General features: G+C 43.5%; 2 protein-coding genes across 2 annotated transcripts; one reads left to right on the top strand and one right to left on the bottom strand.

Moving 5' to 3' along the window:
* Positions 1 to 43,615: 43,615 nt before the first annotated feature.
* On the bottom strand, positions 43,616 to 71,846 carry STEEP1 (STING1 ER exit protein 1). The gene is made up of 8 exons (XM_084870414.1): positions 71,614 to 71,846; positions 66,520 to 66,637; positions 53,876 to 53,917; positions 52,419 to 52,557; positions 51,353 to 51,442; positions 50,473 to 50,565; positions 46,754 to 48,632; positions 43,616 to 44,360 (listed from the first exon to the last, which is right to left on the bottom strand). Exons 1-7 carry the CDS (start codon positions 71,735 to 71,737, stop codon positions 48,570 to 48,572), a joined length of 669 nt encoding a protein of 222 aa, XP_084726540.1. The 5' UTR covers positions 71,738 to 71,846; the 3' UTR covers positions 43,616 to 44,360; positions 46,754 to 48,569.
* On the top strand, positions 59,700 to 61,077 carry LOC311615312 (ATM interactor-like). Its single transcript, XM_084870670.1, has one exon. The coding sequence runs from the start codon at positions 59,911 to 59,913 to the stop codon at positions 60,889 to 60,891; it is 981 nt and encodes a 326-aa protein (XP_084726796.1). The 5' UTR covers positions 59,700 to 59,910; the 3' UTR covers positions 60,892 to 61,077.
* Positions 71,847 to 72,089: the final 243 nt, after the last annotated feature.

Raw genomic sequence — 72,089 nt, 5'->3', positions numbered from 1 at the left:
TAGTATCTGCTCTCTTTTTATTTTTGAAAATAGTTCTTTGGGGCATAATGTTGCTCTAGGCCCAGTCCAAAGGCTATTTTGCCCTATTTGAACATCCAAGGCTTGAGGCATAAGACATGCCAGGCAGTTTCTCTGCATGGCAGCTCTGGCTCCATTTTAAAGTGATTCCTTTTATTATTTTTTACACTAGTTTTGTTGTATTATACTATTACTTTTCCCAGGCCTGCCTTTCCCTGTCTCGCTGCCAAACCTCGGTCCTTCAAGACCGAGCCAAGAACACACCTCCTCTGCATGCCTTCCCAGATTCCAGCAGCCAGCATATTCTGCCTTCTTCTTTGAACTGCTAATGTAGTCTATGTCAGAATCCACAAGGGCAGAAATCGTGTTTTTTTTAAAAAAATATATTTTTATTAATTTCAGAGAGGAATAGAGAAGAGAGATAGAAACTGAGAGAGAATCATTGATTGGCTGCCTCCTGTACTTCCCCCACTGGGAACTGAGCCAGCAACCCGGGCATGTACCCTGACTGGGAATCCTGGTTCATATGTTGTCATGCAACCACTGAGCAACACTGGCTGAGCAAGAAATCATCGTTAAGTGAATGCATTATGATGTTTATTTCACGGTATAGTAACTAATTGTTCACTTGTCTGTCTTCATTAGAGGCTATGTCTTGTTTGTCTTTACATTGCTAACATGGAGCATAAAACAACACATAATGAGTGTGTGGTAAATGCCCACTGGAGGGAGAAATGAATGAGATAATGACCAAAATGTGGAATTTGTTCCTTTGGTTTGGCAGAAATGAATTTTGTCTGGATCCAGCCCCTTGCCACCTGGAAGCAATTTCACAGTAACAAATTATGCAGGGCCTTCCTACCTTGCATCCATTGCTTGCCCAGCCCCTGGACTGAGTGGGAAGTTCTGGATAGAGCAAGAGTTTAGAAATCAGCCGAAACCGGTTTGGCTCAGTGGATAGAGCATCGGCCTGTGGACTGGAAGGTCCGGGTTCGATTCCGGTCAAGGGCATGTACCTTGGTTGCGGGCTCATCCCCAGTGGGGGGTGTGCAGGAGGCAGCTGATCGATGTTTCTCTCTCATTGATGTTTCTAACTCTCTATCCCTCTCTCTTCCTCTCTATGAAAAATGAATAAAATATATTTTTAAAAAAAGAGTTTAGAAATCACCTGGTTCCTGGGCTGCTGCTACATGGTCCATGCTAGAGAACTAGAGAGCCAGGGCCGTGGGGCACCTCCCTCCCCAAATCTGTGTAAAAAGCAGGGATAGCACCATATCGATTGTATCTACCGTCCTGTGAACATATGCTCCCTATTTGGTCATGAACCCCTAACCTGGATCCTTCCACATAGTAAATACCTGATGGCTGTCTGGTTGTGATGGTGACAATGCTGAACACTGACTGTCACACAAGATGACTCAGGTCACCCAAGAGGAGAGGAGCAGGCATGTTACTGGGGCACACGAGGACGCTGCCATCAGAAATGTACCAACTGCACACCACATGACTTATTAGGGCTGATTAGACCAGACATACTCCTGTGCCTGGGCTTGATGTTCCCAGCTCCTAAGAGAGCCCCTGCTACTGAAAGCCAGGGAGACATGACCCTCTTTGACCTGCTCTGAAAGCAAGTGGGTTTGTTCTCTCTCTTCCCCCAACTAACCCCTTCTCCCCCACCCCACCCAGGGGCTTGGTCTCTTACTGCTCACCCATCATCATTTCTTGAGCTTTTTACTCTGGGCCAGGCACTCTTCTAATTGTGTATGGATCCTCTCATTTCATCCTTTCAGCAGCTTTATGAAAGCCATTTTCCAGATGAGGATAACTGAGGCACCTGGCAAACCACATATAGCACCTACAGCTGAAAACCCTGAAAGCAGAGCCCCCTGTCACCACCCCCCAACCCTGTCTCTCTCTCTCTCTCTCTCTCTCTCTCTCTCTCTCTCTCTCTCTCTCTCTCACACACACACACACACACACACACACACACACACACACACTTAGGGCCAGGAAGCAGTGCGGGACGGCATGATGCCTGGAAAATAACTGGGAAGACTGAATGAAGAGGTATGGCTCAGACCTGTGTGGGGACTGACCAAGGTCAGCAGCAGCCTAAAGAGAGGCACTTAGTGGAGTGGTTAAGGGACTGCCTCTGCCTGTATCCAGCTGTGAGATCCTGGGCAAGGTTCTGAGCTCTCAGCTCCTCAATTTGCTCAGCTGTAAAACAGGGTCAAGAACGGCACTGTGGGGCGCATAAAATGAGTAGTTGAGAGCTTGGCACAGAATAGACACTTAAGTGTTAAGTGACTGGTTTCTCAGAGGTCAGCCTTGTCCCTTCGGGTGCCTACCCCCCTCCCCTCCATTTCTCCCCCCACCCCCAAACTTTGTAGGAGGGCACTCTTAGCGAGTTGACTACAATTGTCCTTTGCTGCGGGCACATGGAGTAGCAGAGGAAAACGCCCCGCCCGCCACGGGGTGGGGGTGGGCGGAGGCGGCGGAGGGGGGAGGGGGTGGCTGAAGACAACTAATTAGGAGAGAAAACGTGTCCTTTCCTGGCTTCATGGCGACTGAAAGCCGTTGGATGTGCAAGGCTGGATGAGAGCTACAGGCTGAGAAAGCCGCCCCCGCGGCAGCAGCAACCCAAGGCGACCCCCCCGTCCCGCCCTTTGGCCTCCGCCTTGGCGCTGCCGCCCAGGCTGCTGGGAGAGTACAGCGTCCTCCATGCAGACTCCTCTCCGCCTATTCCGGGAAAGGCACCGCCTCCAAGAAGCCTGCTCTGATCACTGCAGCCACTTTTCCAAAGTATCATCCGCGCTTGTATAATTTAACGCTTGGATAAGTGCTGGCTGGTCCCTAAGTGTATGGATGCATTGGATGTCTGGGCTCCACAACATTGTGCCTTTTATTCTCCACCCCCCCCCACCCCCCCCCCACCCCCCCCCCCACACACACACACACGGCCCCTGGAGCACGCGGCCACAACGCGAGTGCCCGGCAAACACTTGTCTTGCCTCTATTAGATGTCCTGTAGCACCCAAAGGAGACTCTCAGGGACCCTGATGTCACAGAGCCCAGGGGTGGCAGAAGAGATGCCAAGCAGAACACCTGCCTGGCCTCAACCATTTTGAGCCTTCCCCAACCCGGGAGAAATGGTACAGCCCGCCTTTGCAGGAAAAGCCTTGTAGCGGAGGAAACCCATCTGCAGGGGCGCCTATTGATGTGGAAACATTTGTTGAGCACCAGCCTGGGTGCAGAGCTCTGTGCTGGGCTCCCAGAACAGAGAGGTGATATGGACAGGGTGCCTGCCCTCATGGGAAGGAACACAGAAAAGTGGAAACAGATTTAGAGTAAAAAAATTCATCTGCCACAGCTAGTGTGTGAGCTTGGGCAGGCCAGGTCAGCTCTGTGAGCTTCAGTTTCCTCATCCGCATCTCTGAGGGGGGTCTGGAGTGGTGTGGGGTAGGAGTAGTCAAAGATTAGCCAGATCTACAATGTTTTCACTATATTCACCTACTAAGTAATTTAAATTACGTTAAAAAAATTTAAATCCTGCCAAAACCGGTTTGGCTCAGTGGATAGAGCGTCGGTCTGCGGACTGAAAGGTCCAGGGTTCGATTCCGGTCAAGGGCATGTACATTGGTTGCGGGCACATCCCCGGTAGGGGGTGTACAGGATGCAGCTGGTCGATGATTCTCTCTCATCGACGTTTCTAGCTCTCTATCCCTCTCCCTTCCTCTCTGTAAAAATTCAATAAAAAATATTTTTAAAAATTTTAAATTCTCACCAGAGGATATGTTTATTTGATTTTCTTAGAGAGAAGGGATGGGAGAGAGAGAGAAACATTTGGCTAGTGGCCTCCCATTTGTGCTCCAACCAGAGATTGAACCCAAAACCATTCAGGGTGCAAAAAGATGCTTCTGAGTCACACCAGCCAGAGATAAATTACATTTTTTTTAAAATATATTTTATTGATTTTTTACAGAGAGGAAAGGAGAGAGATAGAGAGCTAGAAACGCTGATGAGAGAGAAACATCAACCAGCTGCCTCTTGCACACCCCCTACCGGGGATGTGCCCGCAACCAACGTACATGCCCCTGACCGGAATCGAACCCGGGACCTTTCAGTCCGCAGACCGATGCTCTACCACTGAGCCAAACCGGTTTCGGCGATAAATTACATTTTAAAGTTGAAAGATAAAATGGAATGGCTTTGTGAAAAAATATAAAATAGTATTTATGAAAGCTCTTTGTTAATTCAAAGAGGCTCCATAAAGGTTCCTCGCTTCTGGTTGCTAAAGTACATAATAGGCACTTGTTAAATGCTTCTTGAGGAAACAACAATGTTTCCTGGGTGATGAGGCAAACAGTCAATTTAAGGTGGCAGGATCCATATACAAACATAAGTGCCTGACATGTGCCAGATGACTTGTCCAGATAATTGAGCTGTCCATGAAAGATCAGTCGGGGGCCGAAAACCAGGTATTGCAGGCTTTGTCAGAGGAAAGAGACCTGCTGGGCTGTCTCGAAAGTGGAGAGCAGCAACCCGTGCAGAGGTGAGCACTCCTTTTGAGGGGAGGAATGGGAAGGAATGGGGGCTTAGGGCCATGGTCGGTAAACTGCAGCTCAAGAGCCACATGGAGCTCTTTGGCCCCTTGAGTGTGTCTCTTCCACAAAATACCACAGCCTGGGCGAGTCTATTTTGAAGAGGTGGCATTAGAAAAAATTTAAGTTTAAAAAATTTGGCTCTCAAAAGAAATTTCAAGCGTTGTACTGTTGATATTTGTCTCTGTTGACTAATGAGTTTGCCGACCACTGGCATAGGGTTCTCGGCGGGCGCTGATTGGTGGCTTAATGTTTGATCCATATAAGGTATTTACTTAGGCACTCAGGTACTTAGGAACAAGGGCTTAGGGTATTTGGCAGGTGTTGATTGGTGGCTTAATGTATAGTCCATATAACATGCCTGGTTAGGTACTCAAGTATTTCCAGGCTGCAGGTTACATCATGTTTACTGTTATTCCGCCCACCAGTTGGGGAAAGGGAGGATCTATCAGTCCAGATGGCCAGTGTTGAATGACCAGAGAGGGGAGCAATCATGGTGGGTGGGTGGGTGAAGGCTCTACTGTGAAGTCCACCCTTGAGATGAGCCTTGAGGACTGAATTGGATTTTGGTTAGAGAGGCACAGGGAAGCCCATCTAGTCAGAGGAAATGGCATGAAAGGTGCAGAGGAAGGAAGGTATGAATGGTTTGGGACTGCAAGTGTGGAGGGCAGGAAGCTCTGCTTTTTCCCACTGCTTGATCCCCAGTGACTAGTATAGTACTTGGCACATAGTAGACTCCCAGTGTTTGTAGAAGGAAGGCAGGAAGGAAGGAAGGAAGAAGGGAGAGAGGGAAGGAAGGAAGGAGGAAGAGAGGGAAGGAGGGAGAAAGGGAGGGAGGAATTCGGTCAAATAGAAATCAAAGCTCCCCATAAATTGTGAGAATCAGGACAAGCAGGTAAACAGAAACTAGAAGGACATCGATACTTGAAGTGAGAATATGGACTCCCCCACTAGACTGGAAGCTCTAAGAATGGGGGACAAACCATGCCTGGCTTGTATCCTTAATATCAAGAATGGTATCCAGCACATAGAAAAGGTTTTATGAATGTGCGTTGAAGTGAGTGAGTGGATAAATGTGGCAGTTTGTGGAAAAGCATGAATTGAGTTTGAGTACTGCCTCTGCCAGTCTTTGCTTGGGTGACCATGGGCAAGTTGCCCAACATCTCTGAGACTCATTTTCTTTCTTTCTTTCTTTTATTTTTATTTATTTATTTATTTATTTATTTATTTATTTATTTATTTATTTATTTGAAAGAGAAAGAAAGGGAGAGAAAGAGAAACATAGATTTGTTGTTCCACTTACTAGTATTCATTCATTCATTGGTTGATTTTTATATGTGCCCTGACCAGGGATTGAACACAAAACCTTGGTGTATCAGACGCCACTCTAACCAACTGAGCTACCCTCCTAGAAATCTGAGACTCATTTTCCTTTCTGTAATAATACCCACGTCACAGGATTGTCCTGAAGATCCAATGACATATGTGTATAAATTGCCTGCTGCCACCCTTTGCTTGGAGCACATTTTAGAGGAGTGCTTTGTATATAGTAAACCATCTGTGAGGTTTTTTTGGCTGAGCGGAAGTTTGGGGACCTTGAACTTTTTGCCCTGTAGGCTCTGGGGAGCCTCATATGCAAAGTGGGGTGTTGGCTGATGAGCATGGATCTGGTGTGAGGCACAGGCTGCAGGGAAGAGGGGCAGAAGGTGCAGGTATGGAGGCTGTTGTAACTGTGAAGAGATTAGGATTAGGGTGATGGCAGTAGAGATGGAAAGAAAGGGGTGATGGAGGAAAGAGGATAAAAGGAACTTGTTATTCTGAAAGGAGACTGCTGACAGTTGCCTGCACAGTAAAGGGGGAGATGGGTATGAACTCAGAAAGATGCAGAGAACTGCCAAGTGGGTTTTACTGCTAAACAACAAGGAGCTATGTGCTGTCTGGAGTCCCGGTCAAAGAGGAGACACCAGAAGACTCTGGGGTTCTGCTCTCTCTGGTCAATGAAAGTCACACTGGCCAATTCACAGAACCTGCAAGATTTTCAGGCAATGGTATTTTTTCAGGAACATTAGAGACAGCATATGCTTTGTTTTTCCTCTTCTCCTCCAGCTTTAGAAAAGCTTTGTCCACAAGGGGGCAGTGATATCTGGCAGAGTCCAATTTCCCTCACAGAAGCTCCAGCTGTCCAAACAAGCATGAACAGGATATTAGTGTCATTCATCCCCCCTGCCTGATTAGCAGGAGTGGCCCTACCCGGGGTGTGCGTGTTGTGACGTAGCCATGAGGTGAGCACTGGGAAGCCACAGAGCCCTTGCCTGACTACATAGGACATCGATTATTGCTCAGACTTGGAGCTGCCTTCTGCTTCTCGCTCCTGTCTGCCTCACTGTTTACATCTCCCTAACGGGGCCAGAGAAAAGCAGAGAGTCTGATGCCCAGCGGGCCTGATGGTGTGAGCTCCTGGAAACTGAGATCAATAGGGCAAGTGCCCGCTCCAAGCAGAGCCCAGGATGGGGGGTTAGGAAGTGGAAATTCAGGAGAAATGAAAGATTCCTTTAACAAATTAAATCGAATGGAAAAGACAAACTCATACTGGTTCAGAGAGTGGCTATGGGATCAGGAAGACCTGGGTTCAGATCCCAGCTCTACCATTTCTTAGTTCTACTAATAAGTCCTAAGGCAAGCCTCTTCACTTTCCCGAGCCTCAGTTTCCTCATTTGGAAAATGGAGAGAGTAATAACAGCATCCATATCACATTGTGGGGTTTCAATGAGATAATGTGTAAATGAGATAGTACCTGGTAAATAGCATTGAATACATGGTATCTGAAATCCTTGTCATTGTTAGTAGTAACAATAAAGCAATATGGTACTTTTAATATATATATTAAAATAAAATCAATATATATATATTATTGATTTTTTTACAGAGAGGAAGGGAGAGGGATAGAGAGCTAGAGACATCGATGAGAGAGAAACATCGACCAGCGGCCTCCTGCACACCTCCTTCTGGAGATGTGCCTGCAACCAAGGTACATGCCTTTGACCGAAATCGAACCTGGGACCTTTGAGTCGGCAGGCTGATGCTCTATCCACTGAGCCAAACCAATTAGGGCAATATATGGTACATATTGAATACAGAAAAAACTGTGTAAGACACAGTGGCAGGTGAGTAGGGGTGGATATTGGCCTGATTTGTTGAAGGTGAAGAGGTAGAGTTGTGAGAGAAGAGTGGGAAGGGCATTCCAGGCAGAGGGAAAGAGGAGATGTCTTCAGGGTTGGCAAGGGACTTCATTCAGCAGGCCCGCTGGATCTGCATTGGCAAGGACGGAAGCTGCTGCAGTGGGGCTGAGCAGCTACAGGACTGTCAGGGCCAGACACGGAAGGCTGCTTAGCTCCTCATTTTAGCATTCGGAAGCTAGGGAAGCCCTAGCCGGTTTGGCTCAGTGGATAGTGTCGGCCTGCGGACCGAATGGTACCGGATTCAATTCTGGTCAAGGGCACATACCTTGGTTGCAGGCTCCTCCCCAGCGTGGGCCTTGGTCAGGGCACTTTCAGGAGGCAAGCAATTGATGTTTCTTTCACATAGATAGTTCTCTCTGTCTTTCCCTCTCTCTAAAAATCGTTGGAAAAATATCCTCGGGTGAGGATTTTAAAAAAGAAGATAGGGCAGTGACATGAGGGAAAGAGTGACTCAGGTAACCATTAGAGAAGATTCTAGCCTTCCAGTCTCAGCATTTTAGAGAACCAAAGCAAAGACAGATAGATTTATTATAGGAATTGGCTCGTGCAGTTATGAAGCCCAAGATTTACCCTCTGCAAGCTGGAAATGCAGGAAAGCTGGTGGCATAACTCAGTCCGACTCCAAAGGCCTGAGTACCAGGAGCACCGATGTCGATGGCAGGAGAAGATGCAGGTCCCAGCTCAAGAAAAAAAGCACATTCACCTTCCCTCTGCCTTCCTGTTCTATTCCGGTCCTCAAGAGATTGGATGACACCCACCACCCACATTGGTGAGGATGATCTTCTTTACTCAGGCTACCGATTCAAATGCTAATCTCTTCCAGAGACATTCTCACACATGCCCAGAATAAAGTCTTACCAGTTGTCTGGGTATTCCTTACCCTAGTTGCCACAAAAAGTTACCCTGGCCAGGTAGCTCAGTTGGTTGGAGCATTGTCTCCATATATCAAAGTAGCCAATTCCAATCCTGGTCAGGGCACATGCAAAAAGCAACCAATGAGTGCATAGATGGGAGGAACAACAAATCGATGTTTCTCTATCTCTTCCTCTCCCTCTCAAATCAATAAATACAAAATAAATTTTTAAAGTTAATCATCACAGCAAGCTCAAGAAGTAAGAGTCCCAGTGCTCTCTCTGCAAGTACAGACCCAGGGGGAATAAACAAAAATACAGAATAAGGGAGTCGAAGGTTCTTTTGTTCTGGGCCCCACATTGGTATCTAAAATTCCAAGATGAGGTCCAAAGGGACCTAAGAGTCAGTTTCTACACACAAAACCCTCAGCTCTCAGATGTAGCAGGCTCATCCCCAGGCTAGTGTCCTCCTAATTCCCACCCCAGGGCAGTAAACTAAAAGGAGTTTTTTGCCTGGCCAGCATGGCTCAAAGGTTGAGCATCCACCTATGAACCAGGAGGTCACGATCCAACTACCGGTCAGGGCACATGCCCAGGTTGCCAGCTCAATCCCCAGTGTGCGGTATGCAGGAGGCAGCTGATCCATGAGTCTCTCTATTGCGCTCTCTCTCTCTCTCTCTCTCTCTCTCTCTCTCTCTCTCTCTCTCCTTTGTTTTGTTTTGTTAATATATTTTTATTGATGTTTTACAGAGAGGAAGGAAGAGGGATAGAGAGTTAGAAACATCAATCAGCTGCCTCCGGCACACCCATCACTGGGATGTGCTCGCAACCAAGGTACATGCCCTTGACCGGAATCGAACCTGGGACCTTTCAGTCCACAAGCCAACACACTATTCACTGAGCCAAACCGGTTTAGGCTATTGCTGTTTCTTTCTCTCTTTCCCTTTCCCTTCCTCTCTGAAATCAACAAAATAATAATTTTTTTCAAAATAAAAGGTGGTTCTTAAAATTTTCAATCCTAGCCGAAACCGGTTTGGCTCAGTGGTAGAGCATCAGTCTGCGGACTGAAAGGTCCCAGGTTCGATTCCGGTCAAGGGCGTGTACATTGGTTGCGGGCACATCCCCGGTAGGGGGTGTGCAAGAGGCAGCTGGTCGATGTTTCTCTATCATTGACGTTTCCAACTCTCTCTCCCTCTCCCTTCCTCTCTGTAAAAAATTAATAAAATATATTTAAATTTTTTTTTTCAATCCTAGGGCCTGGACAAAGGTTTTTATTTCCATGCGGATTTTATAAGCTTAACTTTCCTCATTAGCAGATGTTTTTAGGGCCCTGACTCAGGGACAGCAGAGCTGGGCTCATTTCCTGTCTGCCAGAATGGTAGGTGCCCATATAACCTTTGCTTACACAGGCCTTGGCCTACGTAGCCCCAAACATGAGATAGTAGAAAAGCCTTTTATACTTAGGTTTGGGATACTTTAAGTGATTTTTTGGCAGCATATTTCCCTTCCTATATAGGGTTGAATTAAGCTAATATTAAAATTAACTTTATGAGAGGCAGTCCAGCAGAGTGGTTAAAAGCCCTTAAAGGGAGGGTGGGAAATCTTTTTTTCTGCCAAGGGCCATTTGGATATTTTAACATTCTCAGGCCATACAAAATTAGCAACTTAAAAATTAGCCTGCTATGTTTGGTAAAACATTTAATTAGCTCACCCCTAATGCTTTGGCGGGGCCAGACCAGATGATTTCTCGGGCTGTATACGGCCCCCAGGCTGGACGTCACCCCTGCTTTATAGCAACAGCGGTTATGGCCTCATAACCACATAGTCTGGTTTCCAATTCAGTCACCACCACTTACCAGTTGTTCTGTCTCTCAGGCTGAGTTTCTCCATCTGTAATACGAAGATAGCTGGAGTCCCTTCCTCCTTGGGTGTTTGGTGGAAAGCATTTGGCCCAAGGCCTGGCCCCTTGGAAGCCCTCCACAATGGGGACGGGATGATCATGATTATCAGCACATTGTTATGATTTAAAAGGCACCTTTTACATATTTTTTACTGATTTCAGAGAGGAAAGGAGAGGGTGAGAGAGATAGAAACATCATTGATGACAAAGAATCGTTGACTGGCTGCTTCTTGCATGCCCCCCACTGGGGACCGAGCCCACAATCTAGGCATGTGCCCTTGACCGGAGTCAAACCTGGGATCCTTCAGTCCGCAGGCTGACGCTCTATCCACTGAGCCAAACCAGCTAGGGCTAAAAGGAACCTTTTAAATGGGAGAGGCATGTGAGGGAAAGTCAGACCAGAATTGAAAATTGTCAGCATTCAATCCTGAAAAAAACACCCATGCTACAAAATGTAGGTGTTCCACTTATCATCCTGAAAACCACCAGAACCTGCTTTCTGGACCCTTGTTCTCAGGCTGGTGCTGGTTCCCCAGGATGTTCAGGCTGGAGTGAGCAGGTGGTTTTGGCCTGTGACCAGCTGGACACAAATCCTGTTGGGAACACCTCTCTGCTGGGGGCGGGTCTGGCTGGGGACAGACATTTGCAAGGTGAACGGCTGTTACCACGAAATCACCTTTGCCTGTGAAGTGGGGGAGGAGGAGGCCGAAGTCTGTGGAAGGACAAAGTCACTCTGCCTTGGGCAGGGTTACCTGCCTCCACATTCTTGCCAGATTATCAGTTTGCCCTTGCGATGCTTTGGAAAAAAGACTTGAAAACGCGTGTTTTGTTTTACTTTTTTAGCTAGGACATGGTAAAAGGACCTCTGGGAAATAAGTGTCATGGCTTTAGCTTAATTCTCTCCAACACCAGGAAGACAAATTGGTAAATTCAGTTTTTGTGCCCTGGTTCCTCCTTTATTGTCAACAACCCAAGCACTTTGAAACCCTTGTTTCCTTTTGGGCTTTTTGTTTGTTAATCCTCACCATTTTCCATTGATTTTTATTTTATTTTTTTAACATATTTTTTTGATTTTTTTACAGAGAGGAAGAGAGAGGGATAGGGAGCTAGAAACATCCATGAGAGAGAATCATCGATCAGCTGCCTCCTGCACACTCCCTACTGGGGATGAGCCCGCAACCAAGGTACATGCCCTCGACAGGAATCAAACCCGGGACCTTTCAGTCTGCAGACCGAAGCTCTATCCACTGAGCCAAACCTGCTAAGGCTGAACACACCCTTGTGAGGTCTTGTTTTTCTATTTACATCTCCATTTACACACCTATATTTTTGTCTCTCCCTCTAGCCTCATTTATTTTTTTCGTATGTAACATGTGCCTCTGATACCAAATTCACAAGACACAAAGAGTTTGCAGTGACAACTTAGTCTCCTACCCACCACTGTTCCCTAACCACCCACTGGTAATCTGCTCCCCTTTAGAGATAGTCTATGCATGTGCAAGCATATGTTATGTTAGCACAAATGGTAGCATTCTGACTCATATTGGTATTCCCAGTGCCTAACAGAGTGCCAAACACATAGGCCTTCAAAAAAGTTGGGTGTCTGAATGTTTGCTCCAAAGTTTATGGTTTTCATTCCAGCTCTGAGTGTCTGCACTGTTTAGTTGCTATTTCCACAGGCATCTCCATATATTGCCTGTTTGGACTCGCAGCTCTGGCTTTACATGCTCAGGATTGAGATTTACAAAGAGGCCACTGGGGCTTTGCTTACTATAAACAAATCATTCTCTTTCACAAGACAACTTGAAACAACATGCTGGTGCACTCATTTCTTCCTGCTCTGTTCAGTGTCAAGCCAAAGCTTAGCTCTGGCTCCACGTTGGTGGTGGTTGTTGCCTGAGAGTATGGTTACAGAGGTGTTTTTTTTTATTTTATTTTATTGATTTTTTACAGAGAGGAAGAGAGGGGGATAGAGAGTTAGAAACATCAATGAGAGAGAAACATCGATCAGCTGCCTCCTGCACACCTCCTACTGGGGATGTGCCTAAAACCAAGATACATGCTCTTGACCAGAATCGAACCTGGTACCCTTCAGTCCACAGGCCAACACTCTATCCACTGAGCCAAACCAGTCAGGGCTGGTTACAGAATTTTTGATGCCATGCTCATCTTTGGGGACTCTCTAAACACACTCATGTCAGAATGTTGGCTCAGGAAATAAAATGCAGATGTTTCTGAATCACTGTGGTATGCCTCAGCCCCTGCCAGAGCTGGCTTTTCCAGAAGCATCCAGATAGTGCCTTCATTCATCTCTCTCTCTCTCTCTCTCTCTCTCTCTCTCTCTCTCTCTCTCTCTCTCTCTCCCTCCCTCCCTCTCCCTCTCCCTCTCCCTCTCCCTCTCCCTCTCCCTCTCCCTCTCTCCCTCTCTCCCTCTCTCCCCATAAATATGCTCTCCTACAAATGTGACTAGGGGGCAGGCTGGACTCCCTCACTTGATCCGTATAAAAAAGCCTAAAGAGCCTGACCACAGTGGTTCAGTCAGTTCAGTGTCATCCTGTGCACTGAAGGGTTGCTGGTTTGATTCCCAGTCGGAGCACATGCCACCGGGAACATATGAAAGACAGTCGATGTTTCTCTCTTGCATCTCTCCCTCTCTCTCTTTCTCTCTCTCTCTTTGAAATCAATAAAAATATATTTTTTAAAAAAAGATAGTCCCTGGAATATGGTAAATGCTATATAAGTGTTTTTAAAATAAAAATTTTATTGTATGTATTTTTCTTCAGTTATTTTTTTTTAATATATTTTATTGATTTCTTACAGAGAGGAAGAGAGAGGGACAGAGAGTTAGAAACATCGATGAGAGAGAATCATTGACCAGCTGCCTCTTGCATACCCCCCACTGGGGATGTGCCTGCAACAAAGGTACATGCCCTTGACGGGAATCAAACCCGGGACCTTTCAGTCCGCAGGCCGACGCTCTATCCACTGAGCCAAACCGGTTTCGGCTCTTCAGTTATTTTTAATGGCACAATGCATGAATACAACTAAATTTTTATTTTTTTATTTTTTTATTGATTTCAGACAGGAAGGGAGAGGGAGAGAGAGATAGAAGCATCAATGATGAGAGAGAATCATTGATCAGCTGCCTCCTGCATGCTCCCTACTGGGGATCGGGCCCACAACCCAGGCATGTGCCCTTGACTGGAATCGAACCTGGGACCCTTCAGTCCCCAGGCCGATGCTCTATCCACTGAGCCAAACCAGCTAGGGCACAATTGTATTTTTTAATTCAGCCATGCATTATACAACCCCTCCCCTAGTCCCCTAGGCAAGCACTATCAGCAGTTTGGAACACGTTCTTCTAGACTCTGTTCTTTGCCCCTATGTGCCTATAAGTATACAGCACACACACACACACACACACACACACACACACACATATATATATAGTAATTAAATTAGATTTATTTTATTTTTCCCCTTATTTTTTTAATTAAATTATTATCTGTGTACATATCTTACCATTGCCCCCCCTCCCATACCTACACTCCCTCCCCAGAGTTTTGTGTCCATTGGTTGTACTTATATGCATGTATACAAGTCCTTCGGTTGATCTATTATCTCCCCCAGATCTCCCTCCCCTCCCCACTGTAATTTGACAGTCTGCTTGTTGCTTTACTGTCTCTATATCTTTTGGTTCATCAGTTTATAATGTTCTTTATTATCCATAAATGAGTGAGATCATGTGGTGTTTCTCTTTCATTGACTGGCTTATTTCACTCAGCATGACGGTCTCCAATTCCACCCAGGTTGCTGCAAATGATGAGAATTCCTTCTTTTTTATGGCAGCATAGTATTCCGTTGTGTAGATGTACCAAAGTTTTTTGATCCAATCACTGCTGACGGGCACCTAGGCTGTTTCCAAATCCTAGCTATTGTAGATTGTGATGCTATGAACATAGGGGTGCATTATCCTTTCTGATCGGTGTTTCTAGTTTCTTGGGATATAATCCTAGGAGTGGGATTACTGGGTCAAATGGGAGTTCCATTTTCAGTTTTTTGAGGAAACTCCATACTGTTCTCCACAGTGGTTGCACCAGTCTGCATTCCCACCAGAGCACATATATTATTGATAGATACCATTAGTCTACTTTCCACTAAGATTGTGGCTACACACCCACCAGTTGTGAGAGGGTCTGTGTTCAATATTTCAGCTGTGGATGTGGTCAACCTTTCTAATATTTTCCCAACCTGATAAGTAAAAGTCAAGTCATGGCTCTAAGCTGTACTTCTCTGATTATGTAGAACTCAAAATCTTTCATCTTTCCCTCTATGTGTTCTTGCATTAGATCCATTCCTCCCAAACCCTGGCTGTAAGTTTCAAGGCTCTCACATACTTATCTGGGGCCTCTTAGTGCATCTTTTTCCTATTGGGAAAAAGCTGAGTGTTGTGTTACATGGTGCATCTCTTACACAGAAGGGAAACTTTAAAGAATAACCTATATCTAAGCTAAGTCCTATATAAATATAGGATTGTCCCAGCTAAAGTTCTCACTACGGCCAAAACTGATTTGGCTCAGTGGATAGAGCGTTGGCCTGCGGACTGAAAGGTCCCGGGTTCGATTCCTGTCAAGGGCATGTACCTTGGTTACGGGCACATCCCCAGTAGGGGCTGTGCAAGAGGCAGCTGATCGATGATTCTCTCTCATGGATGTTTCTAACTCTCTCTTCCTCTCTGTAAAAAATCAATAAAATATATTTTAAAAATAAAAATAAAAATAAATAAAGTCCTCACTACACTGACTTTTGCCTGGGGCTGCTCTTGGGACCTCGTTCTGCCTCCAGATGGGTGAGAAGAGCTTCCCCAGCCTTCTGGGAAGAATTGCTGTGGCTGCTAAACTAGGCAAAGTGATCAGCCTCTCCAAAGATGTGTACTAGTATGCTGCTATAGCAACAGGCCTCAGCCCCTATGGGGGCTACAGAGCAAGATAACAGCCTAGAATCCAGGTCTAGGTCTCAGTAGTTATCAGAGGTCATCCTGCCAGATCAGCAGGCTGTGCCCCAGACAAAAGAAGTGCCCTATGCTCTTCAAATGGTTGCGTTGATAGCCCAGCTCCTCCTAAGCCTTTTCTCCAAGCCTCTCTTGTTTCTGCATTATCCTGACACAAGAGCATGCCTTCCCAGTGACTGAGCCCCAGGGAGACTTCCCAAGTCAGTTCACCTAAGCCAGGTATCTAGCTTGACCAGGGGATGTTCCACGGACTGAGCCAGGGACTGTCACCTAGAAAGGCTTCAGAACCTTAGGGTGGGTCCTGGACAGCTCCATTGCCCTTAGAGACCGACTCAGGATTTGTCATGTCTCAGAGACAGGAACCCTAATAACCCGGACCCGTACACCTGCATTCCCTGTGCTATGTGCTCAGGCAAGTCTGGGCCCAGATGTGCCAGAACAGCAGGTGTTCAAAGGGCATGCCACCTTGTTCCCAGGTGTTGCCCACACAGAGTTTAATGCACTTCTATGGGCAGGGGAAAAGGTATATCCTTAACAACCAGTATACACCTACAGACTCATTCAGAAAACCTCTGTTGAGTACCTGTTATGAGCAAGGCCCTGTGCCAAGTACTGAGGGGAGGAGAAGAGGATGGAGACAAAGAATAATTAAGAATGGCCCTTGCCCAATGACCGCAACCAAGGTACATGCCCTTGGCCGAAATTGAACCCGGGACCCTTGAGTCCGCAGGCCGGCACTCTATCCACTGAGCCAAACCGGTTTTGGCCAGTTGAGCACTTTTATCAGCACTACATGGCGGACCTTCTCCTGAGCCTGGGCTCCAGCTGGCTGAAGGGGGCTGTGCAGGAGCAGATCAGTTCCTGCTTTCCCAACTGCCTCCCCCAGCAGACGCTGCCGAGCCTGAGAGCCTCCAAGCGGCTGCAGTGCCAGTTCCACCTCTTCCAGCTCCAGCGGCTTGACAGGCTGCTCTTGGAGCAGGAGGATGAGGAAGAACAGGGCCTGGAAGAAGAGGAGGGGAAAGAGGAAGAAGAGGAATCTAAGAAAACCATTTATTGAGAACCCAAGTCCAACAGTTTCTATACTGGTCCTGTCACCACACTGCTGGCCGGTCTCCCCACTCTGCTACCTGTTCCACCCCAGAAAGTGCCTTCCCACAGAATTCTGTGATGTCCTCGACCGCTTCTCCAATTTCTACAGCCAGAGTGAGGAGATAGGGACAGGCAGTTGGATGTTGGAGTGAGATTTTGGGTGGCAAGAGAGGAAGAGGAGATGATCTTTGGACAGAAATGCATAGATATGAAGAAACATTCTCTAGCAACAGCAGTCTCCTAGGGAAGGATGAAGAAGTGTGGGTTAGATTTTTATTAATGTCTCATTTCCTTCAACTTATATGAACTGGTTCTGTTTTCCTTTTTCTAACTTCAAGTTGCATGCTAGTCTTTTCAGACTTCTTTTTAAATAAAAGTATTTAAAGCTATTAAAAAAAAAAAAAAAAAAAAAAAGAATGGTCCTTGCCCTTAAGGACTTTGTCCTCTACCAGAGAAGCCAGTCATATATGTAACTAGCTATAATGAAACCAAACTCATTCACTGATTTGACATTTGCTGAATACGTATTCTGGGTGGGGCACAGCAGAGGAGAGAGAAAAAGTCCTACCCTAAAGGAGTTTATACCCCAACTAGAGGCCCAACTAGTGCACAAAATCCATGCATAGGTAGAGTCCCTAGTGGCTGCTGGCTGCAGGCCAGAGCCTCTGTTCCCCTGGTTGCCTGCTGCTGCTGCCACTGGCCAGACCTCCCTTCACACCCTCTGGGCCTGGTGCCACCTCCTCACCTGCTCCACCATCTCACCATGGTCCCATCTCATCAGGGCCCATCCAGCTGGCAGCACCTCCACTGCTGCCTGCTGCCAACACCATGTTGCCAACGCCTGCCATGTTCCACACCGCCCCCTGGTGGTCAGCACACATCTAACTCCTGGTTGATCCAACTCCTGCCTATAGGGACAATTTACATATTAGCCTTTTATTATATAGGATGAGGGAGGCAGAGAAGACAATTACAATATATAGATGCTCCTTAACTTATAACAAACCCATTATAAGTTGAAAATATTGTAAGTCAAAATGCATTTATTGAATGCATAGCTTAGTGTAGACCTATCGAATATCATAGCTTAGTGTAGACTACCTTAAATATGCTCAAAACACTTCTATTTCCTACAGTTTGGCAACTGTAGGAAAGTTTCATTTCAAAAGTAATTGCCTACCTCTTCTCACCAGAAGCAGAAGACACCGTTTTGCAGACATGATGGGATACAAAATCACAAAACACAATATCAAAAAAAAAAAATTCTGGCAACATAGTACACTATAGAGTATTGCTTGTTTATCCGCATGATCACGTGGCTGACTGGGAGCTGCAGCTTGCAGCAGTTACCCAGCATCACAAGAGGGTGTGATACCATATATCGCTAACCTAAGAAAAAGAAAAGTCAACATTTGAAGTAAAGTTTTTACTGAATGCATCTTGCTCTTGTGCCATTGCAAAGTAGAAAAATTGTAAATGGAGCCATTATAAGTTGAGGACTATCTATAGTGTGACAAGGGTGTGATAGAGGCTAGCCAACAGAGCTTTGGGTGTGAACAGCGGGGATACGTAATGGACACTTGGAGAATCTGGAAAAGCTTGTGAGAAAAAGTTCCACCTAAACCAAGACCCACAGCTACCACTTGGTATGGCTACACTGAGTTGTGCACCACCATTTGTGACAGTCTGGGCTGAAGGACGAATAGGAGTTAGCCAAGAGTACTTAGCAGATGTGGTCACCAAAAGTGGCTCAAATGGCTAGAGTGCAAGGTCCAACTGGTAAATGTGGATGGAGGGAGTATGGGATTGAAAACTCATTTTGCAAATTGGACAAAAATTACGAATGGATGCTAAATGTAGGGGAGATTTTAGTGAGAAGCAGGATATTTGCATGATCCCCACAGAATGCTTATTACAGGCAAGGGGGAAAAAAGTAGCTAGAGTAGAGAGATCAGGTACCACCTTGAACTGTGATCAACATTAACACCACCAATGAGAGACAGATGTACATTTGAGTACCCCCAGGTTAGGCACCAGTGCACCAGCAGAGATGAATATCTAATGTGACAAAACATCAGGCAAATGCAATATGAGAGACATGCTGTTAAAAAATGTCAGCAAGCCCAGCCAGTGTGATTCAGTTGTTAAGTGTTGACCTATGAACCAGGAAGTCATGGTGCAATTTCCAGTCTGGGTTGTGGACTTGGTCCCCAGTTGGGGGCATGCAGGAGGCAGCCCATTGATGATTCTCTCTCATCATTGATGTTTCTATCTCTCTCTCCCTCTCCCTTTCTCTCTCTCTGGAATCAATAAAAATATCATATATAATAAAAGGCTAATATGAAAATTGTTCGACCACTCACTACAATGTGTGCTGACCACCAGGGGGAGGTACAGAACAAAGGAAGGCCCTGGTTAGCAGTGGGAAGGCCTCAATCGGCCCTGATCACCAGCCAGGCCTAGGGACACTACCCATGCACAAATTTTGTGCACCCAGCCTCCAATATTTTTATAAAAGAAAAAATGTTAGCAGGAAGGAATTCCGTATCCTTCAAAAATAACAAGGTCATATAAGGCCCCAAAATGCTGTGGAATGTCCCAGATTAATGAAGGCTAAATATTGTAGAAAGAACAACCCAATGCAATGTCTGACCCTAGAGCAGCTCCTGTCCTGGAGGGGAAGAAATATTCTAAAGGACATCAGTGTGTCAGCTGATGAAAGTGCAATATGAATAGTAGATTAAAGTATTATGACACTGTTATATTTACAAAATTGTTAGCTGCACTGTGGCTATGGAAGAGGATATTTCTATGCTTAGAAAATACACACTGAAGTGTAGGGGTAAAGGATTGTAAAGTATACAACTTACTCTCAAATGTTTCAAAAAAAGTGTGTATGTGTGTATATAAAATGGATAAACATGTGTATGTACATGTATATATTGAATATAATGTATATACATTTGTAAAAATATTTTATTTATATATAAATGATCCTCACTACATAACATGTATGTGTGCGGAGAGAGAGAGAACCCAAATAATACAGGAAATGGGATAAAATGTCAACAATAGGTGATCTGGGTAAAGGGTATACGAGTGTTCTTTATACTATTTTTATTTTTGCAATATTTTGTAAATTTGAAATGCTTTCCAAATAAAGAGTTTAAGCCCCAGCTAGTTTGGCTCCATAGTTAGAACAGCAGCCCCCAGACTGAAGGGTTTTGGATTTGATTCCAGTCAAGAGCACGTACCTCGGTTGCAGGCTCAAAACTCATGACCAATTGTCAGGTGCAAAGGATGGGAGGGTGGAAAAGTGGTAAGACATGAAAACAGCAGCCAGATCTTTTTTCTCCCAGATTAACTAACATAGCTAACATGTAACACTGTGTAAGTTTAAGATGTACAACGTGATGATTTCATACACTTATATATTACAAAATTATTACCACTATATGTTAGCTAACACTGCCATCATGTCACATAGTTATCATTTCTTTTTTATGCTGAGAACATTTAAAATCCACTCTTAGCAACTTTCAAGTATATAATACAATATTATCAACTATAATCATCAGACTGTACATTAGATCCCCAGGACTACTCATCTTCAAAAGACTTGCACATCCTGGTTGGAATATGAACTTTATCCTGAGAACAATGAGATATAAAAGCAAATACTTAGACAAAAAGGACCTTGCACCACAATGTTGACTCATGTTTTGTTTCCTAATTTGTTCCTTCTGGTAGTTTACACATTTGGGACCATCACCACATGCAGTGGAAAGGGGATGGCAAAAGGTGTATTCTTAGCAGAGTACAGGAAAGGGTTTGGTCTTGGAGGAAGCAAGAAGTACAGGACAAAGAAAATATGGGCATGTTGCAGGTTGAGCAGAGAGGTATAGAGTAAGGTGACCAGATGTCCCACTTTTGGTGGGACAGTCCCAATTTTTATCAATTTGTCCCGCGGGACTTTTTTAAAAGGGGACTTAAAATATATATATATTTTATTTTTTTTATTTTTTACAGAGAGGAAGGGAGAGAAATAGAGAGCTAGAAACATCGATGAGAGAGAGACATCGACCAGCTGCCTCCTGCACACCCCCTACCGGAGATGTGCCCGCAACCAAGGTACATGCCCTTGACTGGAATCGAACCCAGGACCTTTCAATCCACAGGCTGACGCTCTATCCACTGAGCCAAACTGGTTTCAGCGAAATGGGACAAATTGTTTAAAAAAAAAAATTTTAAACGCCGCGGGACGTGGGACAAATTGTTAAAAATTGGGACTGTCCCGCCAAAAGCGGGACATCTGGTCACCTTATTATAGGGGTGATTTTCTCAACATTGGTTAAGCTTTGGGGACACTTCACACTTGAGATACAAAGATGGATGAGATACAGTAGTTCCTTCACAAGAAGTCTGATGGCATCATCGTCCCGGAGGATAGGTAGGGTAGTGTCTTGAATTTGTCAGAGACAGCCATGAGAGGGTTTGGAACTGTAGCTGACAAGACTAGCTAGCTACAGGGGCCTGTCTCTCAGCAGTCCTAGAGGATGTGGGTAGGGAACAGACATTTGTGTTTTGTAAACAATGACCACAAAAGGGAAAACCCTCCTTCAGTCTCTGAAGATGATCTGGAGATAAGTACCCACACAGAGCAGAAGTGTGGGGCTCGTCACCTCTTTAGGTCAGAGGTCTCAGGGGAGAATAGGAACTGCTTCTCTAGTCCCACCAATTTCCTCTCCCCAGTTTCTTCCTCCCTTCTGGAAGGAAGCCCAGACCACATTTGGGAAGATCTTAGCACTTTGCTTCTGGGAAAACTTTGCTGGGAAAGGAAGAGCTGGCGGGCTGAGCCCGCTCCCTTTCCCAGGGCTTTGCCTTCCCCAGGGCAGTCTTTCTTTTGGCTGATATCTTCAGGGCCCAGGCCACTCCTTTACTGGAAGCCACTTCCCCCAATTCCTGGGAATCCCCTCTGGCCCTGGGAATCCTACTCTGGGCCCTCCCCTGACTTCCTCATTGGTATCAAAACTGCCTTTTTATTTAACATTCCTTCCTTTCTGCCAAGGAAAATTTGATGCCGGTAGGTTCTCCTTAAAAGTGGGCTGGCTGCCGAAGCCGGTTTGGCTCAGTGGTAGAGCATCGGTCTGGTCTGCGGACTGAGGGGTCCCAGGTTCGATTCCGGTCAGGGGCATGTGCATCGGTTGCGGGCACATCCCCGGTAGGGGGTGTGCAAGAGGCGGCTGGTCGATGTTTCTTTCTCATCGATGTTTCTGGCTCTCTATCTCTCTCCCTTCCTCTCTGTAAAAAATCAATAAAAGATATTAAAAAAAAAAGTGGGCTGGCTAATATGCCAGCACACATCCCCAGAACTGACTGAAATAAGGGGAACTTCAGGCACCTACGAATTGGAGTGAAAGATATGTTTGGCCAGATAGGCCTTCTTCCTGCTATCTTGGGCACATCATTCAGAACTGGTTTATGGACAGTATGGAGAATGGAGTTGGGGTGGGGTAGGGACAATGGGGAAACTAGAGGCAAGAAAGCTCATCAAGAGGGTGTTATTGGTACTTCAAGAAGAGAGCAACCTGACCTAAAGTCTTTAAAAAAAAATAGGTTTTCATTAATTTCAGAGAGAGAAAGAAAGAGGGAGACAGAGATAGAAACATCAATGATGAGAATCATTGATCAACTGCTTCCTGTATGCCTCCTACTGGGGACTGAGCCCCAAACCCAGGCATGGTCAAGCCTTAACCACTGAGCAATACCACCCAGGCATGATGTAATGTCTTGATAGGATATGCAGGGCTAGGTTGATGAAATGGAAATGTGCAGAACAGGCCTGACTGCATGACTGAATGTGTGGAGATGTGGAATAAGGGAGTGTCCAGTTTTCCTGCTTGGCTAAGCAGGTGAGTGGTAATGCCATTCATTAAGAAAGAGATCAGTTCTGATGCAAGACTTTCACTGGTTTTTCCATCAGTTTTGTTGTTTTTGTTTTGTTTTCATTTCAAAGGTCATTGTTTAGAAGAAAATAAAAGAAAACCTAGTGTAAGTATTTTCACAAAAGGATAAGAGAGAAAGAGAGAGAGAGAGAGAGAGAGAGAGAGAGAGAGAGAGAGAGAGAGAGAGAGGGAAAGAAAGAAAGAAAGAAAGAAAGAAAGAAAGAAAGAAAGAAAGAAAGAAAGAAAAGAAAGAAATCATCCGGCAGGACAGACTGTAGGTTTGAGAAGGAAGGAAAGAATGATAAATGCGGTTGGGTATATTAATTTGAGCTGCCTGTGGTACCACTAAGTGGGGTTGTCCATGGGGTTCTTGGGGGGTGGGGTCTGGCGCACAGGAGCAAAGTCTGGCCTGGAAACAAAGTTCTAATATTTTACCACATACTGACACACCAAACAGATGCACACACAAACACAGAGACACACAAAAATACACAGAGACACACAAAAATACACACGCAGACACCACAACTTCTAATTTGGTTCACTCACAGGGTCACTGAGTGCAGCGCAGATTGACGGGAAAAGGTGTGGTTGTCTTTGGAGACAAGGGTGGAGAGTCCCTGTACAATGGCTGTACAATTCCTCCTTAACAGTCATTATGCAGCATCATAAGGACAACAGTCATAGTGGGCCCAGGGATGGTTGACTGTTGAAGAGCCATGCCTCCCTGCAGACTTTATAGCAGGCCTCCCCTCTTTCCCACCCCCCTATGAATAGTGTTGTCAGAAGGCATTTGTTGGAGGATGTGTAGGAATGCTGTGTGGGTGTGGGCTGGGCGGGGGGCGCCTGACTGGGAGTGGAACGCTCATAAATCTGTAGAGTTTGATCCCTTCCTTTTCAGAGTGCATTGAGCCCTCAGTGTCTGCCTTCTCACCCTGGTCAATCCCCATCCCGTGTACTAACGGAAGAGCAGCACCACCCTCTCAATTGCACAGGATGTTCTCAGGCTGATGCCAAGAGCAAATCAGTCCCAGTCAGCACTTCTGCCAGCCTCATAGGCACAGGGTGGAGCAGCATGCGTGGCCATGGGGGGCAGAGGTGACTTTCCTCATAGGTTGGGGGAAAAAACACAATTGGTGTCTGAACTTCCTGGTTAGAGAACATCTGGCTAATAAAAACCTGCATGTGTAAAGGGGTGGGTAGTTTCCCCTTCCCCAAGTGTTAGCAATAATAAAGGACACTCCTTTTAAAGATGACTAGAGGACTCCTACACAGGACTCCACACTGGGCTTCTGTTTCACCAGGAGGAAATCTTGAATGTCAGCCAGGCTTGTACTCATTGATTCATTCAGTCACTGAGGGCTGGTCTTTGTACTGAGTGCTGGGTGGGGCGGGGCTGAGGACTGTGCCCCTGGAGGGCTGCCAGCCTAGGTGCAAACACAGAACACTCAATTGTGCAGTGACATCAGAGCAGCATATCCCAATATGGCCCCAACTACATCAGCGCAGTTGTGCCTGATAAGTTATCTGGGAGTGACCTGGGGAGTGGAGACAAGTGCAAGTGGCTCGGGAGAAGCCAGGGTTCATTCAAGGCCTGACACACAGGATGGCCCGGAATGCCTGATGGGCTTTCCATCAGATCCAAAGCAGACTGAGGTAGTCAGCAAGATGCCTGACTACAGACCCACAGTCCCAACGCCACCCTCACCTGATGGAAAGGAAACGGCTACAAAATGCAGATTCTGGGCCACCCGCAGGAGTAGCTTCCAGGGCTCTGGCTGACATCTGAAAGGCAAGAGACAAGGGTTTGGTCCCATCCCCAAACCACAGTCTCCAGTGTCACCAGCCTTTCTAGTGACAATAAATAACAGCCCAGTCAGGAGCAGGGCCAAGTGGACAGAAAGAGGACTGAGCCAGAGCTCCCCTGACCTCACTCCTTCATTCTTCTCTTTCTCTGTCTTGAGTGCTTGCCCAATGTGCCTTCCAGAGTCACTGCAAGTGTCCCCGGCTCTTGGCCACCTCTGCTTTTTTTTTTTTTTTTTTTTTTTTTTAAGGCAGAAAGAGACCACCCAGCCTGGTAAAGCATTGTCAAACTGTCTCCAGAACCCTCATTCAAGGTGGTAGCTAGAGTTAGTTCTAGAGTTCCCTATCCATAGTGGTGGGCTGAATTAATTGACGAAGCAGAATGGGAGTAGGGATGAGGGTGGTTCAGGACCTAGAACTATACTCAGGCCAAGGGGTGTGCTGGCGCTGGCTAATTCTGGCACCTGAAAGCCAAATGCTACATGTTCAGAAATGTTATGAGCTAGTTGTTAAACACAGCTATTGTTTAAAAAAAATGCATAGGCCCCACCAGTGTGACTCAGTCGTTGAATGTCGACCCATGAACTAAGAGGTCAGGGTTCAATTCCTGGTCAGGGCACGTGCCTGGATTGCACGCTACATCCCAGTGAGGTGTGGAAGAGACAGCCAATCAATGATTCTCTCTCATCATTGTTATTTCTCTCCCTCTCTCCCTCTCCCCTCCTCTCTCTGAAATTAATAAAAACATATGTGTGTGTGTGTGTGTGTGTGTGTGTGTGTGGTGTGTGTGTGTGTATATATACACATATTTACAATGAAATAAATCCTATTAAAACTAAGGTAATAAATATCCCCAAAACTCATCACTTTCTAATCAGTTTACTATATTTTATTATTACCTGTGCACTTGACATTATTTATTGTCTGCATGGTTGAAATACTGTGCGATTGTACCTGAGATAGGCAGCTTGAAATCAGCCATGGTGGCAGTATTTATAATTCAGAAGTCAGTAAAAGCTGCAAATTGTGGCTTGATTTATTTTATTCATTACCTGGATCTAAGAAAGTGATGGAAGAAAATGTTACTAAAGCAGATTAAACTCAGCTATGTGCCATGTAACTGTTACACTGTGAATCATACCAAAATATGAGGAAATGATCTTCCAGTGTTTGAAAACCATGAACCTGTTCAGCAGTCACTCACATTACTGAAGAATTAATGAAAGTTCTGACATATGTCTTTGCTGTTGCACACATAAATGAAAATATCAACCAACATTTATGTTAGAACTACATTTGTTCATCAATTGCAAACCATAGGTTGGCTCCAAATACAAGAGTCTGGCAAAAATTAATGAAAGCATTCTGTGAGAATCAGTTGGCTACTGAGCAGTAAATAATATTGATGTTATCATTAATATTAACAAATATTAAAAATATTAATATTTATTTTAATAACATTGTTTATTATTATGTTTAATTTGTGTGGTATACATCCTTTATATCAGTAAAATTTATAATTAACTTCTTTACAGATATACATACACACACTTCTCCCCAGAGAGCCAGTTGTTAAACATTTACCATCATACCACTGATTAAGCCCAAGGTTCAGAACTCCTTTGGCACCAGAAACACAAGGTCCAAAGATTCAAGAGGTACTCCAACCCTGACCAACATCTGGTAGAGGACAGACACGTGACTGAAAAACGTATATATCTTTTTTTTAAAAGCAAACAAAAAAAACCTCACTAACTCCATGAAAGTAGGGACCTTGCTTTTCATTCATAGTGATACCCTCAGCGCCCAGTCAGTGCCTGGTACACTGGAGGTGCTCAATCAATTCTTCCAGAAAAAAAATAAATGATTTTTCTATGTCAACTATCTGATCTAGTTGCTTCTTACAATACCACCCAGAGATGACCCTGACTGGAGACCCAGGCCTATACTCCTTAGCCTAAATATTCCCCTCTCCACAGGGTCCTTGCTTCACCCTCAGTCCAGCTCTGGAAGGACTCCCACACCAGCATGTTGCATTGGTGCCTGACAGGAAAGTCTGCTGCTTTGCTTCACGGATGCTGTCTCTCTAGAAATTGTCCTGGACTGGCCTGGTGCCTCCACACCTAACAAATCACTTCGGTATAGGAGGAAGCAAAAGTGTGTGGAAAACATCCCAGATGATGAGGCAGGCTGGAAAGAAAATAAACACTGCAGCTTCTGAAAGGCTTAGATCAATTCATGGCTGATAGTTTTTTTTTTATTTTTTATTGATTTCAGAGAGGAAGGGAGAGGGAGAGAGTTTTTTTTATTTTTTATTGATTTCAGAGAGGAAGGGAGAGGGAGAGATAGAAATATCAATGATGAGAGAGTTATTAATTGGTTGCTTCCTGCACACACCCCACTGGGAATCAAGCCTACAACTTGGGCATGTGCCCTGACTGGGAATCGAACCATGACCTCTTGGTTCATAGGTCGACTCTCAACCTCTGAGCAACACTGGCTGGGCTACGGCTGATAGTTTACTAGAAACTCAAAGACAGCATTTGGGTATTCATATCCCATGATGCCTTTGCCTGAGTCACAGGAATCAGGCCCAACCCACAATGTGGCATTTTTATGCTCTTGTGTTTTCATGTCCTTCAAATGCCTTGGCTCAAGTCCACGCTGCTGGGTATGCGTGCCCACACCTTCTCCCCACAACTTGAACCACTGCCCAGAGACATGCAAGGTGATCTGCAAAGTGAAGTCTGTCAGCTTCCAGGGAAAGAACAGGAGGCTTCTTCTCAGTCCCCAACTGCAAGGTGGGCTCAAGTCCTGGCCAGTGTTAGCTCTCAGCCACTTATTCTGCCTGTATTTCCCAGTGCTCAGAAAATGCTGTGGAAATAATATGCTGGCATTTTCCAATCCTGCCTACATACTGCACATGAGTGTTCCCTAACAGCATTTCCCTGCTGTTCAAAATGCCTCCAACTGACAGCTATTTTGCATGTAAATTCATGGCCTGACCTTCAAAGAGAAGTTATCATGAATTCAGTGTTTACTTCGTGAGAGGCATTGAATCTAAGCATCGCATACCCTGAATGTAGTAGCAAGTCTCAGATGAGCCCTCTGCTATTTGTCAAATGAGAAAGTGCATAACAAACAACCCTTTTTCTTCTTTTTTTTAAATATATATATTTTTTATTGATTTTGTACAGAGAGGAAGGAGAGAGATAGAGAGTTAGAAACATCGATGAGAGAGAGTCATCGATCAGCTGCCTCTTGCACACCCCCTACTGGGGATATGCCCGCAACCAAGGTACATGCCTTTGACCAGAATCGAACCCGGGACCCTTCAGTCCCCAAGCCGACGCTCTATCCATTGAGCCAAACCGGTCTTGGCAACAAACAACCCTTTTCAGAACAATCCTGAAAAGCAGGCGGTATTATTCTATGTTCTACCAATTAGGAGAGTAAGGCTTAGGGAAGTTAAGTAAGAGGAAGAGTCAGGGTTCAAACCCAGGTCTGTCTGACTCTAAATTCGGAAGAATATATATAATCTTCAAGTTTCCCTATCCTCAACCTCCCTTACCCAGGAAGGTTCTGGACTAACAGACACAGTCCTGTGATTTTTGTTTTCGGGGGGGGTGTGGGTCCAGTTATTTCTGTGAATATGGCTGCATCCCTTCAGGCAGAGGGCACATATGCCAGCTGCCCCATCTACAGGCACTGCCCACCACAAATGACTCATACCCCAAGGATTGGCCGTATAAGGTGGCTGCCCTAGGAAATTTCCACAGCCTTCCAGGGAGAAGCACACCCTTGGCCAGTCACAACCTCTGGTCCATCACGGAGGAGGCACTTCCTGGAAGTTCTGTGCTAGAGGATTTCCTTTTAGGGAGCTGTTGTGTAGCCAGGAATCAGTGCTCCTATCAGCAAGGACAGGACGGCTCCACCTTGGCTCCACCTTCCACAATATGGCTGCTTCTAAGTACCCCGCTCTGCTCCTGTGGAACCTACTGACCTCTTGTGGGCAGAGTGTAAATGCACAAAAGCCGGACATCCTTAGAGGGCTTGGCCTTCACTCCGCCTGCTGCACTACAAAGAGCTGTGCTCCCATATTTTCCTGTTCGTTGGAAGCCAGCTAACCCTTGTAAGCTTTGATTTGACTCTGACTGCTGTCTCGACCTCATGGCGCCTCCATTTCTTTATCTAAAAAATGGTGGTAAACAAAGATCCCCACCATATTTTTTAAATATATACTTATATTGATTTCAGAGGGGAAGGGAGAGGGAGAAAGATAGAGATAAATATCAATTATGAGAGCAAATCATTGATTGGCTGCTTTCTGCACATCCCTATTAGGGATGAAACTCACAATCTGGGCATGTGCCCTTGACTGGAATTGGCTCAAAACCCTTCAGTCCATAGGCCGATGCTCTATCCACTGAGTCAAACCAACTAGGGCCCCCACCATATTTTTTAAAAATATTTTTTATTGTTTTCAGAAAGGGAGAGATAGAAACATCAATGATGAGAGAGAATCATTGATTGGCTGTCTCATGCACACCCCCTATTGGGGATCAAGCCCAACCATTGAGCCACACAATCTGGGCAGACGGACCTCCACCACATTTTAAAACCTGAGAAAAAGTTTTAATTGGGGGGAAATGTGCAGGTAGATTCAAGATGTCAAGGCTCCAGAGGGGTACTCATAAAATTCTTGGTACCTGACTAGAATTATTAGGTATTATTGAACAATGTTTATGACCTTTTTTGTTTATGACCCTTTTTTTATGTCACAGCACACACAGAAAATATTTGTCTAACACACTGGAGTAAGAGGAAGTGAGCAACGCTGTTCCAGATTTGGCCCAGCTACACCGAAGTTGGAGGGTATGATATCTCAGCCTTCCTAGAATCCTTTAAAAGGGTTATGTCAAAGCAGTCAAAGAAGCAGTTCTTTTCCCTTTTTCATATTAGCCAGCAAAGGTTTGATTGGGTGGCCCTGCCTCTCAGAGACCCGCAGAGACCACAGGCACAGGTGGGAATGGTCACTGAGCAGAGGGCAAGGGTCTTATATGCCTGCCCCAGCCACATGGAGGAGCTCTGCGGTCTCTGACTCACTTGTGCTCCTTTCCTAATGCACAGAGGTGGGGGCATCGCAGCCACCCACAGACCTCTGGGCAAAGCGCATTGCATTTTAGGACAATCAGTCAGATACTAAAGACAGGACATATAGGCAAAACAAAATTGTGAGACAGGAGCATTGGTCTCCCCTCAAGCTCTTGTTCCCTTTCCTCCTCCTGCTACCCACTCTTGCCCCATTGAAGCATTCATTCAAAAAGGCTTACACAGTGGCAACCAATTGCCAAACCCTGTGCCAGGTACTGGGATTATGGGTTAGTACTATTGGCTTCAAGGAACTCAGTCTGGTAGAAAGACATGAAAAGAGAGGAGCTAGGTAGGGGTGCGATAAGTCCAGTGGTGTCTGTAAAAAGGTAAAGAAGTGCCAGGGCCTAAGGTAGCTTCAGAGTCAGGCAAGTTTGCAAGGATGCTTGAAGAATAAATGGGGGCTGGAGAGGGAGGAGTAACTGGGGAGTAACAAAGCCGCTATCCAGAGAGGACATGTACAAAGGAGGCATTGAGATGTGAGAGAGTGAAACATGTTCAAAGCACTTCATGTTGTCCAGTTGTGATAGAATATTCAATGCCAGATGGAGGCGGGGCAGGGGTGGGGGTGGGGTGATGAAGCCAGGCAGACAGCAGCTAGATCTAAGAGGTGCCAGTTAAAGGAGTTTTCATTTGATTCTAAAGGCAATAGGGGGCCCCTGGGGCATTCTGAATAGGTAAGCACCATATCCAAATTACTTTTAAGAAGTACTGCTCTGGCCCAGCCAGCATGGCTAAGTGGTTGAGCATCAACCCATGAACCAGGAAATCAAGGTTTGATTCCCAGTCAAGGCACATGCCCAGGTTGCAGGCTCCATCTCCCAGTGTGGCAACCAATCAATGATCCCCTCATCACTGATGTTTTTCTCTCTCTCCCTTTTCCTTCCTCTCTGAAATCAATTAAAAAAATATTTTTAAAGAAACTGCTCTGGCAACAGAGAGAATGGCAGGGTCTTCCAGGCAGGGAGACGGGTGAGGAAGCTGTTGCAATCATTTGGGTTATAGAGCTCAAAGCCCAAACTAGGACATTGTCAGGGAGGGTGTAAAGGAGGACTTTGAGAATCCTTAAATCAGCAGAATTAACAGAATGTGGTGGTTGGTGGGAAGTAGGTGATAAGGGAGAGAAGTTGTGCCAAGGGAAGTGCAAGTTTTCTGACTTCAGTAACTGAGTACATAGTGGTGCTATTAACCGAGTTCTGGAACACAGAGAAGACCTAGGCTGGGGCAGGGTTGGAGACAAGGGCCATTGTGGATATGTGGGGTTTGAGATACCTGGGGGACATGGAGGTGGGGATGTCTACTTGGATATAAAAGTGTTATCACTCAGTAGCAGAGATCTGGGCTAGAGATATGAATTTGGGCATCTTCCACATATGGGGTAATTGAAGCCATGGTTCTGAATGAGATGATGAATAATAAGAGAAGAGAGCTGAGGATGGAGCGCTGAAGATCACAAGCATTTAAGAAATGTAACAAAAGTGGGAGAGCCAATTGTTCTAGAAATGAAGGGAGGAGAGAATGGCTGTCAGAGCCCAATGCATCAGAGCAGTCAAATAAGACAGGGTTGTCGGCTTGGGGACTAAAGGGTCCCGGGTTCGATTCCGGTCAAGGGCATGTGCCTTGGTTGCGGGCATATCCCTGGTGGGAGGTGTGCAAGAGGCAGCTGATTGATGACTCTCTCTCATCGATGTTTCTAACTCTGTATCTCTCTCCCTTTCTCTCTGTACAAAATCAATAAAATATATTTTAAGAAAATAATAAGACAGGGTTGAACAAGGAGGACAAAAATATGCCAGCAGAGTGGTGGAGGCAGAAGCTAAATTGCAGTGGGCTAGTCCCAGAAGTTTAGACCGTGAAGGGGAAGAAATAACAAAAGCTAGAAGGGGACTTTGTGTCAAAGAAAGTTTTTGTTGAAGGTATTTGTTCAAATTTCCAGGTGGAGCAGAAGAGATAGAGAAGTTGAAGTTACAGGAAAGAGAGATGACATGATGGAACAATAAACAATATGGTTCCTAGGGAAGGCCCAAGGGGAGAACAGGACCTGAGCACACAGGGGCAGGGTCTCAGCCTTTGGCAGGAGGATGGAACTGGGATAGGAGAAGAGAGCATTCCAGATTGGATTTGCTGAGAAGCCAATTTGACTTGGAGATCAGCATGCAGGATGTTTATTAGAGAGCACTCTTGGGTACACCAGCCATGGAAGAGAAGGAATTGGAGGAGGGAGCCATTGGTCTGCACTGCAGGTTTGACAAAGACCTCAGCCTGCATCATGGGAAGCACTGAAGCTAGGAGTTGGGGTCAGGGAGCCAAGCCTTATACCCCCATCAGTCATTCACTGGGTTCAGGCTGCCCTGGAAAGGGGGCATGGCCTTGGGCAAAGCAGGTTTCTTCAGCTGAGGCAAACCCCAAAGGGATCTGACAGCTGAAGGGTGTCTGCTGCAGGCACTGAGTCCTTCAGTCCTGAAGGGAGTCAGGGAAGCACATACTGTGTCCACTACAGAAAGGAAGGGGGTGCTATTGCATTTGCATTGAATCTGTGGGTTAGTGAGAAGCTGAAGTTTACATTGTTGGCCTGAATTTTCTCTGTGGAATGAAAACAAGCCCTTCTGCTGAAAAGGATGGGGCTTAGGGCTGGAGGAAAGTAAAATGGCTGTGGGGTGGTTGCTTCAGGACCCTGAAGAGGAGCTGATCAGGGACATATAATAGGATTGCCAAGTGGTGTTTGGGTCTTAAATGAAACCAGAGGGTAAATCATTTTGGTAGGCCTATGCGATCAGATTTCAAGGTTTTAGTTAGTTTGTATCAAGAGATGTCTATATTATTTATGCATTTATTTATTTATTTATTTTTTAATATATTTTATTTATTTTTTGCAGAGAGGAAGGGAGAGAGATAGAAAGCTAGAAACATCGATGAGAAAGAGTCATCAATCAGCTGCCTCTTGCACATCCCCTACTGGGGATATGCCCGCAACCAAGGTACATGCCCTTGACCGGAATCGAACCCGGGACTCTTCAATCCCCAAGCCGACGCTCTATCCATTGAGCCAAACCGGTTTCGGCTATGCATTTATTTTTAATTTTATAATAAATTTTAATTGATTTCAGGGAGGAAGGAAATGGAAGAGAGAGATAGAAACATCAATGACAAGAGAGAATAATTGATCAGCTGCCTCCTGCACACCCACTACTGGGGACCGAGCCCACAACCCAGGCATGTGCCCTGACCGGGAATCGAACCCTGACCTCCTGGTTCATAGATCAAGGTTGAACCACTGAGCCACGACAATCAGAAAAACATATTATGATACAGTGTTCCTTTTGCAAACTTTTCATCTATTTCCTAAATTCACAAACTTTTTATCTAAATCATTTCATAAACAAAATCTGTATTCAAGGACTTCAATAGATAACTATTATCTTTGTTACAATAACAGTTACTTATGCTAATGGCAACAATCTGGCTACAGCAAATAAAACTATTATATTAAATTATCATAAACCAATCAACCAATCAAGAAAATTATTTTAGAGTGGACATTAAAGAAAAGAAATGCTTGTTTATGAACAGACAAAAATTATAGGAGTCAAGATTAAACCTAATTAGCAGGCAAATACAAAATGTAGAAAATTACAAAGGAAAACAAATTATGAACTACAAAGGAAAAACTGCTGCTATAATGGTGAAATGTAGAATAGATGATCCATCAGGTACTAGAGTGACAAAAGGTAAGTATACTGCCGATTTAAACGGGCTTTTAAAATCCACGCAGGAATTACATGGTAAATCATTCAACAACAGTACCTTGCTGTTCTGAGAAGAAAGGGTCCCTGCATGAGGAGTGGTTAGAATAAGAACTCACTCGCTTAAAGCCCTAAGCGTGGGCTAGGCGGCCAACTGTGCCTAGCTCAGGACACCAGCTTATCAACCATGACTAGCTAGGAGTCAGTAGCAGAAACTTTTATAACTGGCAGTAGCAATGTGGTTCCCAGGGGAAAAAAGAAATATCCAATTCAAGAACAAAATCAACATCTGTGATGGAGCCTCATCCTGCTTCTCTGCATAGAGTTATCACTGAGCATACATTTTAACAAAGGCTTTGTTGCCTAAGCTATGACTCTAAGTGTAGAAATTTTAGGACATGGAGAAGAGCAGACCTATAGAGTTGCTATGCAGTAGGTATTACTTTGATGCATCCTATCTCATTACAGATACAAAGTGAGTCAGTATTGCTTCCAGCTCTACCTTAGAGGAGAGATGGGGCTCCCCACAATCACTCCCATCAAATTATCATCTTACTAGTGACCTGATGCATGGATTTGTGCATGTTGAAAGGAAATTAATTAGAAGAAATATTTTAATTATCGCTACTCGCCCTTTCTCTATAATAGAAGTGTCAACCAAATTCATGATCAACAATGACGGATCAAAACACATGTGTGTGATTGGCACCAGCGAGAGCTTTATATGTATCGTGCATGCATGAGTCAACTTAGCCTTATACATATATAGAATAAACTTGCTTAATTAGACCTGCTTTCTGATTTAGCTAAACCTTTTCCAGCCCAGTGAAGCACCCCAACTTCTCTTTCAGGTAATTGTCAGCAACACAGCAGTAAATATTAATATGAAGCAGTTTATTATTTTAGATCATGCAGGGAGAACAAAAGGTAAAATATTTAACTGCAGTAGTGTTTGACTATATTCTGCACAGTGAGAAAACCTGAAGTCATTTTCAAGGTCCACCATTTCTTACTTCTTTTCAGTTGGGTCAAGTTTCTAAGCTTTCTAAATCTCCATTTTCCAGCTAATGAAAATAGGATTCCACCAAGTCTCCTAACTACCTACTCCAGGACTTCTGTGAGGATCAAATGAGATGAGGCACAGGAAAACACTTCACAGACATTTGGTTACAGTGTAAAATGTCTCCACCTGGCTAAAGTGTTTCTGTACTGAAGAAACTGCAAGGAGGCTAGTCGTCACTAGGGAGAGGAAGCCAGGCTTTGCTACATGATGTTATTATCCTGATGGTGGGAAGGACACTTGGCATATTAGCCTTTTATATATATAGATGGCTCTTTCCACCTGCCTTCCTGACTACTCAGTACCATTTCCAGGAACTGCAAGTACTGTTCCCCATCCCTTATTCCAGTGTTAGAAACACACATGCATGCACACACATGTGCACACACAGGTAGTCTTTTTAAAAATATATATTCTTATTTATTTCAGAGAGGAAGGGAGAAGGAGAGAGATAGAAACATCAATGATGAGAAAGGATCATTGACCAGCTGCCTCTTGCATGCCCCACACTGAGGATCCAGCCGCAACCTGGACATGTGCCCCGACTGGGAATCGAACAGTGACCTCCTGGTTCATAGGTTGATTATCAGTCACTGAGCCACACAGGCTAGGCCAAAGTACAGGTAATATTTTTAAAAAGTATTTTATTTTTCAATTATAGTTTACACTTAATATTATTTTGTATAAGTTTTAGGTGTGTATCATAGTGGTGAGACAATCATATACATTACAGAGGGACTGCCAAACAATAAAACCAGCAACAAAATTATATAGGGTTTTTTAGGGGGAAAGCAAGGAAGTATGGGGAGGTGATAAAATTTCAGATAGAATGGACAGCAAAGGCCTTTCTGAGGAAATGGCATTTAAGTGAAGACTTAAAGCAGGTGAGGGAGCAGGCCACGCAGATATCTGAGGGAAGAGTGTATGCAGCAGAGCGAACAGCAAATGCAAAGGCCTAAGAGTGTGGTGTGCCTGGAATATTTGAGGGCCAGGGAGGAGACTCTTGGAGCGGTAGGGGAGTAAGTTGAGGGAGATTGTAGTAGGGGTTGAGGTCAGAATGAATGAACAAGTAGAGGAGATTGTGTCTGGTGCCTGGGAATATGAGAACCAAGCTGGTCCCACAATGTGGAAGCCTTCCAAATCCTGCTGGAACTCAAGGGAGAGTGGAGGCCCCACAAGAATGTCTATTAATAACTCACTCTCATGGATATAGAGAACAGACAGCTGTTGGAGGGCAGAGTGTGGGGGGTGGTGAGAAGGGTGAAGGGATTAAGGAAAGGGGAAAAAAGACTCATGGATACAGACAACAGCGCGGTGATTGCCAGAGGGAAGAGGGGTGAGGAGAGATAAAAGACATTAAAGGCAGGATAAATGTCACTTGACTTGGGGTGGTGAACACACAATACAATATACAGATGATATATTATAGAATTGTACTCCTGAAATCTATATAATTCTATTAATCAATGTTATCCAATAAATTCAATAAAAAAAAAATAAGTTACTCTCTCCAGCTCCATTTCAAAAGCATGACTGGACTCCCTACTCCACCCCTACCCCCCAGCCACCTTGGAGAATAGTCAGGGCCTTCCTTGAGTTTCCTCCTCAGTCTGAGATTTGGGCTAAACTTGCAGAAGCAAACTGAGATTATGAATTGGCCTTTAGGGTTTAAACAGTTCATCTTTTCACCTCCAGAGAGTACTCTATTCATTTGTCCTTTGAGATAGTGAGGGCATGATGGGCTTGTAGCCACTTGCTCCCTCTAGTCCAGTGGTTCTCAACTTTTCTAATGCCTCGACCCTTTAATACAGTTCCTCATGTTGTGGTGACCCCCAACCATAAAATTATTTTCATTGCTACTTCATAACTATTTTATAACATAAAATTATGTTCATTGCTACTCTACAGCAGCGGCTCTCAACCCACAGGTTGAGAACCACTAGCAGGGTCACCTAAGACCATCGGAAGACACAGATATTTACATTACAATTCATTAACAGTAGCAAAATTACAGTTATGAAGTAGCAACGAAAATTTTATGGTTGGGAGTCACCACAACATGAGGAACTGTATTAAAGGGTCGCAGCATTAGAAAGGTTGAGAACCACTGCTTCTAGTCCTTCCGATAGAGAAAACTTTCAATTAGGGTTTATAGACAGCAAATTATCTTCCAAAGTCCCACTTTCCCACCTGCCTGCCTCACTCTAGCTCTACCTTAAGAGGCCAAAAATAAATAAGTGGCCCTCCCCACCTTCTGGGATCCCTATGTCTGAGCCCTATGGCTTACATTATTCCACAGAGTCCAAAGTCAGACCCTCCATTTTCTGAATGATGATTTGTAGTTCTTTAGATATTTTTATATGAGCTTTATACTCTTTGGTATTACAAATATCTTCACCCACTCTGTGGCTTGCTTTTTCACTCTATTTTTTCCTTTTATTTTTATTTTTTCACTTTAATAGTATCTTTTGATGAACATAAGTTCTTGATTTTTTAGATATTTTATTGAGTTTATTTCAGACAGGAAGGGAGAGGGAGAGAGATAGAAACATCAATGATGAGAGAGAATCGTTGATTGGCTGCCTCCTGCATGCCCCACACTGGGATCGAGCCCAAAACTTGGGCACATGCCCTGACTGGGAATCACACTATAACTTCCAGGTTCATAGGCCTACGCTCAACCACTGAGCCATGCCGGCTGGGCAAGAAGTTCTTTTTTTAAAAATATATTTTATTGATTTTTCACAGAGTGGAAGAGAGAGGGATAGAGAGTTAGAAACATCGATGAGAGACAATCATCGATCAGCTGCCTCTTGCACACCCCCTACTGGGGATGTGCCCGCAACCAAGGTACATGCCTTTGTCCAGAATCGAATCCGGGACCTTTCAGTCCGCAGGCGGATGCTCTATCCACTGAGCCAAACCGGTCCTGGCGAGAATTTCTTAATTTTAATATAGTGAAGTGTATCCATCTTTTATGTTCTCTATCTTTTTAAAATATATATTGTTATTGATTTCAGAAAAGAAGGGAGAGGGAGAGACATGATGAGAGTTGATTGGCTGCTTCCTATAGGCCTCCATCTACTGGGGATCGAGCCCACAATCCAGGTATGTGCCTTGACTGGGAATCACACCATGACCTCCTGGTTCAGAGGTCGATACAACCACTGAGCACACTAGCCAGACTATTTTCCTATGTTTATCTTTAGGTATCTATGCTATGGTAATGACTTAATATTTTTTAAGTTTCCAACTGCTTGTTGCTTATATACAGAAATAAAATCAATTTTCCATGTCAACTATATATCCAACAACCTTTTAAATTTATCAATTCAAATGTTTATCCTTCAGTTCTTTTGGATATTCGATGCACATAGTTGTGTTTTCTACAAATGATGAGTGTTATTTCTTTTTACCCCCAATTTTTTAACCTTTTAAGTCTTTTTCTTCTCATATTGCACTGGCTAGGATTCCCAATGAAATGGTAATAGAGGGAATCATTATCTCTTTTCCACTTTCAGAGACAATAATACAGCTTTTAAGTATACTTGTAAGATTTTTAGTAGGTACCTTTTAGCATCTAAAAGAAATTAATGAAGAAATTTTCCTCTATTCCTAGTCCCTCATTTCCATGTTTATCTTCACAATTATTTAAGAGTAGAGGCCTGTTTTATGAAGATTCTTACAATTGGCCTTTCTTCCCCTGGCTGCCGGCACCAGTTTTCCTCTGGTATCTGGGACCCAGGCTGCAGCAGAGTCAAGCCTTCAGCCTTCAGCTTGGCTTCAGCTGCAGCGTGTAGCCTTCAGACTTCACTCTGGCAGAGCATTCAGTCTTCCATCCATGCCTGTGTATGCAAATCAACCAACCATTTCGTTGGGTTAATTTGCATACTCACGCCTGATTGGGTGGTGGGTGTCACAGAGGTATGGTCAATTTGCATCTTTCTCTTTTATTAGTGTAGGTGAGAATCTGTTCTTAGCATCCAAAGAATTTAATTAAAACAATGATAATTCATCCTAGCTGGTTTGCTCAGTGGATAGAGCACTGGCCTGTGGACTGAAAGGTCGCAGGTTCAATTCCAGGCAAGGGCATGGGATTCCTAATTATCAAGGAGGGTAAGGGCATGGGGAGGAACCGAGTGGAGGGGAGCTGGGGAGGGGGAGAGGAACAACTGTAATAATCTGAATAATAAAGATTTATTTTTAAAAAAGAAGAAGAATGGCTTCTGTAATAGAAACCAAGTCCAGTAGCATCAAAATGCTTGATAATTAGGAATCATTTCCAGTGGCTTCAAATATTTGGGCAGAAGATTATTTCCCTAGATTTATGTAAAATTTTTTTTTAAAAGAATTACAGATCTGGCCTATGTACAGCTAGTTCTAATCGCTGTTACTATAATAAAGTGCTGTTTCTTCTCACCCATTTCCCATACCTCTTGCAATTCCAACCTAGTTTACCTTTGAACCAAGAGAGAGTGCATCCTCTTGACATTGTCACAAATATGTAATATGAAATGTTTCTATGACCTTCCCCCAAAAGTCCTGCAGCTACTTTCCAGAGTTACTATCAACTAGAAAAGAGCAATACTCAATGGCTCTGGGTAGTAAAAATGCCACTGTAAGATGAGTCAAATTGGGAGCTTAGGGCAGGGGGCCAGGAGATAAATTGAATTTCAGCCTGAGTTAATATCAGAACTGGCCTGGTGAGTTTGCAAATACACCCTGAGTTGGTTTTTCTTGTTTAAAAAGAGGTAAGGTTTACAATAGCACCAGAAAAATGAAGTACTTGGGTATAAATTTAAACAAAATATTTGCAGGATCTGTATATGAAAAACTATAAGACAATGATGATGTCAAACTTCAGAGGGAAAGTGGGTGGAAAGAGATAAACCAAAAACTTGTATGCATATATACATAATCCATGAACATAGACAATAGGGTGGTGAAGGCTAGGGTAGGAAGCAGGGGAAGGCTAGAAGAGGTCAATACTTTCAACAATAAAGAATTAAAAACAAACAAACAAACAAATAATATGGTGGGAGATTCAATTTTTAAAAAGACACTGATGAAAGAAATCAAACATCTAAATAAATGGAGAGACATACCATATTCATGGATTAGAAGATACAATGTTATTAACATATTAATTCTACACAACTTTGATTTTTAAATTTTACACAATTCCAATAAAAATTCCAGCAAAAATTTTAGAGATACCAATAAGCTGATTCTAAAATTTATATGGAAAAGCAACTAGAATAACTAAAATAATTCTTAAAAGGACCAAGTCAGAATATTCATACTACCTGATTTCAAGACTTACTACTAAGTTACAATAATAATTAAATTAGGATAGTGTGGTATTGGTGCAAAGACTGACAATAGAAGGAAAAGCCCCAAAATATAGTCAACTGATTTTTACAAAGGTACAAAGGGAACTGAATAGTTTTTTCAATAAATAGCACTGAAAAAACTGGACCTCTATACACACACTAGAGGCCTGATGCACGAAATTAGTGCATAGGTAGGGTCCCTAGGCCTGGCCAGTAATCAGGGCCATCTTATGGGGCGACCTGCAGGAGGGTTGATGGGGGGGTGCCCGCTGGTGCCCACCTTGACTGGAAGCCTGGCGCTGCCTGCTGGCCAGCCCCACCCCCCAATCACTGCCACAGGTCGCCTCCCTCTCAGGGGGACAAATGCTCAAAGCAGGAGCTGCCCTGGTCAGTGCACGTCATAGCAACCAGTTATTCAGCTGGTTATTACACTGTTTGGTCAATTTGCATATTAGGCTTTTATTATATAGGATGCCTCACACCTTATGTAAAAATTAATTCAAAATAAATCATAGGCCTAAACATAAAATATATAACTGCTAGAAGATAATCTGCATGATCCTGAGTCATATAAGGTACTTTACTATTAAGAGAATGAAGACTGGGAGATTTTGCAAAATCATATATCTGATAAAAATATGCCCAGACAGAAAGTTCTTAAAACTCAACAATTAAAAAAAATAGTTTAAAAATGGGCAAAATATCTAAACAAACTCTTCACAAAGAAGTTATACAGAGAAAAATTAGAAAATAAAAATGTGCACAAAAAATCAAATCACCCAATTAAAAATAGGCAAATAATTGGAATAGCCATTTCTCCAAAGATACAAATGGCCAACAAGTATAAAAAGTTGCTCAGTATCATCAGTAATTGTTAGAAAAATATAGATAAAAATCATAAAAATATCACTTCACACTGTCATAGATTAGAGAACACTAAAGAGACATGATAGTTGCCAGGCCATGTGGCTCAGTGGTTGTGTTGACCTATGAACCAGGAGATTACGGTTCGATTCCCATGCCCGGGTTGAGGGCTCGGTCCCCAGGGTGGGGCATGCGGGAGGTGGCTGATCAATGGTTCTTTCTCATCATTGACATTTCTATCCCCCTCTCCCACTTCCTTCCCCTCTGAAATCAATAAAAAAAAAAATTTCTTTTAAAGAGACATGACAGCTAAATACAACGTGGGATACTAGAACTAAGAGGACAGCAGAAAAACTGATGAAATCCAAATGAAGTCTGTAGTTTAATGTTATTAGACCAATGTTAATTTCCTAGTTTTGACCAGTATAATATGGTTTTATATAGGTGGGGCAAAAGTAGATTTGCAGTTGTGAGTATGCAAAACTAAGTTTATTCTTGTATTATTATTTACTAAATGTTGTATTATTTTCCATATGAACAACTGTAAACCTACTTTTGCCCCACCCTGTATATATTATTCTGCTACCCGGTTTCCCCTAAAATAAGACAGTGTCTTATATTAAGTTTTGCTCCCAAAGATGCGCTAGGTCTTATTTTCAGAGGATGTCTTATTTTTCCATGAAGAAGAATACGGTACACATTTATTGTTAAATGAAAATAAAGGAAATTTATTACCTGTATATGGTGCGGTAGTACGGTAGTTGTCAACACAAACCAGACAAACTGTGAATCCTACAGTATCAAGAATTTACTCATTTATTCAATGCCAATCATGTCATCATCTTCTGGAACATCATCATAACAATCCAATTCCTGAATTTCTTGTGACTCCATTTCTTTCAGAATCAGTGAACCAAATCTCTCATGTTTAGCCTGGGGGGGAGGGCCTTATTTTCAGGGGATGCCTTATATTTCACTCAGAAGGAAACCTGTAAGTAGGTCTTATTTTCGGAGGATGTTTTATTTTCGGGGAAACACGGTAGGATTCCTATAACAAAACACCAAAGACTGGGTAGCTTAATAAATAGACATTTATTTCTAACATTCCTGGATACTTGGAAATCCAAGATTAAGGTGCTTGCTGATTCAGTGAGAGTTCTCTTCTGAGAGACAGAGACAGAAACAGAGAATGATACACACAGAGACAAAGAGACAGTGAGATGCAGAGGCAGTGCCCACTTATGAAGGCCCTAAATCAGTGGTTCCCAAAGTGGGACACACGCCCCACAGGACGGCAATTTGATTTTTAAGGGGGGAAATTCAAGAATGAGTTAATAGTGATTTTTTTTTTTTGCATTTCTTATGGTTCTAGGGGCCTCATAGACAGTATATTAATATACTAGAGGCCCGGTGCACCAAATTCATGCACAGGGAGGGTCCCTAGGCCTGGCCAGTGATCAGGTTCCTTGCCTCCCTGCCTCCTCCTTCCCTTGCTCCCTCAGCACCACACCACCACTGGTCGCCCACCATGTTCTGCCTGCTCCCTGGTGATCAGCGAACGTCATAGCGAGCAATCAAACTCCCATTCTCCTGGTAGAACTTTGCATATTAGCCTCTTATATAGAGAGAAGATATTGTCACATATTTATGCATTTCAGTTCTCTTATTATATTTTGAAATTTTATTTGCTATTTTTTATATCACTTCATATTATTTTTTAACAATTTCTTAGTGATTTCTTTTTCAATACTTCAGGTATCCTTTTTGTTCTTTTATTTTTCTTTCATGGTTGGCATGTTCTTTGGAAGCTTGTTTAGACCAAGTTAATGGCCTTTTAGGCTTCCTCCATGTGAATAGGAGTTCCCTTTTTGAATAATAGAAATTAGATATCACAGGGGTGGCATCAGTATTTGAGAGATGCTTAGGTGAGGCAGGACCCAAAAAAAAAAGGCTGGAAACCACTGTTCTAAACCCATTATAAGGGTCCCTCTCTCAAGACCATATCTAAACCTAATTAACTCCCGAAGACCCATCTCCAAATACTATTACAGCAAGGGTTAGGGCTTCAATGTATGAATTTTGAAGGAGGGGCTCAATGGAGCCCATAGCATTATATAAGATGTCAATATTAGAGGAACCACAGTGAAGAGTATACAGGAACTTCTTGTACTATCTTCGAAACTTTTATGTAAATCTAAAATTACTCAAAGATTTTTTAAAAGTGAAGAAAAATCAAGAAGGGTTAAAGGTGCCTGGTCAGTGTAGCTCAGTGGTTGAGAATTGACCTATGAACCAGGAAGTAATGGTTCAATTCCTGGTCAGGGCACTTGCCCAGGTTGCAAGCTCAATCCCCAGGTTGCAGGCTCAATCCCCAGTGTGGGGCATGCAGGAAGTAGGCAATCAATGATTCTCTCTCATCATTAATGTTTCTATCTCTTTTTCCCTCTCCCTTCCTTTCTGAAATCAATAAAAAATATTTTTTTTAAAAGAAAAGTTAAAGGTGCTGGTGAGGAAAATTCAGATCTTCAATCATAGGATCAGGCTGCGTTAAAAGAGAGATGGTGATGTAATGGAAATATTGAGGAAAACAGAAGGATCAAGGTTCTATGAAGCTGAAAACAGGTTTAGTTCACCATAAGTAATGACTTTGTTTTAAATATATTTTATTGATATTTTACAGAGAGGAAGGGAGAGAGATGGAGAGCTAGAAACGTCGATGAATGAGAAACATCGACCAGCTGCCTCTTGCACACCCCCCACCGGGGATGTGTCTGCAACCAAGGTACATGCCCTTGACCGGAATCGAACCTGGGACCTTTCAGTCCATAGACCGACGCTCTACCACTGAGCCAAACCGGTTTCGGCTTGACTTTTATTTTCCTTGAGAAATATAGAATATTAAAAGCTTATGTACAATGGAGTGTGCTTCATTATAATAAAATGAAAATGAAGATCAGAGAAATAAAAAAGAGATTTTTTTCTTGAGAAAGGGAAGTGGGTCCATAGCTAGTGATCAATATAAGCTAATTTATTAAAAGCTTCTCATTTTTCTTAAACAATAAAATTATACTTCCAAATTTCAGGGTTAACATTCTATAACATTTTACTATTTTAGCACAGCTTATAATTTAAAAAAAAAAAGAATAAGATTCTGAAATTTCAATATGCTTCTTTATACTAACATTGAAGTACTGTAATTGCTGCTAAAATACAAATAAAGACAACAGAGAAATGTCATGTTATTTTAATAGCTATTTCAATATGAAGGAATAAAAGATAATGAAGAGCACATTCTTGTTTGGTGCTAATGATGGAACAATTTGCAGTCTTAAAGATGAAGCAAAATGCATAATTTGAACCAGATGTTGAAATGGTTTAAGATTAGAAAGGTAACCACACATTTACTACAGGAAATCCTCTATGCAATTGTCTTTACATTGCATTTTACCTGGTTTGTCAAAATGAAATTGTGATTTGTTCTCAGTAGTGTGTGTGTGTGTTAATATTTTCTGAAGAAACATTTCAGAGAGGAAGGGAGAGAGAGAAACATCAATGAAGAAAGGAAATCATTGATTCTCTGCCTCCTGCACACCCTCCAATAGGGATCAAGCCCACAACCTGGCATGTGCCCTGACTGGAAATCAAACTTTGACCTCCTGATTCATAGGTTGAAGCTCAACCACTGAGCCATACCAGTCAGGCAGTAATAACTATCTAATAAAAGAGTAGTATGCATGCCGAAGCTGGTTTGGCTCAGTGGTAGAGCGTCGGTCTGCGGACTGAAAGGTCCCAGGTTCGATTCCGGTCAAGGGCATGTAGCTGGGTTGCGGGCACATCCCCAGTGGGAGGTGTGCAAGAGGCAGCTGATCGATGTTTCTCTCTCATCGACGTTTCTAACTCTCTAGCTCTCTCCCTTCCTCTCTGTGAAAAATCAATAAAATATATATTTAAAAAAAAAAAAGAGTAGTATGCAGCCGGGACCGGTTTGGCTCAGTGGATAGAGCGTCGGCCTGCAGACTGAAAGGTCCCGGGTTCGATTTCGGGCAAGGGCATGTACCTTGGTTGCGGACACATCCCCAGTAGGGGGTGTGCAAGAGGCAGCTGATCGATGATTCTCTCTCATCGATGTTTCTAACTTTCTACCCCTCTCTCTTCATCTCTGTGAAAAATCAATAAAATATATTTTTTTAAAAAAGAGTAGTATGCAAATTGACCACCACTCCAACACACATAAGATGGTTGTACCCATGTGGTCAAAGATGGCTGCCCCATGTGGACCCAAGATGGCCACCATGAGATGGCCAGCAGGGGAGGACAGTTGGGAGGGACCAGGCTTGCAAGGGAAGGCAATTGGGGGTGATCAAGCCTGCAGGGGAGGGCAGTTAGGAGTGACAAGGCTGGCAGAGGTGGGCAGTTGGGGGCGACCAGGCCTGCAGGGAAGGGCAGTTGGAGGGGACCAAGGCCTGCAGGAGAGAGCAGTTGGGGGGGTCCAGGCATGAAGGGGAGGGCAGTTAGGGGTGACCAGGCTTGCAGGGGAGGGCAGTTAGGGGCAATCAGGCTGGCAGGGGAGCTGTTAGTCATCAATCAGGCTGACAGGGGAGTGGTTAGGGTGATCAGGATGGCAGGTAGAAGTGGGTTAGGGGCAATTAGGCAGGCAGGCAGGTGAGCAGTTGGGAGCCAGCAGTCCTGGATTGTGAGAGGGATGTCAGACTGCTTGTTTAGGGCCTAAACGGGCAGTCAGACATCTCTCGAGGGTCCCAGATTGGAGAGGGTGGAGGCTGGGCTGAGGGAAACACACCCCCGTGCACGGATTTCGTGCACCAGGCCTCTAGTCATAATAATAAAAGGCCAAGAGGCAGCACGACCAAAATGAGCAAATGACCAGTCACCAGGTGCATGGAGCACCTCTCGGCCATAATGATCTAACAACCAGTCGCTATGACACCCACTGTGGCTGATGAACTGGCCCAATTGGGGAGTGGGGCCACTGGCCAAATACCCATGGCCCCTCCCCCAGCCGGCCCAGCCCTTATCAGGGGCCCTGATCCAGGCAGGCCGGCTGGCCAACCTCCTGCCATCTCCTCCTCCCGACAGGCCCAGCCCCGATCAGCCCTGATTGGGCCCAGGCCAGCCAGACCCCACCCATGCACGAATTTATGTGTGTGTGTGTGTGTATACATATGTGTATACACACACACACACAGTGCCGTGTGTAAGTGTGTGTGTGTGTATAAAAAATTTTTTTAATCCCACATGAGATTCAATGTAGCTGCAAAGTCAGATTTCTGGCTTTATCACTCACTAGTTATGGGAACTTGTGGAACTGTTGCAGAGCCTCAGAGTACATATTTGTAGCATTATAATGATAGATAGCACAGTAGCCTCCCCCCCCCACACACACACCGTTATCTGTGGTTTTGCTTTTCAGGGTTTCAGTTATCCATGGTTAACCATGGTCAGAAAATATTAAGTGGAAAATTTTTAAATTTTATGTGGTGCTAAAATTTCATGCCTGGGACATGAGTCATCCCTTTGTCTATCCATACTGTATATACTCCCCACCCATCAGTCTCTTAATAACCATCTCAGTTACCATATTGACTGTCAAGGTATCACAGTGCTCATGTAAAAGTAACCCTTATTTAATTTAATAACGGTTTCAAAGCACAAGAGTAGTAATGCTGGCAACTCACATATGTCAAAGAGAAGCTGTAAAGAGTATGTATGCATAGGAAAAAAACAGTATATATAAGGTTCAGACATCCACTGGGGGTACTGGGATATATAGCCCTGGATAAGGGGGAAGGCTTCTGTAGTTAAACCCCTCTCATGAGATTATCACCAAATTAAGGTTATACCTGTTTGTCCATATAGTGGAATATTATTTCACATAAAAAGGAGTGGAGTGTTGATATATTTTTCAATATGAATGAATGCTGCAAATATTTTGGTAAGTGAAAGAAGCCAGTCCATGAGACCAAATATTGCCCGCCAGTATGGCTCAGTGGTTGAGCATTAACCTATGGTTGAGGTCAGGGTTCAATTACCAGTCAGGGCAAATCCTTGGGTTGCTGGCTCGATCCCTGGTGGGGGGCATGCAAGAGGCAGCCGATCAATGATTCTCTCTCATCACTGATGTTCCTACTTCTCTCTCTCTCCCTCTCCCTTGCCCTCTGAAATAAAAATATATTCATAAACAAACAAACAAATTTAGGTAATACTTATAAAGTGCTTTCCTTGGTACCTGACACATAGTAAGTACTCAACAAAATGTAGCTAGTATTATTACAATCATTACTATTTTTTTAAATTGCTATGAATAAAACAATCACCAAAATTACCCTACAAATCTAAAAACAAAACAAAACACGTTTAGTGAAAGTGAGAATACGAGAGTGGCAATGATAGGAGGTTGTTGGCAGAGAACAGAATACCGGATTTCGCCGAAACCGGTTTGGCTCAGTGGATAGAGCATCGGTCTGCAGACTGAAAGGTCCCAGGTTCGATTCTGGTCAAGGGCATGTACCTTGGTTGCGGGCACATCCCCGGTGGGGGGTGTGCAGGAGGCAGCTGGTTGATGTTTCTCTCTCATCGACGTTTCTAGCTCTCTATCCTTCTCTCTTCCTCTCTGTGGAAAATCAATAAAAATATATTAAAAAAAAAAAAAGAATGCCCGATTTCGTAATAGATGATATCCAGGCTGTGATCATGGTAGTTTGTGGCTCAAGCGGTGTGAAGGTAAAGGCCACTGTTTGGAGTTGAGGTGAGGAATTGTGTGCAGGTTATGGTTGGTTATCCACATGATGTCTAATTATGTCTCCAAATGAGGACAGGAAATGAGGTAGAGAGGACAACTAAGTTGTAAAGAATCACTAGATGCAGGCGATAACTTTTAAACACAGATGAACAGATGAAAATATAGATACAAGCACTACATATTGATATCACTGAAGCAATGTAACATTAAATATTTATAAGACTCCTCCACAAATAGCAAATGTGACATAAAATACCCAGCATCCTTTCTTACTCTATAATATCTCCCTCCCACGTACCCACAAACAGAAGCAGTACTCTTATTTGACAGGATGGTAAATCCCCTGAGTTGGTTATTGAGATTCCATTTTCATTCAGATCTCACCTATCCTACCCCTCACTCCAATCTTTCTTTTGCTTCTTTAAGTACAAAGTCTGATAAGGGGCAGCTTACTTATAGCTTTCATATTTGAAGTAAAGGAAGCTTTATGCAGATTCTGGCTTTTTATGGATTTTCTCTCCCAGTAGGAGAAATTCAAGCCCTAGTAACACCTGCCAGTCTAGGAAGAAAGACAGAGTAACCTACAAGGATCTAACTTACTGTAACTTTAAAATCTAATCCATTCCACTTTTTTGTATAACACACCACAATGTTTTTTCCAAAAATCTTTAAACATTTTATTAAAAACCAACTACTTTACAAACCAGAGATATTTTCATAGTTTCTGTGTAGCTAAATAAGTTACATCAAATGGACAAAAACAGTGCGGAAGACACATATATAGAAAGATTTTTAAAATTCACCTCTAGAAAGCAGGTCAGATGGACTCAAAGACTTCACCAAATGTAGGAAGCAACATAAAGCCTTTTGCTGGTGCATAAAGGTAGGAGGCAGTCCATGCAGTCAATGAAAAGTTCTTTTACTTGTGGACAGGAACAACAGTGTGGTGACTGCCAGGGGAAGGCAGGGAGGGGGGAAGTGGAGGAGGGTAAAGGGGGGATCAATAGGGATGGACAGAGACTTGACCCTGGGTGGTGACCACACAATACAATATAAGATGATGTGTTATAGAACTGGACACCTGAAATCTATATAATTTTGTTAACCAGTGTCACCCCAATAAATTAAATAAAAAGGAAAGAAAATTATTTTGCCTTCTGGTCTAAATGCTTGTTTCTAGTCTGGGTTCAGAAAAAGGTCCCGCTCATTTGAACTGGTTGTCAATCAAAGTCCCCTTCATTTTTGCTTTCTTGGCTTCCAGTTCAGCCTGGAGAGAAAGAAAAATATATATACTGATACATGACATGAAATTCTTCTTTTCCTTCCTTATTCTAACTGCTTAAACACTATCCCTCCATGCGTATTTAGTATACAAACTAGAACAGTGGTTCTAATGTCCTTATGAATCTCTAGCAACTGCTATAGCACACACAGAAAATTATAATATCTGTATAACAAAATGGGGTAAATACACAAGGCTGCAGGCAAAGGTCATCAATATAGAGCTATCTCCCAGCCCCAGGACCCCCAATGGGCCAAGGGAAATCAATCAATATCGTGGCTCACTAGTATCTTATTCTTGGCACAACAAAGGAGGAACACTGTTCTAGAACAGTGCTACTGAATGTTGTGTGGTCCATGAACTGTTTGTTATTGGTCCATGCAAGATATATACAAAAATTGAGAGTAAGCATTTAGAGATTTTTATCACCATTTGACAGAATAATAAAATGAAATAATTTAGTAAGAGCCTCGGCAAACTTATTTTATTGCACTTTATAAATTATAAATCTGTTCTTACAAATTGGAAACTAAAAAAAAGATGAAACACTGGCCTTCACCTCAGAAAATTTGGTAAGTACTGCTTTAAACCACCATGGCAAGGTAAAGCAGCTACCAAGACCTGCCCAACTCTTTCACCAAAAAATCCTCTACAGTCGTTAGGATAGACTGGTATAACTTTTTTAAAAAAATATATATTTTATTGATTTTTTACAGAGAGAAAGGGGAGGGATAGAGAGAAACATCGATGATGAGAGAAACATCAACCAGTTGCCTCCTGCACAACCCCCACTGGGGATGTGCCTGCAACCAATGTACATGCCCTTGACCGGAATCGAACCCGGGACCTTTCAGCCTGCAGACTGACGCTCTATCCACTGAGTCAAACCGGCTTCGGCTTGGTACAACTTTTAATGAGGCACCAATGAAGTGCCATCTGATATTAAAGAAATATCATAAGTAAATTATTACAAGGAAAAAATGGAGACACCATTAAATATAGGTGTGCATGCTCTATGATGAGCCCATAAATAATGCAGAAACTGGTGGTAGTACCGAGGCTTTAAAAAGCAATGACCAGCCTGGCCAGTATTGCTCAGTGGTTAAGCTTCAACCCATGCATTAAGAGGTGGCTGGTTCAATTCCCAGTCAGGGCACATGCCCAGGTTGCAGGCTCGATCCCAGCAGGTGGTGTGCATGAGGCAGCCGATCGATGTTTCTATCTCTCTTTCCCTTACTCTCTTTCTAAAAATCAATCTATAATAATAAAAGCATAATATGCTCATTAGACTGGACAGCTGAACGACCTTCTGGATGAAGCCAGGGCTGTGAGGACAGAGGCAAGCGCAGCTGTGAGGGCTAAAGCAAGCCGCTGTGTCTGCGAGGGCCCGGCCCCTTGCACAAATTTCGTGTAAAAAAAAAAAAAAAAGAAGAAAAAAAAAAAAAGGAAGAAGCAGCAGCAATGGCCAGCCCCAACCCCAGTCCTACCAATGTAACACTATCCTGTGCCATTACATCCTGGGAAAGCATCCATAAGCCCCGATCTTTAACTCCTGACCTTGGACCACAAGTAGCAGAATAAAATATCGTTCTACTTAGGGCTAGCTAACAGGTGCTATCATTTAGAGCCTGGATCCTGTGGCCACCACCACAGAGCAGGGCATACCGACAGTCAGAGCCCAGACCCAGACCGAGTTAGATACCTGGCAACCGGCTACACCAGTAACCCGACAGACTTCCTAAAAGATTTCCCTGACTCCCAGAGGATCTTCCCGACCAAGATCCAAAGAGTCCAGCCCAGCACCTTGCTGCTACATGCTACTCACCAGCTCCTGCAGCCGCCTTTTGCTCATGCCTTTGCGCTCCAACTGTTTTTCAATCACTTTGGCATTCTGTGCATAGGAATCAGCAACTTCCCGCTGAGGAGGAAAAAAGAAGCATCCTTAAAGCAGCAGTCACACCAATGAGTAACAACAGAGACCTTAAATAGCAATTTATACCACTCAAATTATGAAATTATCACTGAAATGGTATGGCTGTTCCATTTCAACTCTTCAGTAATCCAGGAGAGTTCAGGTTTCAACTGAAACCATTAAAAAAAATAACAGATAACATCTCTCCCTCTATAAACATCATTATACTGAAGTACCATAAAGGTAATTGCTGCTATTGCTAAGGGCAGACTCAGAAACCATCAGAGCTGGACTGGAAGGGACCTCCAATAGTTGTAGTATTCAAACTGAAGAGGGATGAGGGATTTGCCCCTAGGGCAGGGGTCTTCAAACTACGGCCCGCGGGCCACATGCAGCCCGCAGAGGAGTCTGATCCTGCCCGCCAGGTTTTTTGGGCAGTGAGTGCAGCCGAGGTGTTACAGTAGGAATTAGTAGTTCATATAGTCCGGCCCTCCAGCTCTCTGAGGGACCGTGATCTGGCCCCCACTTTAAAAAGTTTGAGGACCCCTGGCTTAGGGCATCTCAAAAACACAATATTAAAAAAACAAAACTGATTTAGTCCAACCCCCGGGTTCTCATTTACGGATGGTGCTAGGGATCCAGGGATACAGGAACTAGCCGGCATCACAGTTGCTTACTGGCAGCGCAAGGTCTATGAGCATTCTCTAATTATTATGCTACCAGGATGCTGTAGTTCTAGAGCCCCTTTCCTTTCCTGCCCCCGTCCAATTCCCTTGAGAGCCGAAGCACTTACAGCCTCAATCTCCTCTTCCTCTTCATCAATAGTAGACACAGTGACAGAGCTGAACTTGCCCATGTCTTTAGTCCGTTTGGTCATCATCACCTAGAGTCACAGAAGAGAAATCAGTGTAGAAATGGCAAGGGGCTCTGTGAGCTGTTTGCGTGTGCGGCGCACGCGGGTGCACACGTGTCTGGGTGTCTGGAGAATGTAGTTTTTGGGAGTGGACATCCACCTCTTTTTTTTTTTTTAATATATTTTATTGATTTTTTACAGAGAGGAAGGGAGAGTTAGAAACATCGATGAGAGAGAGTCATCAATCAGCTGCCTCTTGCACACCCCCTACTGGGGATATGCCCACAACCAAGGTACATGCCCTTGACCGGAATTGAACCCGGGACTTTTCAGTCCGCAGACCGACGCTCTACCACTGAGCCAAATCGGTTTCGGCGGACATCCACCTCTTTGAAACAGGGTGGTCTATTTAAAAGTGCCAATGTGTTTATTTGCATTATATTTTTCTAACATTTTCCATCAAGGGTTTTTAAAGTATATTTAAAAATTAGCCTGATTCAGTCCGTTTTTAATTTTTTTCACTGGACAAAGAAGAAATTGGAAGGAAATAAATGTGAATAAAAATGATACAATTTCTAATTTTACTTATAGGACAGCTGTAGGGAAAAAAAGAAAACAATATTATGCACAAAAATGGCATTCTCTTAATAAAGAATGCTTTCATAAAGGACAATTTCTTGCACACTATAATTTAAAATTTAGGGCTAAATCTATTGCCATGTAATATATATCTAACCCTCACCCAAGGATTTATTTTTGTTTGTGTTTTTGTTTTAGAAAGGAAAGGTGAGAGAGAGAAACATCGATGTAAAAGAGAAACATCAATTAGTTGCTTCCCATACAGGCCCGAACAGGGACCAAACCCGCACGCCAGGAGAGTGCCCTAACCAGGAATCCAGCCCGCCACCCTTTGCTGTACAAGATGACACTCCAACCAACTGAGCCACCCAGCCAGGGCAAAACCCATAGCTAGGTTAACCAGTCTGTCTCCTTCAATGACAATTACCTTCTTAGGAGGCTCTTGCTTCTGAGTATATATATTCGTTTTGCCAAAACCCTGGCCAAACTTGACTACTGCTCCATCCACAATGAAGGTCACGGGGGCATTCTTTGGTTGGGACTGGTAGAAGAGTGGCAGTCCACACCTGGGAACAGGAGGGTGAGTCTTTGGGGGGCCTCAGAATCCGGATTTGCAAAGTGATTTGCAAAGTGTGCTGAGATTTCAGGAATATTTTTGTTTGTGGCATAAATGAATGGTGTGCTCTTTCCAGTGTTTCCCAAACCTACTCACTAAGAATCACTGAGGGTGCCTGTTAAAATTGCTGATCAGATGCCTAACCCCCATCCCCAGAAGATCCTGATTCAGCAAATCTGGGGGTTGTGGCCTTGGAATCTGTCATTTTCCTCGGCATCCCAAGTGATTCTTATCACCACACAAGTCTGGCAACCCTGGCTCCTGCTATTGATTGCTTTCTAGTCAAAGCAGCTGCAATTCTTCCCTGGTGTCTGGGTAACTAGTTTGGGAGTTTGTCTAGTTTTGTTTGGTTTGGTTTTTGTATTGTCAAGAGGGTGTGTAAAGGCTCCACTGCAGTGATCGGCTCACAAATGCCTGTGATTATTGAAACAAGATTAAACTTACTATTGTTTAATGTTCTATTAATCTAAAGCTGGAAATGCGTGTATTTATATTGCATTAAAGAAACTTCTGAGGTCTGGGGTCCTATAGCATGCTTTATAAATGGGCCTGTTCCATTTACCATAAGACCCAGCAAAACCACTTCAAGAGAAAAACACATGTTCCCACCAAGGTTTATATTAGAATGTTCATAGCAGCTCTATTTGTAACAGTCAAAACCATTAACAACTCAAATGCCCTTCACCAAAGGGAGGGTGAGACAAGCTGGTGCAAAGGACTACTACTCAGCAATAAAGAAGGACAGGTTGCTGGCATACATAGCAACTTGGATGAATCCCAAAAGCATTGTGGTTCATGAAAGAAACCAAATGTAAAAGATACAGATTGTACTAGTAAAACACATATTGTAGAAATTACGTAAACTTTTAGAAAAGGCAAAAGCCACAGTAAGGTGATTGCCCAGGGAGTGGGGTGAAGAAGGGGACTAACTGCCAAGGGAACATGGAGTCCCGGAACTGTTCTGTATCATGATAGTGGTGGCATTACATGACTGCATGCTTCTGTCAAATGGTACACTTGAAAGGGCAAATTTTATTATATATAAATTATTCCTCAACTTAAAAAAAATTGTATCATGTTAAAAAACTTCTTTTTGTGGCTTGCTGGTCAAAGCTATAACTCTGACTGGTCTCACTGAGAAGCATATTGTTATTATATAGAGACTATGAGGATAAAGATACAACAGAGAATTGGATCCAAACAATTCTGGCCCTAACACATTGTTGACGCTACTTACTTATGCTCAGAGAAATCCAGTTAATACTTACTTTGCACACTTCTTCCTGTACTGTCGTTCAATACCTTCAGGCCTGCACAAAAACGCAAGTCAAAGGAGAAAGATATGAACAAATCTCATAACCTATCAACATCACTATCTCATTTCTTCAAATGCTAAAAGGGCCTTTCGAAATTTTCCATTTCGCACTGACCAGTGTGGTTCAGTTGGTTGGGCATCATTCCGTGTACCAGGAGGTTGCTCGTTCAATTCCCAATCAAGGGCAAATGCCCGGGTTGTGGACTTGGGCCCCAGTGGTGGCCGATGTTGTGCTCCCACATCAATATTTCTCTCTCTCCCTTCCCTTTCTCTATCTAAAAATTGGTAAAATATCTTTAAATTTTTTTTCCATTTCATAGATCAACTGGTTATGAAACTTGTATTGATTTTAAAGCATTCCTTCCTTCCACAAATATTTACTGATAGCAGCCAAGCATCTCCCTGACAGAAAAAGAAGAGGAGCAGTTGTAGTCATAGCAACAACTTAGTGGCAATAATAAGAACAACAACAATAGAGGTAACTATTTATATAGCTTTTACTACGTGCCCGGCAGCTGTTCTAAGGGTACATGTGTTAACCCATTTGATCCTTACAACAACCCTGTGAGGTACGACATATTATCATTCCCATTTTACACATGAGGGCTCCTAAGTTCAAAGTAATCACATGATTTTCCCAAGTTCATAGAGTTAGAAAGTAGAACAGGTTGAATTCAAGCCCAGGCCAATTCTTCCACCCACCATTACTTAACAGAAACCTGGCACTCATCCTTGATTCTTTGCTCCCCCTCATCTCCCACTCCTCTGCATCAGCAAATCCTGTGCATTTTATCCAAAAAGAAAATCTTAGCCCAGACAGCATGGCTCAGTGGGTGAGCATCGAACTATGAACCAGGAGGTCACAGTCTGATTCCCAGTCAGGGCACCTGCCCAGGTTGCAGGCTCGATCCCCAATGTGGGGCATGCAGGAGGCAGCCGATTAACGATTCTCTCTCATCACTGATGTTTCTACCTCTCTCCCTCTCCCTTCCTTTCCAAAATCAATAAAAATATATTTAACCCTTTGCACTCCGAACCATTCTGGACATTGGCTACCAGCTACTCGACGCTACTTTGCGAAACGTGCGTTGAATTAACTCAATTCCCCGTAATCACTAATAAACTGCAATGTCCCCTGAGAGGGGACATCCGAGTGATATGCTAGAATTCCGATGTCCCCTGAGAGGGGACAGTGGAGTGCAAAGGGTTAAAAATAATAAAATTAAAATAAAAACCCCTTAAACCTGTCTACTTTTCTCCACCTTCCTGCCACCATCTTAGCCCAGACCACTGGTAACTCTTGCCTGGACTATGGTCACAGCTTCCTGACTGTATCCTCCCTACTCATCCTCCACTCAGTTTTATTTCCCAGAGGCAAATACCGTTTCTGGTGTGTTTTTTTCCCTGTTCCTCCAAGAGATAGTGGATGATACAAGCAAGAAATCCTTATTTTTACAAAGAGAAAATACATTTTTCTTTGCCTTTTTAAACAAGTGTAGTATATTTTAAACTGTATATTAATTAGTAAAACGTGTATTGACTTAAAAATATTGCCCAGCCTGGCTGGCATGGCTTAGTGGTTGAGCGTTGACCTATGAACCAGGAGGTCACAGTTCGATTCCCGGTCAGGGCACATGCCCGGGTTGTGGGCTCAATCCACAGTTGGGGGCATGCAGGAAGCAGCCGATAGATGATATTTCTCTCTCATCAATGTTTCTATCCCTCTCCCTCTTTCTCTAAAATCAATAAAAGCATATAAAAAATATGTATATGATCCTTCCCCATCACCAAAAGAATGCTTCATTCTTTACAAGGTCTGTACTGTATGCCTTTGTATGGATGAACCAAATGGCTTTTACTTGTTGGATAAATTCCTAGAAGTGCATCTACTTTAAATTCTGATAGACACTGCCAACATCATTATCTCATTTCTTCAAATGCTAAAAGGGCCTTTCAAAACTCTAGAGAAGTTGAACCAATTTACACTCCCACCACCAATGTGAGAGTTCCTGTTTCTCTTCAGTCTCACCAACACAGCATGCTATTAAAGCACACTGCCAATCTGGCATGTGAAAAATGTGATCTCATAAATTGTAGTTCTTTTTTTTTTTTTTAAAGAGTAAAGCTAGGCATCTTTTCATATATTTAATAGGCATTTGTATGGGGGGGTGAACTGTCAGTCTCTACCTTTTGTCTACTGAGTCGATTCTATTATATACTAGTGACCCAGTGCACAAAATTTGTGCACATTAAAAGGGAATTAGAGGATATATTTCTTAAATATATTTTATTTATTTTTTACAGAGAGGAAGAGAGAGGGATAGAGTTAGAAACATCGATGAGAGAGAATCATCGATAAGCTGCCCTCTGCACACCCCGACCCGGGACGTGCCCACAACCAAGGTACATGCCCTTGACCGGAATCGAACCCAGGACCCTTTAGTCTGCAGGCCGACGCTCTATCCATTGAGCCAAACCAGTTTCGGCTAGAGGAAATATTTTAATATTGCTATTTGCCTTTCTCTATAATAGAAGTGTCAAAGATGAAAGAAAATTAGTAAAATGTATATGAAAATTTCCCTCCTGTCAGAATCTGGGGCTCACTGCGGGACCCAGAGTCAAGTCCCTGCCCACCCGCACACGCCTGGAAATAACTCAAGACCCAGATCCAGCTGGTCCCACCCCCATCAAGCCCCACAGGGCAGGGAGCACAGCCTCAGGTCCCCTGGCCTGCTGCCAGGCGGGGGGCGCAGCCTCAGGTCCCCCATCAAGTCCCGCTGGGCGGAGGTCACAGGCTCAGGTCCCCCACCCGACCTCAGGTCCCCTGGCCTGAGCACGGGGGTGGGGGATGGGGCCTCAGGTCCCCCAGCCTTGGCACAGGGTGTGATGACCATTTGCATATTAGCTCTTTATTATATAGGATTAAGGAGACATGCAAATATTTCTTTCCCAGTTTTACATTTCTCTTTGACTTTCCCCCCCACATAGAAACTTTAGATGCTTATGTGACCAAATAAATAGTGAGAGACCTTTCCCATTCCAAATTCATATCTAAAATAAAAACTCCGTATGCTTATTCTAGAATCTGCTTCTACTACTGTCTCATTCCAAATCAATCTCTAAGTGCAGACAAGAGTGACTTCCCAAGACACCCAGAATAAAATCCAAACTCCTTACCATGGCCTATCAGGCAGCAACTGGGCCCACAACTGGGGCCCTGCCTCATCTCACACATTCCCTCCCTCTCTCGCTGTACACTAGCCATGCCAGCCTTCCTTCTCTTCTTTGAACCAACAAGTGTTTTTCCACCTCTGACCTTTCACACCTGCTTCTCTGCCTGGAATGCTCTTCTTACTACTTTGCCACAGCTGTGCCATTCTTACCTTTTTTGGACTCAGTTCAAATATCACCTAGTCATAGAGGCCTTCCCTGACCACCTTTTTAAAGAGGTTCTCATGTGGTTCTCTGTATAAGCCCTTTGTTTCATGCATGTGACCTTTCATAATCATAATTACTTTATTTTTTTCTGTCATCCCACTAGACTATAAGGTCCATGAGATCAGAAATCAGTGGAGACCACGCCTGTCTGTCTCACCACCCTATCCCCAAGCCGAACAAAGTACTGGAAACAAAATAAACATGGAATAAATATGGGTTGAATTATTTTAAGAATTCAGTTTAGTGAGTAAAATAACCGTGGAGGTAAGTGCTTAAATGGAGGAATGTATACAGTATAATTAATGGAAACAGAGGTTGGAGCTATCAATCTGTCTGAAGCAAGCATGGAAGGCTTCATGGAGAGGTATGTTCAAGCTGACAGTCCTGATAGAAAATGGTATTTCAGGCAGAGGGAATACAATGTGAAAAGGCAAAACAACACAAACTATTGAGAGAATTGCAAATAGTCTGTTACTAGCCTTAAAAAAATCAAAGGAGTACAACAGATCTTACAGACAGAAAGATTTTAAGATCAATTGTATACCAACAAATTAGATTACCTAGATCCATGGTCGGCAAACTGCAGCTCTCGAGCCACATGTGGCTCTTTGGCCCCTTGAGTATGGCTCTTTCACAAAATACCACGGCCTGGGCGAGTCTATTTTACAGAAGTGGCATTAGAAGAAGTTTAAGTTTAAAAAATTGGGCTCTCAAAAGAAATTTCAATCTTTGTACTGTTGAAATTTGGCTCTGTTGACTAATGAATTTGCCGACCACTGACCTAGATAAAATGGACAAATCCTAGAAAAGAATGACACAAACTACCAAAACTCATGGGCAAAGAAATAGAACATCTAAATAAAGCACAAGCAATCATAAAATAGATAAATGGGACTTGATTAAAATTAAAAATATTTGTGCTTCCAAGAATACCATCACGAAAGTGAAAACACAACCCACAGAATGAGAAAAGATACAGTGGTGCTGCTTAGAGTGTAACGCCAAAGACTGTGATCGCCACCTTCTTTAACACGTTGCCTCTCTGCTTACAAGTATTACTTATGCCAAATGTGCCCCCATTTGCTAACATCACTAAACTAGGGCACTGGCAATATTTCCCGTTTTGTGTACCCCATCTGGTTCCTACCAGGATTCTAAATTCTACCTCAGAAATTAACTACAATAAAAATAACCCGAAGAAATCAAACACATGGAGACTAAACAGCCAAGGACTGGGTTACCAGAGAAATCAAGGAAGAAATTAAAAATATCCTGGAAACAAATGACAATGAAAACACAACAATCCAAAATCTATGGGACACAGCAAAAGCAGTTTTGAGAGGGAAGTTCATATCCCTACAAGCCTACTGCAAAAAACAAGAAAAAATGGTAACAAATTATCTAACTCTACAACCCAAAGAGTTAGAAAAAGAGCAACAAGAAAAGCCCAGTGTAAGCAGAAGGAAGGAAATAACAAAAATCAGAGCGGAGATAAACGACATAGAGACCAAAGAAACAATACATAAGATCAACAAAACCAAGAGCTGGTTCTTTGAAAGGATTAATAAGATATATGAACCTCTAGCCAGGCTAACCAAGAAACAAAGAGAGAGGACTCAAATAAACAAAATCAGAAATGAAAGAGGTGAGGCGTAAGACAGATCTGTCTGTACATTGATTGAAGAAATGCTGTTCTTTTGACATGCATTCCCTAGTTCTTGTGAAGGACTAGATGAATTTTTACTCAAGTTCACTTGAACACCTGTACTAATCGGCTCAACAGCAACAGGATTTATAATCTTTGAAAGAGGAAGGCTCTCCTTAAGAGAGCAGGCTTCTGAATCAAGGCCAAGAATCAGAGTTCCTACTGACAAGGGTAGTAAGTGCACAGCACTGGAGGCAGAGCCCTGATGATCAACACCTAACACTACAGGCTGGGCTGAGGAGTCAGCTGTAGGCACAAAGACAGGCATAGGAGAAAACTGCATAACAGGTAGTTTAACCAAAGCCACTTTGGGCTTTGGTAAAAGCAATTTCTGAGGATATTTCGGAGCTGTTGTAAGAGTCTGCTTTCTGGCATTAGAGCCACAAGAGTCTTCAAAAGATGCAGCTAGCTTTATTTCTGAAGTTTCTAATTTTTGAGTGTCTGGTCTCGGGGTTGGTTGGTTGCTTAAGGATTCAACAGTCTTATTGGACAACTTCTGGTTTTGCAGGCAGTTTTCCATTTTTCTTTTCTTAACAGGTGGGTCCCTGTGTTCCGCAGGGATCTCATGGCCAGTTCGGTAGATGTGGGACTGTAATGCAGTTCTACTTGCATACGGACAACACTTTATACCTTCTGCACAGTGGGTCAGCCCTGATTCCTCTGTATCGTCTTGTTCTCAAACTGATTTGACTTTTGGTTCTCAAGTTTCCCTCCCCATTAGTGTTCATACTCAGACATTTTTGCCCAGTTCTAAAGAAACTTCATCTAGAGCTGCTCAGACTGATGCGTTTTTAGATGCCTCTTTCCAGGCAGGTGGAATCTCCAGAGAAACTCAAACCAGTGGAATGGGAAATCAAACAGATGACCGAGTACAAATGGACCAAGCTGTAATGTGCAGAGACATTTTTGAGGGTGTCCATTCATCGTACGGTATTACTACCGACAATATTATAAGCAGCAGCTTAGTAGGAGAGACTGTTACTCATGCTTTGTTACCTCAGAACCACTCTAAGGCTTTAAGTCAAGATACTGAGAAATCTGTACCAGTTATAAACTTTAGTGCACAGAACAGTATGCTTCCTTCACAGAACATGACAGATAATCAGACCCAAACTATGGATTTATTAAGTGATTTAGAAAACATCTTGTCTAGTAATCTGCCTGGTCAGACACTGGACAATCGTAGTCTTCTGTCTGACACGAACACTGGACCTGATAGCCAGCTCCCATCTGGTTCAGCCCAGAATCCCACAATTGATTTTGATATCGAAGAGTTCTTTTCGGCCTCTAATATTCAGACTCAAACTGAAGAGAGTGGGCTTAGCAGCATGACCACTGAGCCGGTCTTAGAGTCACTGGACATAGAGACCCAAACTGACTTCCTACTTGCAGACACCTCTGCCCAGCCCTACAGTTATAGGGGAAATTCTAATTTCTTAGGCCTTGAAATGTTTGACACGCAGACACAGACAGATTTGAACTTCTTTTTAGACAGTAGTCCTCATCTGCCTCTGGGAAGTATTCTGAAACACTCCAGCTTTTCCATGAGTACTGATTCGTCTGACACCGAGACCCAAACTGAAGGGGTCTCCGCTGCTAAAAACCTATCTGCTCTAGAAAGCAAGGTTCAGTTAAATAGTACGGAAACGCAGACCATGCATTCTGGCTTTGAAACCCTGGGGAGCTTGTTCTGCACCAGCAATGAAACGCAAACAGCAATGGATGACTTTCTTCTTGCCGATTTGGCCTGGAACACGATGGAATCTCAGTTCAGCTCTGTAGAAACCCAGACATGTGCGGAACCACACACAGTCTCCAACTTCTAAAAGTGAAGTCCATGTGGGAATGGCATTTACAATTTCCTTTATTTAAAAAATGGGGAGTGGAGACAACAGTATTAACTCTATTGAATGTAGTTAATATGCAGTTCTTCCGTTCTTTGAGTTTCTTTTGCCTTTTGTACTTGTAAACGTGTATAAATGTGAGTGTATTATAAAGTGAAGATGTTGACTTAAAAAAAAAAAAAAAAAAAAAGGAATGAAAGAGGTGAAATAACAACAGACCCCACCGAAATACAAAGGATTGTTACAAAATACTACGAACAACTCTATTCCAACAAACTGAACAACCTGGAGGAAATGGACATATTCCTAGAAAAATACAAACTTCCAAAACTCAATCAGGAAGAATCTAAAAATCTCAATAGACCAGTGACTTGGGAAGAAATTGAAACAGTCATCAAAAAGCTTCCAGCAAACAAAAGCCCAGGGCCAGATGGCTTCACAGGAGAGTTTTACCAAACATTCAAGGAAGAACTAAAACCTATCCTCCTCAGACTATTCCAAAAAATTCAAGAGGAAGGAACACTTCCAAACTCCTTCTAAATTCTACCTCAGCCTGAGGGGAAATATTCACCATGCAACTGACTTCTAGAATCCTACAGTCAGCCAATCTTATAAACTGGAGCTTTCAAAGTACAGGAATATCAAACAAAAGGGGCTGTATATTTCCCAACGAGTTTATTTTCAAATACCTATAGCAAATTGGATTTTGTCAAGTTTATAAAAATTGATCAGGTGTAAGGCAGGGTTCTTATTCTCAAAAAGTTTATCTTTTTGAGATATTGAGACTCTAATGTAAATGAGACAAGGCTTTTAAGTGCTTTATTAAAAAATGATTAAATGAGCTGAAGAGTTAGACTCAGTAACCTTGCTGTCTTTCCCATTGTTTAAAAAATATTTCTTTATTGATTTCAGAGAGGAAGAAGGGGGAAGAGACAAAAACATCAGTGATAAGAGAGAATCACTGATCAGCTGCCTTCACACGACACACACTGGAGATCGAGCCCACAACCCAGGCATGTGCCCTTGACAGAATTGAACCCGGGACTCCTCAGTCCAGGCTGGCATTCTATCCACTGGGCCAAACCAGCTAGGGCTTTCCTATTTTTAATCTCTAGGAATACATGTGATAGGGAAGGCTGAAAACTAAACCAAACATTCTCCCTGGTTGTGGCAGACAGCAGCCTCTAAGGTGGCCCCCAACGATCCTTGCTCCCTCATATTGTCACTCTGATACTGTCCCCTCCCGCAGTGAATAGGGCTGACCTGTGACCCCAGTAGGACACTGAAGAAATGATAGTCTGTGACCTGAGTCTTGAACATAAAAGACATTGTGATTTCTGCCTTGCTTTCTCTGGGATGACTCACACTGCGGAAAGCCAGCTGCCATGTCACTGAGGTTACTCAAACAGCCTTATGGACGACCCCTGTGGTGAGAAACTGAGGCTTTTCCCCAACAGTGACACTCAGCCGCCAATCATGCAAGTGAGCCACCTTGAAGTGGAACCTCCAGCACCAATAAAAACTTCAAATTTCTGCACCGATAGTCAATCTCTTTTTATATATATATATTTTTTTTAATTGATTTTTTACAGAGAGGAAGGGAGAGAGATAGAGAGCTAGAAACATCGATGAAAGAGAGTCATTGATCAGCTGCCTCTTGCACACCCCCTACTGTGGATATGCCCACAACCAAGGTACATGCCTTTGACCAGAATCGAACCCGGGACCCTTCAGTCCCCAAGCCGACGCTCTATCCATTGAGCCAAACCGGGTTCGGCCAATAGTCAATCTCTTAACCTCAGCCTCATGAGAAACCAGAGCCACCCAACTAACCTGCTCTTGAATTCCTGACCCAAAGAAACTATATGAGATGATGTTTCTCAGTTATTTTAAAAAAATCAAGGGCATACCAGGCAGGCCATGACCAGATCACAGAGATTTTTAAATCTTCAGGCTTAGATTTTATCCTGCTAACCAGTATTTTTAAAATTGTGCTCCACAGTGACCCCTGAATGAAATCAGATAGGGAAAGGGAAGGGAGTCCTTAATGGGTTGGCCTCACCTCCTCCCAACAGAGAGCAGCTTCCCGATTTATACTTTTGGGTAAGAATTTAATTTTAAGAAAGGATGCACTGTCTAAAAATGTTTGAAAGGCACTGCTATAGGTCATGAAGAATCACTGAAAGATTTGAAGCAGGAGATTGAAATAATGTGCATTTGAGATCATTCAGGCAGAAGGACAGTAAAAGTTAAGACCAAAGACCAGCTAAAAGGCCACTTCAACAGCCCAAGCAAGTGAAGTTGGGTACCACAATGAAGGCAGGGTAGCAGGGCCAAACATGAGGAGGCAGCCACAAGAGAGATTACAAGGTAGAACAGATAGTACATGGTGAGTGGATGTGTGCAGGGGATTGTGGGGGCAGGAATGGATGAGAGAAAGAGGACAGGCTCCCAGATTTCTGCCTTGGGCCACTGCATGAATGGTGGCATCGGCATAGGAGGGTGGAAAAAAGAAGAAATTGTGTTTGTCTGATAGTTACAGACACCTGACTGCAGTGGCTTCAACACAAGAGTTTGTTCTCATGTAAAACAAGCCTAGAGGAAGGTGGCTCCTGGCAGTGGTTGAGCCCCAAGAATAGCATGGCAAGAGCTGTGCAATTCCTGTGGCCTTTCTTTCCCAGACCCAGGGCGACTGCTGGTGCTCCAATTATCAAGTCCATTTTCCAAAACAGCAGGAAGAAATAAGAGAAGAAAAGTTATTCCTTGGAAGCCCCACCCAACAATTTCTTTTCTTTCTTTTTTTTAAAATATATTTTTTATTGATTTTTTTACAGAGAGGAGGAGAGAGGGATAGAGAGCTAGAAACGTCGATGAGAGAGAAACATCGATCAGCTGCCTTTTGCACACCCCCTACCGGGGATGTGCCCGCAACCAATGTACATGCCTTTCACCAGAATCGAACCAGGGACCTTTCAGTCCGCAGACCGACGCTCTACCACTGAGCCAAACCGGTTTCGGCCACCCAACAATTTCTACTTCCATCCTTTTTATTTGGCAAAAGCTAAGTCACATTCAGAATATTAGAGGTGTTTTTTTTGTTTGTTTGTTTTGTTTTGTTTTGTGGGGGGAGGCTGGAATATGTACTAACTTTATAGACTCTAGTATTTTGGCTGGTATGAGAGAAGATTTGGAGTGCTGCTGATTGAACCAATCTGCAATATCTTCCACATTAGAGAAATAATGAGTTTGGATCTGAGGTAGAACATCAAGTGAGGAGGCAGAGTAGGCAGATACACAGTTCTAGGCGCAGGAGAAAAATGTAGGCAAATCTAGATTTTGTGAGTCCTCAGCATGTAAATGTAACTGATACCACAAAAGATGGTGAGAATGTCCAAGGACAGTATAAAGAGGGGGGAAAAAATCAAGGTCAGAGCCCAGGGGAAGACCAACATTTAAGGGGCAGGAAGAAGAGTACAGAAGACCTATAAAATCAAAGAAGTAGAAGAACCACCACCAGAGCAATTTCACAGCACTCAAGGAAGGAGACAGCATCAAGGAGGCACAAGGAACAAAGATATAGACAGAAACTCACCCACTGATTTGTAACTGGGGGAGTGCTAGATAAGGGAAAGAGAGGACTAGGGAACAATGTTAAAGGAGTCCAGCCAGTATGGCTCAGTGGTTGAACACTGACCTATGAACTAGGAGGTCACAGTTCAATTCCCAGTCCAGGTTGCAAGCTCCAACCTCAATGGGAGGTGTGCAAGAGGCAGCTGATCAATGAGTCTCTCTCATCATTGATGTTTCTATCTCTCTCCCCGTCTCCCTTCCTTTCTGAAATAAATTTAAAAATATATTTTTTAAAAAAGTAATGTTCTTCCAAAAACCTCAAATTGTGGCCTTATTTGAAAAGAGGGTTGTTGCAGACATAATTAGTTAAGATGAGGTCATGTAGATGAGTAGAATGTGCCCTTAATCCAATGTGATTGGTGTCTTCATAAGAGAAGAAACATAGGGACAGAGGCACACAAAAAAAAGCCATATGATGATGCAGACAGATATGAGAGTGATGCATTTACAAGCCAAGAAATGAGACGCATGGCTAGCAAACACTAGAAGCTAGGAAGGGACAAGGAAGGATCCTCCCCTAGAACCTTCTGAGAGAGCATGGCTCTGCTGACACCTTAATTTTAGACTTCTAACTTCCAGAACTGTGAGAAAATTCATTTCTGTGGTTTTAAGCTATCCAGTTTAGCACATTTATATACTAGGATATCCCGGGCTTCTAGGTCAGCACATGGCACATAGTAGGAGATCAATAAATGAAATATTTGCTGAATGAAAGGACGGACTTTTTAATTCACGAGGATTGACCTCTCAGTGGCATCAGGCACCTGTTGATGATCACCCTCTCTCCCCACACACACACTTCTTGAAACTCTGTCCTCTCCTGTTTTCCACATCATCAAGTTCTTCTGGCTATGTTCCAATTATGATGTCTGCTTTTTAAATGTCAATGTTTCCCCGGATTGTATCTTTGGTCCTCTCTTCTTCTTGCTCCACAACCTTTCTATGTAATTTTATCCCTTCCCAAGTTTCAATTCCCCATATATGTCAAGCACTCCCAAAATTAAAACAGATCTAACCATGTCACCGCTCTGTTTAAAAAAGGAGATGGTGTTCAGCTGCGATGGCTCAGTGATTGAGCGTTAATCTATGAACCAGGTCAGGGCCATGCCCGGGTTACAGGCTCAGTCCCCAGTAGAGGGTGTGCAGGAGGCAACCAATCAATGATTCTCGCTCATCATTGTTGCTTCTGTCTCTCTCTCCTTCTCCCTACCTCTCTGAAATCAATACAAATATATATTTTAATAAAATTAATAAAAGATAAAAAAGGAGATGGTTATTGCCTGCAGATAAGACCCAAACTTGTCTGCTTCAGCATTTTATTATACTCACCCCAGGAGGCATGAACCTCTTCTTCCTGTAGCTCTTCCTGGGCTCTCGATACAAAGGACTACTCAGATTTCCCCAGGACACATATCTGATGCTTTTAATGCTTTCACATTCCCTCCATTTGAAATGTTCCTCATTTACCTCATTTACTTTGTAAAATCCTAGTTCAAGGCCAAACACAAATGCCACCATCTATTTCTGCCTTTCCTGACCACTATTCAGGCAGGATGAGCCACTCCTATATGTCTTCCTGTAGCCTTTTGTTCACCATACCAGTATTTTATCACATCACAAATCTGTTTCCTCGCTGAGCCACAAGCTCTTTAATGGTTAGGATGGTACTTGATTAATCCTCATGGATGCAGTCCCTAGATCAGTGCCTACATATAGTATGCTCCAAGAGATTACAGGTTAAATGAACTCACTCTACTGTCAAAAAAAAATTACAGCTCTCAAATGGCAAAAGGATCACATCTCAGCACCAGTTCAACAAAACACAATAGAGCTACTGCTGCATTAACAGAAATTGGAGATCTACCACAAACATCAATTATTGGGCCCAAAAGACCTGTTCAACGCTAGACAGAGTATTTATATCCTCAGACTAGACCCCAACACAATAAGGAAATCCTAGACAGAGAACATCGACCTTACCTGCGAAGATACATAGTTTCCTCGTCTTCTGTGTTACAGAACTTGTGTGCATGTTTGGCAGCATCGATCACACGGGACCTATCCCGGGGCCTCATAGGCAATTTCTCCAGCTGACAGTCTGAAGGAATGAAGGAAGATTTGGTCACTAGAGTCACTGGAAAACACCCCAAGGCAATCAGAAGTTTTCAGTGTAATTTTTACTTAATTACTATGCTTATTGAAGCCTATTATTGAATTTTCCAACTAAAAATGACTTGGTATCAGGACACCTAGATTTCAGTCCCAGTGCTGTTACTACCCTGGTGATCTTTGGCAGGTCACTTCTTTTTGTGGTCTTTTACTTTATTTGAAGGATGAATAGATTGTATTATCCCAAAAGTCTTTCCCAGTACTACAATTCAAGTTTCCTGATATTTCTGTGATTCAAGCATCATGGTACAGTTAGTTTGTATTACAATGCAATAGAAATAATCAAGCATACTCCAATACCTATGAGGAAAGCATTGAGAAAAGTGGATAAGTGCTTAGAAAAGGACAGTGAGGGTAGGTGGTATGCTATACATACTACCATGTTTCCCTGAAAATAAGACATCCTCCGAAAATAAGACCTAGCGCCTGGAAAGATAAGACATCCCCTGAAAATAAGACCTAGCGCAACTTTGGGAGAAAAAATTAATATAAGACACTGTCTTATTTTCGGGAAAATAGGGTATGTAGATGACCCATCCCAGTTAGGGAGGTTTTAATACAAAAACACATGGTAAATAAATTATGTACAATTATAAAGCAAGTGGAAAATTGATATAATACCAATTAAGTACCTATAGGATCACAGAGAAGTCAAGTGATCAGAGGGAATTGAGATTAACAGAGGAGAAAGAGAGGGCAATTAGAGATCACCAGGTATTTTGCACAATAGCTGGTTGCTATTCACATTGACCTGTTAGAGTAGATATTTAGTATTCCTAGTTTAAAGATGAGGAACTTGACCTGGCCAGTGTTGCTCAGTGGTTGAGTGTTGACCTATGAACCAGGAGGTCATCATTCTATTCCCAGTCGGGGCACATGGCTGGGGTTACAGGCTCTACCACCAATAGGGACCGTGCAGGAGGCAGCCCATCTCTCTCATCACTAATGTTTCCATCTCTCTCCCTCTCCCTTCCTCTCTGAAATCAATAAAAATGTATTTTAAAAAATAGAAATGAGGGACTTGAGGTTTAGAAAGGTAAGATATGCCACACATTTAATAAGAAGCAGAACAAAAATTCAGACCCAACTCTAGGTGATCAAAAGAGAATTCATTTATTCAATAAATATGTGAGATTCCTCCATATATACTCAGGCACAATTCCAACAATGTGCTGGGGATTCAGTAAAGAGCAAAGCAAAGTGCCTGACCTGATTAATTTAGTCTAGTCGAGGAGGCAGAAAATTTTTTTAAAATATATTTTATTGATATTTTACAGAGAGGAAGGGAGAGAGAGAGAGAGCCAGAAACGTCAATGAGAGAGAAACATCGACCAGCTGCCTCCTGCACATTCCCACTGGGGATGTGCCCACAACCAACGTACATGCCCCTGACCGGAATCGAACCTGGGACCCTTCAGTCCGCAAACCGACGCTCTACCACTGAGCCAAACTGGTTTCGGCAAGGAGGCAGAAAATTTAAAAATAATAATTATATAATGTGATCTTGGAGAATGATAAGTGCTAATAAAAAATTTAGACAGAATATTAAGAGGAAGAACAGTGATCTCAGAAAGTATTAAGTGCTACCAAGAAAAATGAGGCAGGGTAAGAGGACAGAGAGTGACAGGAGTGCTATTTTACATAAGTAGCCAGAGAAAAGCTTTCTAAGAAAGTGACATTTTAGCAGAGACCTGAATAAAGTAAGGAAGCACTGGGGGAAGAGTGGAGGAGACAGACTAATTACCAATCCCCAAGTCCCTGCCTGGGGGCAGAAACATTTTGACATGAAGCAGAAACATCACTGTGGCTGGAGAGCAGAGAGGAAGGGGAAGAATGTTATGAGATAAAATCTGAGAGGTAGCTGTGTCTGATCGCACATGGCCTTTAAATGGACTTTGGTTTTACTCTCAGTGTTATAGGGAAACACTGGTTTGAAACAGGACTCTGGCTGCTGTGTAGAAAATACACCACTGGGGACAAAGTAGAGAGCAAGAGACTAATGTAGCAATCCAGGTGAGGGATGATGGTAGCTTGGACTTCAGTGTAGAAGTGGAGGTGATAAGAAGTAGTCCTATTCTAGATAGTTTTTCTAGGAGGCACCTGTCAAATTTGTTGATGAACTGGATGGGTGTAAGGTGAAGAAAGGGAGAATTGGGCCGGGACCGGTTTGGCTCAGTGGATAGAGCGTCGGCCTGCGGACTGAAAGGTCCCGGGTTCGATTCCAGTCAAGGGCATGTACCTTGGTTGCAGGCACATCCCCAGTAGGGGGTGTGCAAGAGGCAGATGATCGATGATTCTCTCTCATCGATGTTTCTAACTCTCTATCCCTCTCTCTTCCTCTCTGTGAAAAATCAATAAAATATATTAAGAAGAAAAAAAAAGAAAGAAAGGGAGAATTGGGCTCTGCTCCTCCTGTTCATCAGACAGCCGTGTCCTCCTGCACAGTGCCAGCACAACCCTGAGACATGATGGTGGAGGTCAGAATGAACAGATTTGGCCGTATTGGGTACCTGTCACAAGGGCTGTTTTTAACTCTGGCAAAGTGGATATTGTCACCATCAATGACATCTTCATTGACCTCAACTACATGGTCTATGTGCTCCTAATTCTATTCATGGCAAGTTCAAAGGCACAGTCAAGGCTGAGAATGGGAAGCCCCTCTCCATCTTCTAGGGGCAAGATGCTGCCAACATCAAAAGGGGTGATGCTAGGATCGGTGCCCTCTGCTCTTTCTTCCACCCACTGCAGGGACTCCCTTCCAGGTGCTCCGCTCAGAAATAAGAAGGTGACTTGCATCCTAATGGGCAACAGACACAGGCCTGCAGATATGGAGACTGCCCCGAGCCAGCTCCTTCTGCCTCATCTGATTTGAAGCCGGCTCAGGGACAGTCTCCATACCCGCCCCCTAATGTGTCAGTTGTGCATCTGTCCTGCCATCTAGAAAAAAGCTGCCAAATATAATATAAAAAAGGTAGTGAAGCAAGCAGCAGAGGGCCCCCTCAAGGGCATCATGGGCTATACTGAGGACCAGGTTATCTGTCTCCTGCAACTTTAATGGTGACAACCACTCCTCCATCTTCGAGGCTGGCGCTGCATTGCCCTCAATGACCACTTTGTCAAGCTGTTTCCTGGTATGACAATGAATTTGGCTATAGCAACAGAATGCTGGACCTTATAGTCCACATGGCCTCCAAGCAGTAAGAGCCCCCTGGACCACCAGCTCCAGTGAAAGGAAGAGAGGCCCTCAGCTACTGGGGAGTCCTCGCCCCAAATCAATCCCCCAAAATATTGAAAATCTCCTGATCTCCACAGTCTCTATCCCAGACCCCCTGAAGAAGGGGCGGGGCTTAGGGAGCCCTACCTTGTCATGCATCAATGAAGTTCACTGTACTCAGCTGAGAAAGAGGGAGAAAGGAAAGGAGGGAGGGAGAGAGGGAGGGAACAAGGAAGGGAGGGAGGGAAGGAGGGAGGGAGGGAGGGAGAGAGGGAGAGAGAGGGAGAGAGAGAGAGAGAGAGAGAGAGAGATTGAGATTTCAAGAATGAGTCTGAGCCCTATCCAGGTGGCTCAGTTGGTTGGAACATTGTCCTGTACACCAAAGGGTTTCGGGTTTGATCCCCAGTCAGGGGATGTATGGGAGGCACCCGATCGATGGTTTTTTTTCTCTCTCTCTCTTTCTCTCTCTCTCTCTTTCCCCTCCCTCCTGCCCCTCCTCCCCCTTCTTTCTCTCTCTCTAAAAATCAATGAAAACATATCCTCAGAGCCCCAGCCAATTTGGCTCAGTGGATAGTGTATCGACCCACAGACTGAAGGGTCCCGGGTTCAATTCCGGTCAAGAGCACATACCCCGGCTGCAGGTTCAATCCCTGACTCTGGTCAGGGTACATGTGGGAGGCAACCAATCGAAGTGTCTCTCTTACATGGATGTGTCTTTCTGTCTCTCCCCATCCCTTCCACTCACTCAAAAATCAATGGAGGAGGGGAACAGTGAAGAGCAAGGAGTAGGGCATCATGAAATCAATATCTTTGAGAGGCTCTTTAGACATCCAAATAGAGACATGGAATTGGCAGGTGGAGTTTGAGGAGAAGTGCAGGTTAAAGATGAACATTTGGGAGTCATAAGAGTATAGATGGTATTCAAAGCTTGGGAATGGTTGAGATCACTTAAGGAGTGATTACAGGTTGAGAACAGGTCAGGGGACTGAGCCCCAGGGCCTTGCAAGGCCAAAGTCTGAGACAGAAAAGGGAACCAGACACTCAAAGGAGGAAAAAAATCGAGATAGGAAGAAAATCAGGAGAGTGTAGAGTCTTGGGAGCAAATAAAGTGTTCCTAGAAGGATGGAGTGCTCGGATCTGTCAAATGCTGCTGAGAGGGGGACTAAAGTGACCATTGATTGACCACTGGAACTGATAATATGTTCAGTTATTAACTTTGATATATATGGCTTAGATTGTGAGGTGGGAGGGAGCGCCTGTCTGAAGTGAGGTCAAGTGGGAAGTGAGGTTGCAGAAACAGCCAATATAGGCAACTCTTTTGAGAAGTTTTGCCATTTAAAAAAAGCAAAGAAATGGGGTTATAGCTGGAGGAGAATGTCAGATCACGGAAGGGTTGTTTTCATTTCGTATAAGAGCTATTTCTGCATCCGGAGGCGAAGTCAGAGGAGGGGAAGATACAATGTGTCGTTTTCTGAAGGAGTAATTAGTTTTCGCGGATGTTTGGATGCAAAGTCAGAAACGCCGCCTTCCGAGGCGGGGATGTGTAGGGAGGATTTTGATGCAGAGGGAAAGCCTCCCAATCTTCAAATAGACGGCTCCCAGATCACAACAGGAAGAAAAATCACACTTCAGAACCGTAAGTTTTGCTCCTTACAGCGCCTCCACCACCCGCGCTCCACTTCCCCACTCACCCAGCACCAGAACCATCTGGCCGCACAGACAGTAGTACACATGGAGGGGCTTCTCACCGTCGTCATACTCCTCCCGGTCCCGGGTGTCGGAGCAGACAACAGATCTGGACACAACTTTAGGCATAGTTTAGAGAAATAGGGAAATGCAGCGCCGAAAAACAAGAGTCGCGCATAAATTACGTCAGAGACGCGCGCGTTGAGCCTTTCCCGGGCAGTCACACTAATCACGTGTCAGCAGCAGTCATGTGAACTTCCGGGTTGTCTCATTAGGCTAAGATGCTGGGGGGAGTGGAGAGGGGAGTCGTCCAGAGTCGCCCAGAACCTCCTTTGCCTTGCCTGTTAGCTGGGCTGCTTTGCTTGGGACACCCTTATTATTATTTAAATTATTTAGTTATATTTCTATACATGTATGTATATGCATGTACATGTATATATAAAACGAAGGATTATATTTACACAATATGCATAATACAGAT

Source organism: Pipistrellus hanaki (assembly GCF_964339955.1).
Source record: "Pipistrellus hanaki genome assembly, chromosome: X".
Taxonomy (NCBI): domain Eukaryota; kingdom Metazoa; phylum Chordata; class Mammalia; order Chiroptera; family Vespertilionidae; genus Pipistrellus; species Pipistrellus hanaki.
This window is presented reverse-complemented; position numbering and strand designations above follow the sequence as displayed.

What these genes read in the sequence shown, in the direction of transcription:
- STEEP1 (XM_084870414.1), bottom strand. Translation starts at nt 71,737, where the DNA reads ATGCCTAAAGTTGTGTCCAGATCTGTTGTCTGCTCCGACACCCGGGAC. An exon ending in GAAACTATGTATCTTCGCAG is followed by an intron (nt 53,918 to 66,519) that starts GTAAGGTCGATG and finishes GTTTTTGTGCAG; the next exon opens with GCCTGAAGGTATTGAACGAC. An exon ending in AGCAAGAGCCTCCTAAGAAG is followed by an intron (nt 51,443 to 52,418) that starts GTAATTGTCATT and finishes CTGTGACTCTAG; the next exon opens with GTGATGATGACCAAACGGAC.
- LOC311615312 (XM_084870670.1), top strand. Translation starts at nt 59,911, where the DNA reads ATGGGAAATCAAACAGATGACCGAGTACAAATGGACCAAGCTGTAATG.